At 41.4% G+C, this 66,151-nt stretch overlaps 3 protein-coding genes across 3 annotated transcripts; 1 reads left to right on the top strand and 2 right to left on the bottom strand.

Annotated features, from left to right (window-relative positions):
- Positions 1-5,452: 5,452 nt before the first annotated feature.
- On the bottom strand, positions 5,453-32,175 carry LOC115578595 (major histocompatibility complex class I-related gene protein-like). Its single transcript, XM_030411640.1, has 7 exons — positions 31,953-32,175; positions 30,833-31,102; positions 25,085-25,363; positions 24,476-24,778; positions 24,269-24,370; positions 5,961-5,978; positions 5,453-5,795 (listed from the first exon to the last, which is right to left on the bottom strand). The coding sequence occupies exons 1-7, from the start codon at positions 31,999-32,001 to the stop codon at positions 5,746-5,748; spliced, it is 1,071 nt and encodes a 356-aa protein (XP_030267500.1). The 5' UTR covers positions 32,002-32,175; the 3' UTR covers positions 5,453-5,745.
- Positions 32,176-38,619: 6,444 nt separating this feature from the next.
- LOC115578592 (major histocompatibility complex class I-related gene protein-like) lies at positions 38,620-47,060 on the top strand. The gene is made up of 7 exons (XM_030411638.1): positions 38,620-38,741; positions 40,844-41,113; positions 43,654-43,932; positions 44,241-44,543; positions 44,688-44,789; positions 45,025-45,042; positions 45,208-47,060. The coding sequence occupies exons 1-7, from the start codon at positions 38,693-38,695 to the stop codon at positions 45,255-45,257; spliced, it is 1,071 nt and encodes a 356-aa protein (XP_030267498.1). The 5' UTR covers positions 38,620-38,692; the 3' UTR covers positions 45,258-47,060.
- Positions 47,061-60,322: 13,262 nt separating this feature from the next.
- Positions 60,323-64,247, bottom strand: LOC115578598 (major histocompatibility complex class I-related gene protein-like; the record flags this gene model as incomplete). Its single annotated transcript, XM_030411644.1, has 5 exons — positions 64,225-64,247; positions 61,818-62,078; positions 61,141-61,419; positions 60,486-60,807; positions 60,323-60,446 (listed from the first exon to the last, which is right to left on the bottom strand). Coding segments are annotated over exons 2-5 (975 nt in total), but the record flags the coding sequence as incomplete, so codon positions are not given.
- Positions 64,248-66,151: the final 1,904 nt, after the last annotated feature.

Below are 66,151 nucleotides of genomic sequence, written 5' to 3'. Positions count from 1 at the left end.
ACCTTTCAGCTGCTGTCAACAGACTGAATCCAGAAACATGACTGACAAACACACCGCCCTGCTCACAGAGACGTCATGAGGAACAACAGATACAACGACAAGACAACAAAAGTATTCACTCCTCTACAGCTGCTTTAATTCAGTTTAAAGTACATTTCATTTTCTGGTGTTCAAATCATAAATAAATACAAAACAAATGTCGACTCTGATAATAATAATCCAAAGAATTTGCTGCTGATGTTTTGATAACTTCTTAATATAAAAATGATCAAACTTTATTTTGCTTATATTTATTTAATCTGTGACAGCAGCTGGTGTTGAAATCACAAACAAGTATGTTAAACCTGGTTTATCCACCTTATTCCTGACTTCGTGAGATTACCCATGGTTCATAGCGATATTCGGTTATGCTCTTCGGGTTGAACTGGCTGACCTCGGTGTTTACATTAACATAGCTGTCATGCTCGCTCTAAAACCGGCTTTTAACACAAAGAAAGCGACAGAATGGATAAAAATCGGCGGTGGATACACAGTACAGATGTTTTAATAAGTCGTGAGGACAGTTCTCACAGTGCCTCACCTGTCAGTTCTCACGGAGTAGGCAGATGACATGAAGCATTAGCACGGCATTAGCCCAACGTTAGCGATGTAGCTAACGTCGGGCTAATGCTTATCTTATATTTTCTGAAGATGTTGACGGTGGAGAATTACGCAGTTACAAAAGCACAGAAGCATACAACTACCTGCACAGTGACAACATAGGGAAAGTACTGTTGAAGAAACACAGCGAGTTTATATTTCTGAAGGCAGCAGTAGCGCCCAGCCAGTGTCAATCAAGCTAAACATACAGCGTGGATAATGCTGAAGGAAAGTGAAGCCGTGGAGACAGGCGGCTGCTCGGACGTTGCCGGGTTAGGAAAGTCATGCAGCAGCTATTCTGTGGAAGATATTCATAAACCCAAATATTTATTTTAGTGTCAAAGCCGCGAGCCGCGCTAGTCTCCGTTCCTCCTTCCTCAGCATGGCGTGTAGGGCGCAGGGCAGGACAAGTTCGTCTCATTGGTTGATGTACTACACGAGACGTTTCTGAAAAAAACTTCAATTTTCATGAATTGTTGTTGGCAACCAACAACTGCACATGTTGTACCTGAGCTCATTTTAAAAACAATTTAGCTCTTATGACCTAACGCTAGTTGTTTAGGGCTAGCTTAGCGGCAGCGGCCATCATGCAGTTGCAAGGCAACCGGAAACAGAAAACCGCCGGCGGAAGTAGTTATCTGTCATGGCAGCCCCCATAGCTGCTTTAGTTTAGTTTAAGGTACATTTCATTTTGACTTTGCTACTGATGTGTTAATAACTTCTTAAAATAAAAGTGATCAAACTTCATTTTGCTTGTATATTTGTTTAATCTGTGACAGCAGCTTGTGTTGAATTCAAAAACAAGTATGTTAAACGTGGTTTATAATAAGGAAAAAACATGATTTACTATAAAATAGTCTACGGTGATCTATAATATTTTAGATTATTCTATGATGTATTTTCTCTTCAAACTGCATCAATATAATATTCTTCTAAATATGGCTACAGAAATATCAGATATAGAATATTATACTTTGTTTGATTAAATGCGAGAAGCTGAAAACAAAGTTATGTTTTCTGTTGAATTTCTGTAAATACTGAATGCATGTAAAGTCTGATTCACTTGCACTCCTTCATTTCTTTTGTACTGATATTTGTTTTTTAATAAAAAGCTCTTATGTAAATACATGTAAATCCTCTGTGTGTCTGTAGTTACTGTGACATGAATAGGACCTGAGAACTTCCACATTAATGTCACACTGCTGGTTTGAAACATAAGGATGAAGGTAAACCTTTAAAAGAGAAACACGAGTACATAAAACACACATTGATAGAAACATCTGCTGTGTTGAGACTTTATCTCATGTGAACCTCCTGTGAACCTGCGTCCTCATATAAGGGACGTCACATTTTGGGTTTTCTGCACCTTAAACTTCATTCTGCTTTACTCAGACCTGTTGTTCTCATTCTTGGACACCTGTTTCTGCCATCTAGTGGTCACAAAGGCACAATACATTAATGAGAGCAGAAGCAGTCCCAGCCGGTTCAGTTGAGGTTGTAATGGCCGTGATGCTCAGCTCTGTGAGGTTGATGTGGGGAGACCAGTTATCCTGGCAGCTGTGTTGGTTCTGTATGTGAGTCTGGCCCGGTTCTTAACAGAACATGTTGAAGAAGCAGGTGGAACAGTACAGTAGGATGGGCTGGATGATATTCAGCTACAACAGCAGGAGGAGTCTTTATTGATTTTTATGTTTTTATCATTATATGATACACCTACAGGGCATATTTCTCTGTCAGGAGCAGACAGGTTGTTGAATGCATAATGTGTAATCATGTTAATGTTTGAATGCACCGCTATGTTCACCAGCTCGTCTCTAACTGTGTCTGTCTGCTGTTTGGTGCAGAGCAGATAGTGTACAGTGTTTGTTTTCTTTGTCAGCTGTTATTTCTCTCTGAGCTCGTCTCTACAACGGACACATTTCACATGATTTGATCCCTCATTAATATAAAGTACTGAGTAGTTCAGTTTCACATACTAAACCTGAAACCAACACTGAGGAAATACTTTACACTAGTGGTGTTTCTTAGCCTAATGAAAGTCATGACAGTTTCCTAAAGTACATTGTGATTGTTTATTGACAGAATGAGTGTGAGAAGAAACCGGAGCACCTGGAGAAAACCCACAAACACACAGAGAGAATGAGCAGACTTCATGCAGGTTGGATGTTGATGCTGTCTTCATTCTCGTGGCAGGAGGTTCACACTGAAAGTCTGATTTGAAGATGTGACTCCTCGACTTCTTGATGTCTTGACCACATCATGCAGGAGTAGACCATCTCCTCGACAAAGTTCTTACTTGTAGAAGCCGAGGCTTCATCACATGACGACTAAATTCCTGAAGTTATTCAATAAATGTAAAGTGTAAAAGTATTTATTTTTTAAACATATTGTGAAGTAAACATGGTGCTGGTAGGTGTGGCTTGTCTACACAGACACACAAAAATAGCTCCACAACTATCAGGTGAATTTACATGATCTTGGTCTCAGTGGATAGTTAAGATCTCAGATAATGTGTCCTCATGTACATTTGTATCACCACCTATAACTTATTCTACATCAGACAGTAGATAACACCATGATAACAATGATCCTTTGCACAGAGATGCCACTGAAATCATTCAGCAGCTCCTCGACTTCAACTGAACCAAAGTAGACAGAAATACCACAGAGCACATATATTCTACAAAGGTTTCAGTTTGGACAGAACCAGTCAAACCTGGATTCCTTAAAGTACCCAGTGTGTGTGAGATATTTATTTTATCCACTTGAAAAGGAATCAGGCTCCACAATACAAGTGTCACAGCCCTGTTTGTAATACTGTATATAATACCACTAAACAGCCGTTAGATGGCAGCAAAGACATGTATGAAATAGAGGCTGAGAGTTTCACAGCTGCCCGACCCAAAGCTCTGGTATTTGATGACCTGGGAATGAGACTCAACTATCAACTATGTTCCTCCAGAATCACGTGCTGCATGTTTGAAGTGGGCAGAGCTCTAATGGGGGAAAAACATGTGACATCACATATTTCCATGCACCTATCAGGAACAGGCTACAGGTTTTGGGTTGCTTGGTTGCTGTCAATCATGTAACATGCTGCTACTAATTAAAAATATTAATTAACATTGATTAAGATGAAGCAGACAGATTTCTAAGTATTACCATGTAGATGTTAGTGAAGGATGAGCAGTAAACAGTCAGGAATCACACAGAAACAGGTGATATTGATTATTTAGATTATTATATAGTGACATTTAATAATTTTCTCTCAGGGTTCCTCTGTGTTTAAGTCATTTCTATTATTGTTGTATGTTGCCTGTGTATTTAATTTGTGTTAACCATCAGCTTAAATCACTACTGTTAATAAACATGTTTCAACATGTATCTCACTCTGAGTCTCTCAGTCTCAGTTTGTTTCTCTTTCTTTTTAAACGTATCTTATGACCTCCTCACAGGTGAAGCGTTACAGGACATCAGTCAGTCAGCTGTTTAGTTGTCAGAAGGCTCCTTTAACAGAGATACTGGCTCTCTGTTTAATCTCTAACTTCAGTGTTCATGCTAAGCTAAGCTAAGCTAACCTTGTCTGGGAGCTAACTCTGCTCAGAGTTCACATTGATATCAATCTCCTCATTCAAATCCTCTGAGAATACTGAATGTTCAGGTGATATATTGAAGTGTCGTCACAAATGAGTATGAGGACCAAACTTCAACCACCAAATCCTCCTCTCCACTCTGGCTGAACTTGGCATCGCTGACTCTGCTCTAACCTGGTTCAATCATACTTGACAAATCGCACCTTTCAGGGCACATGGAATGGCTCCTTGTCCAAACTCTGCTTTCTGGAAACTGGTGTCCCTCAAAGTTCAGTACTAGGACCACTTCTGTTTCCATTATACACTAGATAACTAGGCTCTGCAACCACATCACATGGATTCTCTTACCACTGTTATGCAGACGACACCCAACTGTACCTCTCTTTTCCCCCATCCTCCTCCAACACCCACGCTGCAATGCGCATCCCGGAATGTCTGACATCTCCACTTGGACAGCTGCGCATCACCTTAAACTCAACCTTAGTAAAACTGAACTCCTCTTCATCCTGGGGAAAGACTGCCCTTGCATGGACCTGTCAGTCAATGTCGAGGACATCACAGTATCGTCTTCATCAACTGCAAGGAATCTGGGCATAATCCTCGACGAGGGACTATCCTGCACCCCCAACATCACTGCTGTAGCGATCATGCAGATTTGCCCTCTACAGCATCCGCAGGATCTGGTCTTTACTCATAAAAGGACACAACGTAACTCCTGGTCAAGCGCTTGGCATCTACCACCTGGACTACTGCAACTCACTCTGCCTCTGCCTCCGCGACAAAACCATTGCACCGTATCCAGAACGCTGCAGCGTGCCTTGTTTCCAATTTACCCAAATTCTCCCATGAGACCCCCCTCCTCTGTGCCCTCCACTAGCTTCCTGTTGCAGCCCATATTTGACTCAAGACGATGGTACTGGACTTCAAGGCTGACACTGGAATTGCACCCGTGTACCTAAAAACACTGGTCATAACACACACCCAAGCGCGAGCCCTTTGCTCCACTACATCAGAGGGCCGGCTGATACCACCATCGCTGAGCGCAAACAAAGGTCGCTCAGCGAAGTCACGACTCTTCTCTGCTCTGGCGCCTCAGTGGTGCAACAAACTCCCAATCAATGTCAGGACAGCATAGCCACTCACCATCTTCCACAAAACTCCAGAGTCACTTGCTCAGAAATAACCTCAATTCCGTATAGCATGACCCCCTGCCACCCCCTTACCTCCCACTCTGCTCACTGCTCATACGAGAGACACACTGGCTCCATGAAAGACCAAACTCCATATTCTCCATCTATAGAGTGGTGCAGCAATAACATGTTTTTGGAGGCTAAACCTGAAGTTAGGATTGCCCTGGTTCCCTCCACAAAAAGTCTATGGGAATTTTCAATCAGTCCTCTTTATATAACATAACTTATATAGCAAGAATCCATCTTTTTGCTCCTTTACTGTCTTTTAGTTCATCAAAGCTAAACAAAGTGTCACCAGGAGAGTCACTGAGTGTGTTTGTCATTCAGGTCTCTGGATTCAGTTGCTCAGAGAGCTCTGTGCTGTTGTCAGGAGCTGCAGGTCAGAAACAAACATCCTGTATTGAACTTTTATAAACAATGAATACAGGAAACAGTGTTGAAAAGGTTAATCTGCACAATAATGTGAAACATGTTTTAATCTAAAACATGAAGTGTGAGTCAGATCAGCTGAAATAGAACCAAAGTAAGTTTTACTTACAAGATGGAGGGATGGTGGCTGAAATCAAAACAAGACAAATAATTTCAGACACAATTGTGAATGCCAGATTATCTTTAGTCACTTTATTCCTCTCTTCTACTCACTCAGACTGAGTATCTGTTTTTACTGAAATCTTTTCTTTTTCTCTCTCACCTTTCTTCTTCTTGTAAATGATGAATCCAGCAGCACAGATGAGAATGAGAACAGGAACAACCACTGCAGCAGTGATGAGGATGGTCACAGACTTCCCTGTCAAATATAATAATAGTTTATTAGGAGAAATTTTCTTCTCCAAGTTTTGGATGCCTGAACATACCCAAAAACTCACCAAATTTGGAATATATGTTACATCCGGTGAAAATCGCGATCCTGCATTGTCACTGGGCGTGGTCGTGACCTGCAGGCTCTGTAGCGCCCCCTAATGTTCTTCCCTGCCTTCCACATGCGCGTAGACGAACAAAATTCGGTACGCAGATTCATCATGAGCAGACGCACAAAAAAGTCTGAGGGCACCATACTGTCACTCCAACAGGAAGTCAGCCATTTTGATGTGTGGCGGCGTTTTTGTCCAATTCATGCCTACTTTGAAAATTATCTTGTCCTAGAGCTTAAACACCACAGTCTTCAAATTAACTCAATTATTTTCTTCATGCCTTGAAGAACAAAAGTTATGGATATCATTCAGCTGCGCCAAACTTTAGTGGGCGGGGCGGTGGAAACCATTTTTTCCTCACGCCGTCAAGCATCGACGCTTTATAACTTCAACATACAATTTCCTATCCACACCAAACTGCTCGTAACTGTAGAGGCTGTCTCCCCGAACAAATCTCAGCATCAATACTTAGTCTGCCATTTTGCTTTTGGCTGCCACTTCGTACTTAAATTATCTCCTCCTACAGATGTAACATCACCGACTTCAAAGTCACTCAGCAGCATCCTCTGACCTTGAAGATGAAAAGTTATGGAAATCTTTATCATACGTCATACCTGCTGGCCACAGTGGAGCGGTCAATTCAAATCCTTCGCCGTAAAGCATTGTGTCCTCATAACTTCTTCATACAATGTCCTATCTCGGCCAAATCTCTCAGAAATGCAGAGGGAGTCGCCCTGATGAGATCTGTGTTGTCATGGGGCGTGGCCGTGACCTGTGGGCTCTGTAGCGCCCCCTATTGTGATGTCCCGCCTCCTACTTGTACATAGAAGGACGAAAATTGGTACGCACATTCATCATGACCAGACGCACAAAAAACCCATTGGATGCAAACTCTCACTCCAACAGGAAGTCAGTTATTTTGATGTGTGGCGGCATTTTTGACAAATTCATGCCAACTTTGAAAATTATCTTGTCATAGAGCTTAAACACCACAGTCTTCACATTAACTCAATTGTCTCTTTCATGCCTTGAAGAACAAAAGTTATGGAAATCATTCAGCTGTGTCAAACCTGGTGGGTGTGACGGCGGACGCCATTTTTCCCCTTTGCGGTCAAGCATCAAGCCCTTTTAACTTCCACATACAATGCCCCATCTCCACAAAAGATGGGGCATTGTCTCGCCCTGAACACATCTAGATAGTCATTCAAAGTCGGCCATTTTGAATTTGGCGGCCTTTATGAAATATTGCCATGCATCATATTTTCACGTCTTCCTCCTGCAGATTGGACACCACAGACTTCACAGTCAGTAAGTATACTCCTCAGACCATGCCAAGACACGCTAGGAAAATCTTTATCCTACGTCATACCTGCTGGCCGGGGCGGTGCCCGCCATTAAAATCCTTCGTCATGAAGCATCAAGTCCTGATAACTCCTTCATACTAATTCCTATCTCGGCCAAATCTAGAGGTAATCTAGAGGGAGTCGCCATGAATAGATCTTTGCATCAATACTGTGTCATATCCATAGCGCCACCCACTGGAAACATGAAGTAAGTTTTATCTCAGTCAATTTGGGGGTCCTACATGCATGTACATGAATGAAATTTGGCATGCATGTGTATTATGACAAGACGCACAAATGACTCATTTACACCCACACTCTTAGTCCAACAGGAAGTGGTCAATTTTGATTAGAAGCACATGAATTTATGGTGTAAGTGATACAAGTCGCCACTAGATGGCATTGTTGTCTTTCAAGTCACATGTATCCTATCTGAATAACCTCTGAATAATTCCATTCAATTCCAGTAAGTCAGCCTCATATTTGTCAGATTTTATTGAAACTTCAAAATGTGGCAGCATGCACTCCTTGGAATAAAAACTAGCAAACAAAGCAGAACTTAGATCAAAAGCTTGACACTGATAGACAGCCATAAATACATTTTTGAAAGAAGGCAAGTGAAGCATTATTCTACACTCATTTATGTGCAGTGATGACAAACATAGTCAGATGTACATGGCATTTGCAGGTAGTTTTGTCTAAATTGCACATTACAACAGGGCATATTTGAAGGGTAATGGGTTGAGCCACATAATGGATAAGTCAGTGGTAGTAAGCCACAGCACACAATTTTCAAATAAGCCAATTTGCTAAGAATGCCATTTGCGTGTTGTGTCTGCCCTGTCAATGTGGCACACAACAAGATGTGTGTACTTGTGATTCTGCCCAACTTTTCCGCGATGAACGAAGTGGCTTCCCCTGCGATATGAAACAACTGAGTGAGTTCTTTGGTAAAACACCGCTACTGCAGGACGCTCGTCAAACCTGGTCACTTGACCGCTGTCCCTTTCCAAAAGGAAGAATCACATCTGGCTGCACTCCACTACCTATCTAAATCTGTGGCATTCCACTTCCATCCTCCCCTATGATGCGCTGCCTTCCTGCCTTCACAGTGACAACAGAAGGCATTGTCTTAGCTGCGCCGGTAGTCGAGTGGTTAGAGTGCATGCCACATACGCAGTGGACCCGGGTTGGAATTTAGGGCGGAGGAAGTTTACTGCAAGCCACAACCCCTCCTTCTCTGTCCCACTTCCAATCTATTCCCTGCAAAAACACAGGTGTCCATGCCTGAATTCCAGACAAAGGCAAAGAGAAGGCCGTAACACTTCACACAACATAACACTGCAGAATTGATTGTCAAAACATACCTGATTACTAAATATTTTAGAAATCATTTACCTGTAGTACATTTGGATTTCTGTGGATTGCAGGAAGTTGTTCTGACTTCACCTGAAAGCGTTAAATACTGGCAGGGGCAACCCACCACGTTACAAACACACGTTGGGAGAAGAGGCTGATATTCACCCCCCGCGTGCACTGTCCCAAACACAGGCAGTTGCCGCCTCCGTGAACAATGATCAAGCAATGGGGCTTAAGCTGCAGCGCGTTTGGACGGCAGCATGCCCCGACATGCGCGCCGACTGCGAGGGCCCGTTCATCACTGCTCGCAGTTTTAATTATTATTGTTTTTGTTGTTGTTCCCATGCACTCCCCTTCAGCACCCTCTGATCTCACTCTTACCTTCATTGGTTCTGATCACTGCTTTGTCCAGTTTGATGATGATGTCCTCCTTCACACCAAAGAGCTGAAACACACAGTCGTACCTCGTCCAGTCTTCAGGTGTGACTGATGAAAGGTTCAGGTCAACACTCATCTGGAAGGTTCCATCGTGGTTGGGGAGAATCTCTCCGTGGTCCACCTCCTCATGAAGCTCCTCTCCATCTTTCCTCCAGACGAGTGAGGCTCTGTGAGGGTAGAAACCTGTAGCGAGGCAGCTGACTGGAGAGGAGGGAGACTTCTGGAGGAGAGACACTGAGGGAAGCTCTGGAGAGTAAAGAGAGAGATATTCTGTTCTTATGATTCACAGTCAGGTCGTCAATCACAGTGTCAATGTTCAGTGGAACTATTTCTATTGTGAAACACTGAAACTGTAAAATCACTTTCCTTAAACTAATTGTGACATCACAGTCTAAGCTTTGATGATGAGTGATGTCACCCAAAGATGTCTGTGATTGGTCAGGACTAAAACAAATGTAAGCACTACAAAAAAGCTGATGTCAGACAGGTTGGATTAATAATACAATGACAGTTCAGTCTGAGCAGCCTATATGAAGATCACTGTGTCTAATAAACTACATCAGGTCAGGTGACTTTACCTGTTCTCAGCAGAACGCTCCTCCCATACTTCACATACTTCTTCAGCTGCTCAGGAAAAATCTGAGTCAAAACAATCTTAATTTGTATCCCTAATTCTTTATTGGCGTCCAATAATAGTTCAGCAGGGAAAGCCTCAGGCCTTAGAGCGACCCAAGTAAATGTATTTGCATCCAATTTCATGAAGTCTTCTCCATCATAACCAATCTGAGCGAAACCTTTGACCTCTCCAGTCTCATCATCCCACTCACAGCCTCCCATCATCTGTACAACATGGACATCTGAGACAGAGACAGAGACTGTAATTAACACTGATTCACAGATGAAACATTCAGTGGAAAGATGATCTTAAAGCGAAACTCTCGCAAAAATGCAACCTAGGCTTTTCTTGTGAATGTATATGAGTCAAACCTTTGTGTAAAAGTATATTTATGACGAAAGAGGCACTTTTAAGATTTACCATATTTTCGTTTTCAAGTCAAACTCATTTTCAGTGGGAGTGCATGGGGCACTTTTACAATAGCATCAACATCTCTATTTTCAAAACACTAAGAAGGCTCGACACAATATGAAACTTTGCTCATAGTACCACCAGGGTCTCTACACATGAACACGAGTTTCATGTTGGTTGGCCTAGGTTTCATTTTGGCGAGAGCTTCACTTTAATAACATTTTACATTGTGTGATGACTGCTGTTTTAAGCTGTCTGTGTTCACGAATCATATTATTATCATTAGTTTGTATTTATCGGCTTCAGCAACAAGTGTAACTAGCAGCTGATTAATGTTGACATGATGAATGACAGGTAGTTGCTGAACCACTGAAGACAAACTGATATGATGGTTTACTTTACATGAATCTCTATTTCAGGTTATGTGTAAAATGATGTTAGAGTTTGAACTGATTGGTATCTTGAGGCCCTGGGTCACTGTGGCAGTGGGGTGTGGTGAAGGCACCATCTGCTGGAGGAGAGGGACAGCTGGACAGAATCAGGTAGAATCAGTCAGCTATATAAGCCCGTTTGTAACCTGGTTCAGGGGCCTCACTTACAAAACTATGCGTAGGATTGACGTCAAAAGGTTGCATACACACGAAACACAGAGTGCGTAAGCACAAAATATAATGATTCATAACCAGTGTTGGGGAGTAACGAATTACATGTAACGACGTTACGTAATTTAATTACAAAATGTACGTAATTGTAATCCGTTACATTACTGTGAGAAAATATGTAATTAAATTACAGTTGCTTTTGGAAATTTCAATGATTACAACTTAAGTTACATTTGAAAAATCGCCGCAAAAGCTCGGATTTATCAAATAGTTTTTCGCCCCCCTGGATTCATGTTTGTTTTTAGTTATTTTCATATCAACATCCTCCTGCCAAAACTGACGCTTGTGATTGGCTCTGTTTGGTCATGTGCCATTCGACTCAACCGACAAACCGTACGGCGGCAGTCAGACTCAGCAGCAACAACAGTGTCGGCGGCGCACAAGATGTTCCTGGGCTGGAAATACAAAACACACTTCATACTGACAGAAGCCAGGCTTCCCTTACAGAGGTGGCTCTCTTTTAACCCGGCTAGATCACCATGGTAACTTATGCTTAGCTCATAACCTGGCCCCGACCAGGTTCTGTTCAGAGTTTAATCATAAAATCGGCTATAAAAGCGCCGCTGTTTCACTATTTAACTCATTTACAGCTGACGTCACCTTTACTTTGAAAGTCCAGTGGAGCTGGATCAGAACGGAGCATTTGTACGGAGGGAGAGATCGCGCTGATCAGCTGCTGTTTACTTTCTCTCTGAGCGTCTCCGCCTACAGATGTTCAGCTGAGGGGATACGCTGCTCAGCTGTTGATCCGACTCGCGTCAGGAGGTCATTTATTAGGCTATAGCCTATTTACTTTTATATACAGTCAGTCACCACTGAAAGAAGTTGTGCGCTCGCAGCAGGACAGATAATTTAACTTAATGTGGCCATGAATAAATTAATTGTTTCGCCTGTTATGTGTTGCCCAAACGCAAATCTTGAGTAGTCTACTCTGTTTTCTCACATTTAAAAAGGTCTTTGTACAGAGACGAGATTTGCTTGTAGCTACAGCACCTAAAAAACCCACTGTAACCTATTTTCATACGCACACCCAGCCTCGCTTTCAATAAAACACACACTGGCATTTTATAATTGCGATCAGTGAAATATATTAAAACAATATAAAACACAGTTTAAAACAACAGTTGTTGTTCCTCTAAAGCTTCATATTTAAAAGCAGCTCAATGTAGAGCTGTCAGAAATTAAAATCAGCCTCCTCTTGTCATATTTGCAGCAACACTGTTGCTTCAGGCTGTGATCAGGCTTTTTTGTATCGCTCATACTCTCTCCATTAAAACAACCTGCTCCTCTTGGCTGAAATCAGCCCGTTGTCGCTCCATTTAGTGAGGAAGTGAGCCTCCTTTGCAGTACAGGCCTAAGGTCAGACTCATAATATATGGTTAAACCTTTGAACTGAAAGGTTAATCACACTATAGGTCTTAAAATGTGAAAATGGTTAGCAGTTGAGAGATTTCATTCAAAATAAAGAAAAGTAATCATAATGTAATCAAATGTAATTAGTTACATTACTTTGAGAAAGTAATTGAAATAGTTACACTACTATTACATTTTCAACAGGGTAACTTGTAATTGTAACCAACTACATTTCCAAAGTAATCTTCCCAACACTGTTCATAACACAGTGTGCAGTTCACCCAGTGTGAGGTGGAAGTTCTTGTCGTGGAGGTGGAGAAGAGGAAGGCTGTATTATTTGGTGGACACAGTGTTGGGTCAATGTAATGCAAATGCTGTTGCCTCAGAAGGTCGGAGTGTGGCCGAACTGAAAAAAAAGTGATCAGACATAAAAGTGGAAGCAAAAAAGCGCCTGGCGTCACACAGGCAGAGCATCTGTGCCACTTGTGGGGGAACGGGCCAACCAGAGCTCACCCCGCTGGATGAACAACTGGCGGGGATCATCAGGGAATCCCTCATCCAAGGAAGAACGACTTAAAGTCTCTGCTCAGCTTCAGTCTGTTATGTTGAAAACTACAGACCAAGCCAGAAACCTCGGTGTAATTATGGACTCAGACATGAATTTCAGCAGCCATATTAAGACAGTTACAAAGTCAGAATATAAGAATATATCCAGGATAAGAGGAAATATGTCTCGGCAGGGTTTGGAGAAAATTGTATCTTCAGCAGACTCGACTACTGTAATGGTGTCCTTACAAGACTCCCTAAAAACTCCATCAGACAGTTGCAGCTGATTCAGAACGCTGCTGCTCGAGTCCTTACAAGAACCAAAAAAGTAGATCACATCACTCCAGTTCTTAGATCTTTACACTGGCTTCCTGTCTATCAAAGAATAGACTTCAAAATCCTGTTGTTGGTTTATAAAGCATTGAATGGTTTCAGGCCAAAATACATTTCTGATCTGCTGCCGCATTATGAACCATCCAGAACTCTGAAATCATCAGGTACCGGTCTGCTTTCAGTCCCCAGAGTCAGAAATAAACATGGAGAAGCAGCTTTCAGTTACTATGCACCACATGTTTGGAACAAACTCCCTCAAATTGCAATTGCAACAATTATTAACAAACACATTTCTGTAGCTAGCTATAAAAATGTAAACTGTTTGATATCTCAGTCAAACTAAATGCTATTAACACCAAATTTGAGATCCTTGGTTGCCTTGAGACTGGGAAGGGATTTTGGCGAAGTTTGGCCACTAGCGGGCGCTAAAAATATGGGAAGTTTATATCTCTTGAACGGCTACACCGGTTTTTACGAAATTTGGTCGGTATGATGTAGGGCCAATCCTGAGGCCATATCTTGAAAGTGGTCATTACTAGTCAATGTGGGCATGGCTTATTACAACAAATCCAAATCGGCACACATTCAGCCATTTGCAGTTCCAGTGCTCTTCCCATCACAGCGAGTATCACGGCTCAGACGTTGCCCTGTGTCTTCACTTTTGCCCCGGGCGCGTCATCCTTTGGAGGCCAACTTCCATGGGCTCTGTGTTGCGCTCGGTCCGAGTCGTGCGGGGGGGCTTGGCCCCCGTTCATAACTGCTTGCAGTTCTAGTTTGTGTTTTGTTTTACTTTGATTTTACTTTTGTCTGTCCATGCCCCCAAATAAACGCACAATTTACCCGCTAGAAATGCCTACTGCCTTCCTTCCTTCCTACCGAGCGAGCGAGCGTGAGCGTTGAGGCTCACAGCCACTTTACAACTAAGATGCAGAACAGTAAAAAGTTAAACAGGCTATAACATGTTACATATTGTACCTCCACTTTGGTTGTGGAGACTCATCAAACTGTTTGTGTTGGCTTTGAAGGTGTAAATATGATGCTTTCATCTTCTGTGTGAGCTTTGCCTGTATTTCCGTTGTCTCCCCCTACTGGCGTTTAAGGGAAATTCATTATTTTCCTGTTTAAGTCAAGTCTTTGTTCTGATAGGTGGATTAGGTCACATGACACTGCCAGGTCATAGTGTAGAGAGTCTGATCAAGAAAGGGCTTTAACTTCTACATGCCATGCAGCCAGCTTGTAACCCCAGCTATCATCGTCATTTCCTCCCACTGTTTGTGCCTAGGAAAAGGATCGCTTGTGAGTTATATTCACATTTTCAGTCAATTCTGTTTTTGCATTATTATTAGGTATTGATGTAGTGCATTTTGATACGTAACGTAACTGTTAGTTATTTGCATGTAACTCACTAATGTTAAATTAATGGTGCACTACATTATTTACAAGTTATGTACAGCTATTTACATTGTCATCTCTGTGAATATATTATGTTATTCAAGTAACCATTCAGTATTTGATGCTATATTTTTCTGTATCATTTCAGTTTTACAAAATTGTGTCATGAGAATGAAGACAACAGTAAAGACCATTCAACTTTACTCCAGCTTCTGACTTTCTCTTGGAGCTTGTTTGCTATCTGTCAATTTGTGTACACACACACACACACACACACACACACACACACACACACACACTGAGGACAGAATAGATGCTCAATGAAATATATAAATATGATATGAAGTGTGTGTGTATGCTGCGAAGGATCAAAATGCAAAAGTTTTAAGTGTAATGTGCAGAACAAACAGCCTCCATTCAGTATGAACACACACTCATCATCACCACTCAGAAATATGATGAAGTCAGTGTGATTCAGTTAAAACAATCTGATCAAGTTGAACAAAACTGAAATTATCTTGGTGTAAAAGAGCTGATCGGAGTGTTAAGTTCAAAGAGTTTAAAGATTTAAAATGTGATCTTACCTGGTGATGAAACGTGACAGAAGAGAAGCAGCAACAACAACGTTCTCATCTTGATTTGACGAAGGCGAGTGAGTGAAGGACCGAGCTGGATCAGCTGTTTACTGTTGTTTATCCTGGCAGAAGGAAGTGAAAGAGTTTCTGTCCTGAGAACAAAAACAGTCCAAACTGCCTCCAAGAGATCGACTCCTCATCAACAACCCTCACATATCTTATTATCTTAAGCCAATCACAGAGCCCGGGAATCAGCATTTCCAGTGAACTCACTCACTTTGTTTTTCATTTAACAATGGCGAGTTACAGATGTGAGTCAGAGATTGGGTCAGACTGAAAGAATTTGTTTTGTCTGAGCCTGTCTTTGAGTTCAAGTGAGCGACACCTGATGGTAAGACTTGCATTCATGCTGGTGTCTTTTAAAAGTGAATTATCTATAAATCACCCTCATCAATTAACCATACATTTATAACTTTGAACTTTACACATCCTGAAAACATCAAACTGTCAATATTTTAGAGACTCCTCAGTTTCACACTAATCATGTTTTAGAGAAGCTCATGTCAAGTGAAGCTCATTCACAGGTCACACCTGAGTTTTGTGGTTAAACTGTGTGATGGTAGAATCAGCTGACTTGAGACACTTTTTGGTAATTGATTCTTAAGACCATCTAATAATCTCTGCATGATGTAATGATATCTTATTAATTCCCATGGGTCTCTTAAATATATATTCAATGTAAAAAATATGTCAAAGTCATTTCTGTAATGTTTGGGACTAAGAATAGTTATAGTTGACCTGATTTGACTCGGCACAAGTGTTACACCCTGTTCAGCAACAGCAGTACATTCCAGCTGTTTTTATTCAATGAGCCAGTTATCAACAGGTCAGAAAGACTCTTTCTATAGAATTATAGTGCAATTACCATGTAGATGTTAGTGAAGGATGAGCACCAGTCAGCAATCACACAGAAACAGGTGATATTGATAATTTAGAGTGTTACTGTAGTCACATTTAATAATTTTCTCTTAGGGTACCTCTGTGAACCATCACCGGTCAGCTCAGAGCTTTTGACATTATTTGCCTCACAATGTTGTATTAAAAAAAAAAAAAAATCCAAAAAGTCACTTCTACCCAAATGATGTGCACATTTGCTGTTGGTATTCAAATAGTATCCAGAGATGACGATTATTGGCACACTTTACAGGGCTCATTGCGAGAGTCAGTAAGTCTTCAAAAGTCTTCAAATTAGGTGAAAATACAGATTTCAGGATTAATAGTATCGTAACAAAATCTGTTTCTGTTTTAAAAAAAAAACATTAAGATTTAAACTTTAGAATGGAGTGTCCTTTGATGTTCTTTCATGTTCTTTGATGCCACCTGTTGTTCTTTGATGTTCTGAAATGTTCTAGAATGTTCCAACACTAAGCAGTACTCGGTGGTTATAGCTGTGAACATTTTAAATGACTATTTCTAACAAACTCAGAGACATGAGGAGCCACGAGAGCAACAAGGGGCAGAGCCAAGCTAGCAGCAGCTGGAAGACACAAGAGTGGACGAGTTGCACGATTTACAGGGAAAATTAGGAAGATCAGACCAGACATTCAAATATGTTATAGAGTGTCGTCATACTGAGAGAGAGAATTTGATTCACAGGGAAAAGAAACTTCTTGAAAAAGTCCAACAGCTTGGACAACTGATTCAGGAGAACAAGGATAAACTCAGACTGGAGTTGATGGCTCAATCCAACATGGGTTTACAGCTCAAGAGCACGTTCAGCTGCTATGACGGACTGCTTCACCTCTATGACTCAGACAACCAGGAGACTGCAGAGCTCAAAGCTGAATGTGTCCACCTGAAAGACATCGTCGGAATTACAGGCCATGGTGAGTGAGAGCAGAACCTTGACTGCAAACCTGAAAAAACTTGAGAGGTTTGATGAGTCGATGATTTTGTTGAAGGAGAGTCTGGTGATGAGACTTAGAGCTCTGATAGCAGAGGAGGAGCAGAGAGTCACTGAAGACGAGAACACAACGATACATGTCCTTCAATCAGAGACACAGCCGGTGAGAAGAACCAGTAGTTTGAGATCATTGTGGAAAAGATTCACCAAGCTCTTCAAAACCTGACGAGTGGAGGACAGTGCCTCTGATGATGCTGTCGCAGCTGATAACTACGACTCAGTGGTTATAACTGTCACCTGAGTGGAGCGACCATGTTCTCTGGGTTTCTGTACGGGTTTTCTCTGGGTGCTCCTGTTGTTTCTGGGCTGTCTTCCTCAAAGGTGTCGGCGTGCAGTTTGGCGATAAAAGAATTCTGCGGAGGCAAGGCTGGGTGGAATGATAGTTTAATCTTTATTAAAACAGATCTCAAGCCTAAGTCTGAACCAGTGTGGCCACACCCAGTGTTTCCAAATCTATGGCAAAGTCCTGCCCTCTGCTCTACCAGAAATCCTCTTGAACCTTCAATCTAGGACTTCTACAAGTAACCACCCCACTTTCTCTGCCTGTGTGGGCCTTTTTAGAGGCCCTTCACCCACACCTACCTCCTTCATCTAATTAGTCACTTTTGTGGATTGAGGGTCCATCTATCCAATAGGCGAGAGAGGAGTTGATCTGCCTCCACTCCATCTGGAAGCATTCACTGTAAAAAAAATGCTAGTGGGTACCTCTGCTATACAATATCTTTCACAACTGTGAAAATCAAAATAAACAAAGTTTCCCACCTCCTTCTAGGTTTGTCTGTCGATTGAGGGAGCATCAGAGCCACATTCTGCTCACATTCATAGATTTCACCACCATTTTTCTTTTTGTTATTAAAAATATAACCATGGAGGCGCGAAGCAGTGCAGCGACTTCTCTAGCTCCCGGAGCTAATACTGTAAATGTTATTGTTAATGTTAATGTTGTCACAGTAGGAAAAACTTTAACCTATAGCAAGGCTAAGCTTTTGGAGCCAAATACCAACCAGCCAGCTACATCGGAACTTAAAACGCAACTCGGCAGATTACAACTATTAAGTGCATCGGAGGGGAGGTACAGACTTCGCCACTTCAGGGGGTAGCGGAGGCGGTGTTCGAGGAAACAGAAAAGGGGCAAGAGAGCAGGGGTGCTAGCTAAGCTTAAGGCTAGTGCCAGCAGACCTGCCATCCCATTACTCTTTCTATCCAACGTGCGTGCGCTGGACAACAAGATGGACTTATTACGGCTGAGACTACGCCAAAAGAAAATGAAGTACTGTTGTGTAGCAATGGCATACCAGACTCTGCTTTCCAACTTGATGATCTTGAAGAATGATGTTCTTCCGCTTGGGTCGCGATCAGCTGTCAGGAAAAAACAAAAGGAGAAGGAGTCTGCATCTACAGGAATAAAAGTTGGTGCACAAACTGTTTGCTGGTAGGAAGACATTGCTCTAAGGCAGTGGAGTATTATTAAATACTTATTAAATGATTATCAAATGCTGGCCACACTACCTGCTACGCGAATTCACAGCTGTTGTCATCGCTGCAGTATACATTCCTCCAGACGCTAATGCCAATGCTGCCCTGAACGAGCTACATGAAGCTATTAGCTCGCTCCAAAAAAACACCCGGAGGCTCTGTATGTGGCTGCAGGCGACTTCATCAGCATGTCACTATTGCCACCAGAGGTGACAATACACTCAACAAAGTGTATACAAACAGACAAGGGACATAAAGAGCTGCCCCCCGCCCCACCCTTTGTGCCTCCAACCACATCTCCATCATGTTGGTCCCAGCATACTGCCCTGTGACTAAAAGAATGACAGCCACACAGAAAACCATCACTGTGTGGCCTGCTGAAGCTGTCCCAATGCTCCAGGACTGCTTTGAAACCACAGACTGGCGGATGTTTAAAGAGGCAGCTACAGAGGGCAATACAGTAAACTTGGAGGAATATTCAGAATCAGTCCTGGCCTACATTGAAAAGTGTGTGGAGGATGTCACTACTACCAAAACAGTCACCATCTCTCCTAACAAGAAGCCATGGCTAAATGCATAAGTGCACCATCTTCTGAAAATAAGGGATGCTGCATTTAAAGCAGGGGATGCAGAGGCACTCAGAGCCGCTCGACGGAGCCTTACAGTGGGAGTCAAGAGAGTAAAGTCCAACTATGCTAAAAAAATACAGGGTCGATTCTTATCTAATGACACGCACAGCATGTGGAAAGGCATTAAGAGCATCACAGACTACAACAGGAAGAGTGCAGAATGCCCTTCTGATCCATCACTACCTGATGCTCTCAACATCTTTTATGCTCGTTTCGAGTCATCAAACACCAGCACCATCGCCATTATACGGCTTAGGCGCGGTGCCCAAGCATTTTTGCCTCCCGCCGAAGCAGGGTTCTCCCCGCTATACCGCTAGGTCAGCCTCGCTATACTCCGTGCGTGACGGTGACGAGCGTCCGTCCGTCCTTCCCCCGGTTGACGGAGTTGATGACCGTCTGTCCGTGTCTCCCCCCGGAGACAGACGGTACTAATCATTTCGGGGGAGAACCCTGCCATCGCCAGGTTCAACATCTGATGAGTCCCCTCTCAGTATAACACCAGCTCAGGTAAGAAGATGCTGCAGAAAATAAAGCCCCAAAAAGCTGTAGGCCCTGATGGAGTTCCTGGCAGGATCCTCAAGGACTGTGCACACCAGCTCTCATCAATCATGGCAGACATTTTTAACATCTCACTGTCACAGGCCACCGTTTCAACATGCCTCAAGACATCTACCATTGTCCCTGTGCCAAAGGCCTCTACAGTGTCTTGTCTCAATGACTATCGTCCAATCGCTCTCGCCCCTATTGTGATGAAATGTTTTGCGAGGCTGGTTATGGCTAACATTAAAAAGTCCATCAATATAACATTTGACTCCCAACAGTATGCCTACAGACCAAACCTATGTGAGGCTGCTGTTCTTGGATTTCACCTCTGCCTTCAACACCATCATACCGCAGACACTGGTGAATAAACTGTCAACTCTCGGACTAGCCCCATCACTCTGCAACTGGGTTCTGGACTTCCTGACAAATAGACCCCAGTCTGTACGGAATAACAACACCATATCCTCCATCAACATCCTCGACACTGGCTCCCCCCAGGGCCGCGTCCTCAGCCCACTGCTCTACACCCTGCTCACTCATGACTGCAGTAACCTCATAGTGAAGTCTGCAGACGATACAGCTGTGGTGGGGCTTATCACCAACGGAGATGAGTCAGCATACAGGCAGGAGGTAAATAGACTGGGACTGTGGTGCAGGGAGAACAACCTTACTCTCAACAACAGCAAAACAAAAGAGATGATAGTGGACTTCCGGAAGAACAGCACTGCCACTCCTCCTCCTCCTCTTCACATCAACGGCACAGCTGTGGAGGTTGTCCCCAGCATCAAGTACCTTGGTGTACACCTCTCCAACACCCTCACCTGGCGTGAAAACACTATGAGCTTTGTCAAAAAGGCTCATCAGTGCCTGTATTTTCTGAGGAAGTTGAAGGGGCTGGGCTGAACTCAAACATCCTCAGCTCCTTCTACAGATGTGTGGTGGAGAGTGTACTGACCTCCTGCATCAGAGTATGGTACTGCTGCTGCAACGAGGCAGGGAAGAAGGCACTGCAGAGGGTAGTAAAGTCTGCACAAAAGACCACCGGATGCCGGATTTCCACCCCTCTCGAACATCTACATCAGCCGTTGCACTGACAGAGCTAACCTGCATCATGTGAGACCCCACCCACCCTGCACATAGACTGTTTTGCCCCCTCCAGGGGTCAGGCTGCTAAACAGCTCAACAATGCTGCACCCTTGATTGATGCATGGCTTAAATGTCCATTCCATTATGGCAATTTATGGGGTTGCACTTAAGTTATTGGCTCTGAATAAATCTTTAGTCTTAGTCTGGATGTTTAGTTTTTCTACTTATTTGTTTATATTTATACATAATTATATGCTTATATTATATGCTTTTTAAGTATCATATTTATTTATATATGTAACTTGGCACCGGGACCTGAGCACTGTGTTTAGTTTTTTTTCCATGTTCCTTGGTGAAGAAATGATAATAAAATGAGTCTGAAGTCTGAAAAAGCAGAAGAACAAGAGGAAGAGGACAGTGCAAAATTATTCAGACATTCAATCTTTTCAGTATTTACAAAAAGTCAAAAGAGAGGAAAAAAATATTCTTTAAAGTTATTCTAAAAATGCAAAGTGTAAACAAATTTATTTTTTAAACATATTGTATGGAAACCCATTTCAGCCACTTATAAAAACAAATTATGAGATACTAAGTCATAATTATGAGATACTAAGTCAAATTATGAACTTTCCTTTTAGCTCAACAGTTTCAGGGATTACATTCACCCTCATGTACCAGCAACATGTCATCAGTGATTGTGTCCCTTCTTCTTTATAGCTCCACAGTTTGGAGCCCACTGATTTAATCTCACGGATTTAAGAGAAAACTCTTTTCTTGACTTCATCTTCATCAGACATTCAATCTTTTCAGCTTTTTTTCTTTTTAAATTCTTCTAACTTTTACTTTAAAAATGTAAAGTGTAAAAGTATTTATTTTTAAAACACATTGTGAAGTAAACATGGTGCTGGTAGGTGTGGCTTCTCTACACAGACATACCCAAAAAAAGCTCCACAACTATCAGGTGAATTTACATGATCTTGGTCTCAGTGGATAGTTCAGATCTCAGAGAATGTGTCCCCATGTACATTTGTATCACCACCTTTAACCTATTCTAGATCAGACAGTAGATAACACCATGATAACAATGATCCTTTGCACAGAGATGCCACTGAAATCATTCAGCAGCTCCTCGACTTCAATTGAACCAAAGTAGACAGAAATACCACAGAGCACATATATTCTACAAAGGTTTCAGTTTGGACAGAACCAGTCAAACCTGGATTCCTTAAAGTGCCCAGTGTGTGTGAGATATTTATTTTATCCACTTGAAAGGGAATCAGGCTCCACAATACAAGTGTCACAGCCCTGTTTGTAATACTGTATATAATACCACTAAACAGCCGTTAGATGGCAGCAAAGACATGTATGAAATAGAGGCTGAGAGTTTCACAGCTGCCCGACCCAAAGCTCTGGTATTAGATGACCTGGGAATGAGACTCAACAATCAACTATGTTTCTCCAGAATCACGTGCTGCATGTTTGAAGTGGGCAGAGCTCTAAAGGGGGAAAAACATGTGACATCACATATTTCTATGCACCTATCAGGAACAGGCTACAGGTTTTGGGTTGCTTGGTTGCTGTCAATCATATAACATGCTGCTACCAATCACACCATGTTGTTTCGTATCATCACTGATGTTTTGTCGTCTCATTTGAAGTCATCCAGAATGTTTGTGTGAATCAAGTGTCTTCATTCAGTCTCTCAGAGAGCTCAGAGCTGTTGTCAGGAGCTGTAAGGACAAACACACTGTTAGTCCATTTATCCTGCACTGACATGCCTTCAAGAAACAACTACAACATGTTGACATTTGCAGCCTGCAGCAGCCTAAACAGCAGCACAGTGATGTAACCTGTCTTTGATGATGCCATCTTTTATTTTATGACCATAAAGAATAATTTATAACATTCTAATCCACAATCTATGTATATAAATTCAATAATGTGTTATAGGTGTCACACAAATAACTAATTCATTCATACATTTCATTATCAATATTTTGTTAGGATTTGATTATTCCAATCTTATTCCACATCATGTTAAAACAGTCCTTGTTTCTGGTATCTATTTTTCCAGAAGAGATTTCAGTGATGATGGGAAAATGATTATTAGCTTCACATCAACTGTTTTATGCCCTGATGATGAGACTGATCTGTCAATTATCAGTTTCCACTTATTTGACTGTATTTTCCAGTAAAAAAAATGCAACTCCAGTGAATGTCACACCAGATAAAATTGTATTAAACAAGTTCCACTCACGACATGGAGGGCATCTGGCTGAAACAAGAAGAGGTCTGTCTGTTTGGGACACTGTCTGCCCGTCGAGTGCAGCAGCTGGAGCCATGATGTCGTGCTGGAGACAGGTATCTGTAAAGAGGTGAGCACAACAGTCTCTGATTTCCTCGAGTCCCATTTGTCCATTTTATTGTCCTGTGACCAGACATCACCCAGGAGCAGCCAGACCAAGATGGATGAGCACGGCTCTTATTCTGAGTCTCTTCCTCTCTGGGGTGTGAGGCCTGGTCAGGTTGGATGATAGAAAGATGCTATGTGCAGTGTTTGTCTCAAAGTCTGCTGCCAATGACAAGCAATCTATTTCTACCAAAGGCAATATGTGTCTCAGAACAACAGTTGAATAAGTAACAGTTTGAATGAGCCACCAGCTGCTGCATCTGTATGCACCACCATGGTACTCTTAATGCTAGTTTTTCTATTCACTCAAATGAAAGAAAGATCACACGGCCCAGAGCCTGCAAGAATGTGCTGAGTGGCAGAAGTATGACAAGGAAGTGGGCATAGTGCCGGGAAGCAACAGCTGATGAGGATGTGATGAAGTTGCTATGGACTTTGGTGACAATCCTTGTCAGCATGGCAGCTGAGAAATTTGATGTCAAGGAGGAACAAGCAGCAAAACAGCCCAACGAGAAAAGCTTTAGGGCAAACAAAATCCCCAACATCAGAAAAGACTGACATAAGACTTGAAGTGAAACAGATGAAGAGGTATGACACCATCGCAAGATGGTCGGCAGTTTATTTTCTTATTACTCTTCTTCAACATCATCTCAGTAGTGACATTATCATGACTCACAGGCTCTGAGTCTTACAGACTTTATTGTTGCTTCTAACTGTGAAATGATGATGGTGATGCTTGTTTCAATTTTTCAAATGAAACTTAAAGACTTAAATTAAAGTTCTGAAATCTTCTTTCTCACCTTTCTTCTTTTTGTAAATGATGAATCCAGCAGCACCGATGAGAATGACAGCAAGAACAACCACTGCAGCAGTGACGAGGACGGTCATGTTACTGGGCTTCACTGTTGAATACAGTAAATTAGGACTGGTACAGATGAAGCAGGTTAGAACAAATTAAAACAATAAAATTGTTTATTAATTATTATTGAAGATGATCTCACTCTTACTTTCGTTGGTCCTGATCCGATCTTTCTCCAGTTTGGTGATGATTTCCTCCTTCACACCAGAGAGCTGAAACACACAGTCGTACCTCGTCCAGTCTTCAGGTGTGACTGATGAAAGGTTCAGGTCAACACTCATCTGGAAGGTTCCATCGTGGTTGGGGAGGATCTCTCCGTGGTCCACCTCCTCATGAAGCTCCTCTCCATCTTTCCTCCAGACGAGTGAGGCTCTGTGAGGGTAGAAACCTGTAGCGAGGCAGCTGACTGGAGAGGAGCGAGTCTTCTGGAGGAGAGACACTGACGGAAGCTCTGGAGAGAGTTCAGTGAAATGATTTCCAGTTTGAAACACTGAGGCAGCAAACTTACTTAACTCATGCTAAATGAACTCTGGCTATCACAGTCTGACCATCAATGGAAAGAAATTTCAGAACAGCCAAAATGTCAGTGTTCACTGATTGGTTAGGACGACATCAAATCTTACAGCTACAGAACATAAACAGAGACAACAATGTAATGTCAGAGTGACTGGAGTGAAAACACAACAGCAGTTCAGTCTGAGCAGACTGTATGAACATGATTGTGTCCATTAAACTACATCAGGTCAGGTGATTCTACCTGTTCTCAGCAGAAAGCTCCTCCCATAGTCCAAATACTTCTTCAGCCACTCAGGGAAAATCACTGTGAGGTAATTCTGATTGGACTTCATTCTAGCTTTGTCAGCATCCCATTTCAGTTTGGTGAGGACAGCCTGTTGTCTTGGAGCGATCCATGTCTCTGTCTTCAGGTCGATTGATAGGAAGTCTTCTCCATCATAACCATACTGATTAAAACCAATAACCTCTCTGGTCTCATCATCCCACTCACAGCCACTCAACCTCTGTAAAATGTGAACACCTGAGACAGAGACAGAGAAAGAAACACCTCACCTCATCACTTTAAGGTTTAATAGCCAACAATGAACAGTGATGCAGCATCGCTGGTTTGAGACAAAACTATTACAGCAGGGACTAACACAAAAACAGGTTTCTCTAGTTTGAACTGTGATAGTTATATTCTGTGTGTTAAAAAATGTCAAGTTGAGCGCCAGTTCTGTGAGGCTTTGACTGGTGAAAAGATTCACCTACCTGTGTGCAGGAAGGAGTTTAGTAAGAGGAGGACATATATGCTGGGTGTGTCCTGTATGTGTCTCTGTGAGAGACCAAGCTGCCACATGTTAGTTTGTTTCAACTTATTCTGCCAATTTGTTCCTGATACATTGTTGATTTAACCTTAATGTTATATGTCCAGATGACATATAGTTTATCTTTTAAGTGATGTTTAAATGCAGCCAGTATTTATAATGTGTATCTGCCTTCACACCAGACTGTGGTGTATTATTTGGAGTTGTTTGATTCCTACTTCCTCTCCTGTAAGAAGTTTAACCCCGTAAATATGGCTCATGGAGTATATTTAGATTCACAATCATTGTGTATTGTTGTTCTGTATTTAATTATTGTTTTTAACAACAGAATCACAGTGAAGGATTACAGAAGACTCATACTTCATGGGTTCATTAATAATGTAAGATACCTTTGCTCTCATGCACTTTTTATGTTACTCAGTTTTGGCATGTATGTAAATATATTGATTAGGGCTGCCCCCGACCAAGGATTTTCTTGGTCGACCAGTGGTCGTCATTTAGAGCGATTAGTCGACTAATCGACGCATATATATACATAAAAAAAAACAAAAAACATATATGTATATATATGCGCCTGTAGAGAGATTTACACAATAAGTAAAACACAGTGAGCTGGATAATTTAGCTTCCCCAATAACCAGGGCATGTGAGCGGAGCGGAGCGCGGAGCGAGCGCGGAGAGATTTCACCGGAGCTGAATGAAATTTTAAGTGAGCGGAGGTCTTTGAGCGGAGCTGTCTGGTATAACTTTGAGCGATGGAGCGATGGAGCGAAGCAGCGAATTCCCACGTAAGCGGGGAGCGGAAATTCTTGCCGCTCAGCTCCGCTCACATGATCTGCCCAGTACACACAATAGTCTAATATTAGCGCATAGAGCAATAATAAAATGTATTTATCTCTGCTTTCAAACGTTCGGGCCGCCATGGGCAGGTAGCTAGGCTACTTACATGTGAGGTGTCTGCACACTTACACATTCAGAGCTAATCTTTAATAGTGATTGTTGTTTTCCCTTACTGTGAGGTAAGAGAGATGGTCGATGGGAAGTTTACATATCTAGGGGCCCCGGAGCCATTAAACAGCTCTCTGTGTGTACATTAAAGGTTAGCTGGAGGACAGATTCATATGGAGCAATCAACTGCATTTATCTCTTATGACAGTTGTTTAGAGTTGATTTAAGATATACACTTCCCTATCAGTATGAAGAGACCATCTGGTCCATTTTAGGCTGTAAGTTCCAAGAAGTGACCTCAGTGGAAGTTAGATAATGTACAGGAGGAGGCAGGTTAACTTCTCCTTCTACTATTGGATAGATGGACCCTCAATCCACCAGAGTGACCAATTGGAATAAGTGGGACGATGCGAGGATTAGACTTTAAAAAGGCCCACACAAGTGAAGAAGGGTGTGGTATTTTGTAGTTTTCCAATATCGAAGGTGATAGGAATTCTGTTAGATTAGAGGGCAAAGCAAATGTCACCTCGCTGGGGGGGAAAGAGCCTGAGCTGGTCAAGAGGTAGAGCAGTACCAGCTAGAAATAGTAGGGCTCACCTCCATGCACAGTCTGGGCTCTGGAACCCAACTCCTTGAGAGAGGCTGGACTCTCTTCTACTCTGGAGTTGCCCGCGGTGAGAGGTGGCGAGCTGGTGTGGGCTTGCTTATAGCCCCCCAGCTCAGCCGCCATGTGTTGGAGTTCTCCCCGGTGAACGAGAGGGTCGTTTCCCTGCACCTTCGGGTCAGGGATAGGACTCTCACCGTTGTCTCGGCTTATGGGCCGAACAGTGGTGCAGAGTACCCGGCCTTCTTGGAGTCCCTGGGAGGGGTACTGGAGAGTGCTCCAACCGGGGACTCCGTCATTCTCCTGGGGGACTTCAACGCCCACGTGGGCAGCGACAGTATTACCTGGAAGGGTGTGATTGGGAGGAACGGCCTCCCCGATCTGAACCCGAGTGGTGTTTTGTTACTGGACTTCTGTGCTAGTCACAGTTTGTCCATAACGAACACCATGTTCAAGCATAAGGGTGTCCATATGTGCACGTGGCACCAGGACACCCTAGGCCGGAGATCAATGATCGACTTTGTGGTCGTGTCATCTGACCTCCGGCCGTATGTCTTGGACACTCGGGTGAAGAGAGGGGCTGAGCTGTCAACTGATCACCACCTGGTGGTGAGTCGGATCCACTGGTGGGGGAGGAAGCCGGACAGACCTGGCAGACCCAAACGTATCGCGAGGGTCTGCTGGGAACGTCTGGCAGAACCCTCTGCCAGGGAGATCTTTAACTCCCACCTCCGGGAGAGCTTTGACCAGATCCCGAGGGAGGCTGGGGACATTGAGTCCGAATGGACCATGTTCTCCACTTCCATTGTTGACGCGGCTGTCCGGAGCTGTGGCCGTAAGGTCTCCGGTGCCTGTCGCGGCGGCAATCCCCGAACCCGGTGGTGGACCCCGGAAGTAAGGGTTGCTGTCAAGCTGAAGAAGGAGTCCTACCGAGCCTGGCTGGCCCGGGGGACTCCTGAGGCAGCTGACGGGTACCGGCAGGCCAAGCGTGCGGCAGCACGGGCAGTCTCGGAAGCAAAAACTCGGGTCTGGGAAGAGTTCGGGGAGGCCATGGAGGAGGACTACCGGTTGGCCTCGAAGAAATTCTGGCAAACCATCCGGTGCCTCAGGAGGGGGATGCAGTCCTCCACCAACACTGTTTACAGTAGAGGTGGGGAGCTGTTGACCTCGACTGGGGATATCGTCGGGCGGTGGAAGAAATACTTCGAGGATCTCCTCAATCCCACTGACACGCCTTCCATAGAGGAAGCAGAGGCTGGGGACTCAGAGGTTGACCCATCCATCACCCAAGCCGAAGTCACTGAGGTAGTTCGGAAGCTCCTCAGTGGCAAAGCACCGGGGGTGGATGAGATCCGCCCTGAGTACCTCAAGTCTCTGGATGTTGTGGGGCTGTCTTGGCTGACACGTCTCTGCAGCGTCGCGTGGCAGTCGGGGACAGTGCCTCTGGACTGGCAGACCGGGGTGGTGGTCCCAATGCGGTTTTCGTCCTGGCCGTGGAACACTGGACCAGCTTTATACCCTCCGCAGGGTGCTCGAGGGTTCATGGGAGTTTGCCCAACCAGTCCACATGTGTTTTGTGGACTTGGAGAAGGCATTGGACCGTGTCCCTCGTGGCATTCTGTGGGAGGTGCTCCCGGAGTACGGGGTCGGAGGTCCTCTGTTAAGGGCTGTACGGTCCCTATACGACCGGAGCAGGAGCTTGGTTCGCATTGCCGGCAGTAAGTCAGACCTGTTCCCAGTGCATGTTGGACTCCGGCAGGGCTGCCCTTTGTCAACGGTTCCGTTCATTATTTTTATGGACAGAATTTCTAGGCGCAGCCACGGGCCGGAGGGGATCTGGTTCGGGAGCCACTGGATCTCATCTCTGCTTTTCGCGGATGATGTGGTCTTGTTGGCTCCTTCGAGCCAGGACCTCCAGCATGTCCTGGGGCGGTTTGCAGCCGAGTGTGAAGCGGCTGGGATGAGAATCAGCACCTCCAAATCCGAGGCCATGGTTCTCGACCGGAAAAAGGTGGCTTGCTCCCTCCAGGTGGGAGGAGAGTTCCTGCCTCAAGTGGAGGAGTTTAAGTATCTTGGGGTCTTGTTCACGAGTGAGGGAAGGATGGAGCGTGAGATTGACAGGCGGATCGGTGCAGCGGCCGCAGTAATGCGGTTGTTGTATCGGTCTGTCGTGGTAAAGAGAGAGCTGACCCGAAAGGCGAAGCTCTCGATTTACCAGTCAATCTACGTTCCGACCCTCACCTATGGCCATGAACTTTGGGTCATGACCGAAAGAATAAGATCCCGGATACAAGCGGCTGAAATGAGTTTCATCCGCAGGGTGGCAGGGCGCTCCCTTAGAGATAGGGTGAAGAGCTCTGTCACCCGGGAGGAGCTCGGAGTAAAGCCGCTGCTCCTCCACATCGAGAGGAGCCAGCTGAGGTGGCTCGGGCATCTGTTTCGGATGGCCCCGGGACAGCCTGTTCTTGGCATGTCCCACCGGGAGGAGACCCCGGGGAAGAACCAGGACACGCTGGTGTGACTATGTCACTCAGCTGGCCTGGGAACGCCTTGGGATCCTCCCGGAAGAGCTGGAGGCAGTGTCCGGGGAGAGGGAAGTCTGGGTGTCCCTACTCAGGCAGCTGCCCCCGCGACCTGGCCCCGGATAAGCGGACGATAATGGATGGATGGATGGATAGAGGGCAAAGCATTGGGCAGGAATTTGTCATAAATTTGAGAAACCCGGGTAACGGCCGTGCCTGGACGGACGCTGGCATTGAGATCTGTTTTCAATAAAGATTGCTCTAACATTCCACCAGCCTTGCTTCCGCAGACTCATTTATCAACATACTATACACCGACACCTTTGATGAAGAAAGCCCAGAAACTACACATGTTTAAGGTGTTACATCATGTTCGTCATGGAGGAGTGATAGGCGAAGTTTTTCTTGCAAAGTTTGCATGTCACCTTTTCGGGGTCATCCTTCTTCTTTTCAAAATGATCCCATATTTTAGACGTCTTTCCCGACATGGTTGGCTATTAATTATTAACTGTCTAACCGCGATGTCGAAGGGACCTGCCGTGTTAAAAATAAACACTGACAGTTAGTTGAGTGAGTGTCATGACTTCCTGTATCTGGCCCTTCAAATTAAAAGCCCTACAGCCTTCACATAGATTTTGACTTAATTTTGAGAAGACACGGCTCCGAATGTTTTAATTTTTTTCCTGCGACCAATCGACCAGTTAAATTTTGGTTGGCTGATGAGTTTTTGAACGACCAGTGCTTGGTCGACTATTTGAGGGCAGCCCTAATATTGATCTTTATTTGCTGTTGTACAGAAATCATCCTGTCATCCATCCATCTGATCGAGCATTCCAAACTCAATAAATGATTTAAAGGTTTTTGGATCCTCGTGTTTAAATGTGCACACCAGTCAGATGTTCTGTGGTCCAGTCGTCCCCTGAAGCAGTATTAGTCAATAAAGTATTCAGTCTTTTTCACTGTGCATGATGGAAACTTTCTTTCAGCCCAGGGAGGCTGATAAAATCAATTCCAAATATTTCTAATACAAATCCTACTAAATTAGTTTTATAATGATAAATAACAGTTCATGAAGTAAAAGGTGAAATATAACATAGTACATACTGTACCTCCACTTTGGTTGAAGCGCTGTTTCAAACTATTGATTGTGAGTTTGAAAAAAGTTGGCATTATGTCAAAACATGCTCCTTTGTAATACTCCAACTGGTGAGGATCATCTTCCAATACTTTTTTCATCCAGTCGTGTTTTAGATCAGTTGTCTTTTTGCTGCCGTCACAGTAGCCCACCAGAATTTCATCAACCACTGCAGCTACAACGCACTCCGGGAAGTCTGGGAGTCCAGAAGATGCAGTTGTGATAAACTTCAGGGAGTGTTTCACTGCAGGACAGAAGAGGTTTATACATTCAGTATAAATACACGTCATCATTACACTCATCATAAATATGATGTCATGATAACACTTTAGGTTAAGGCCTGCCATCTACAGCATGAATCTTCTTATCTAACTCATCTGTTACCTATTCTATCATTACAGGGTTACAGTACGGCCCACCAAATACTGAGAAGCATTTTGGTGTTTGTACAGACTTCTGTAAGAGAAGTGACACTCAAAGTACTTTAACTATCAGGTCACTCTTCTAATATCAATGTGATCATCCTTTACGGCTGTAATATATTGATATTATACTGTTACTATGATAAGAGACTATATATCATCATAGATTGTGGATATTGTTATATCATGATATAAGTGTTGTCTGTTCCTGGTTTTAAAGGTGACATTACTTGATTGTTGACTGTTGTTGTTCTTCTAATACTTGTATTTGCACATGTCGTCATTGTATCCACTATTTATATTATATTGTGTACAGTGAAAAAGCCTAAAAATATTGTCATTATTCTAACAACCCATGTTTCACCCCACACTTACAACATACAGCCTCCAGTAACACAGCACAGTAATACAGGCTTTAGGACTACAGTATGTTCCTGACAACAGACTTTGATCTATGCTTGTTCTAAAGTTTAACACAAATCAAAGTTATTTAGGAACTATAGAGGAACATCCTAATTCATTTTCATATTATCTGAACCCTGAGCTGGACAGACTGGTTGATCTGAAATATAAAGACAGGCAGCCTCCATCTTCAGGTCACTAGTTTACTGCTGAACTGTTCTGTGTTTCATAAAATGCTTTCAGAAGGTAATTCAAAGAAAGTTATCTTACCTGAAAATGCAAAGTGGCTCGAGAGAAGCAAGAGAATGAAGATCTTCATGTTTTGATGAGAAGTAAGTTTGATCGACTTCACAACTGAGTTGAGTCAGTGGAGTTGAGTCTTCATGGTGTGAATAAAGGGAGGAGGTGTTTTCTGTTTGGATAACACGCCTCCTTCCTTACATCACTGTGTCTTTAGCTCCCCCCAGTGGAGATGAGAGGATTAGACAGGAGTAAAAGTTCTTCAACAGGTTTTCCTGTGGTCTTTGGTCTTTGTTAAATTCAAAATAAACTGAAGTTCTTGTTCCCAAATAATGTAGTTTCAGATATAGAGGTGTTTATAAGTATAGATACTAAACTTAACTTAACACATTTAATGTACGTGTGTTCATCTGCACCAGTCTTAATTTATTGTATTCAACAGTGAAGCCCAGTAACATGACCGTCCTCGTCACTGCTGCAGTGGTTGTTCTTGCTCTCATTCTCATCGGTGCTGCTGGATTCATCGTTTACAAAAAGAAGAAAGGTGAGAGAGAAAAAGGAAAGATTTCACTACTTTGATTTCAGTCTTTGAATTGATTTATTTTATTCAGGTTGCTAAATTAAAACAAGCATCAGAGAAAGTAAATACAGTCAGCACTAAACAGACTGAGTATAAACAGATAGTCAGTCTGAGTGAGTAGAAGAGAGGAATAAAGTGACTAAAGATAATCTGGCATTTACAACTGTGACTGAAATTATTTGTCTTGTTCTGATTTCAGCCATCAGCCCTCCATCTTGTAAGTAAAACTTACTTTGGTTCTATTTCAGCTGATCTGACTCACACTTCATGTTTTAGATTAAAACATGTTTCACATTATTGTGCAGATTAACCTTTTCAACACTGTTTCCTGTATTTATTGTTTATAAAAGTTCAATACAGGATGTTTGTTTCTGACCTGCAGCTCCTGACAACAGCACAGAGCTCTCTGAGCAGCTGAATCCAGAGACCTGAATGACAAACACACTCAGTGACTCTCCTGGTGACACTTTATTTAGCTTTGATGAACTAAAAGACACTAAAAGAGGTTTTTTGCACTATGAATAAAGTAACATAAAAAAGGACTAATTGAAAAGGTGGGACTGTTCTATGTTCTATGACTCTGATTTGTTGTTTTATTGATTGTTGTTTTCTGTCGAATTCAAACTCAAAACAATCAGGGGACAGTGTGTGACCAGACTTTAGTAAGAGCTATTCTAACTCTAACTTTACAACTTGTACATTGATCAGTTTATAGAAAACGAGTATAGCAATTTTGTAGTAAGACATGAAGCGGTGGTGACGTTTAAGTCATGTGACCGTGATGTCGTCTGTTTACAGCCTAACACTAGCTTTTTACTAATCAAGATTTAATTTAGGCTTTGAAAATCCCAAAAGCTGTTTTCATCTGTGAAGATTATATTGATGAACAAAACATGTAAGAATCATAAACTTGTGTTTGTCACAGAGATTATTTCTGGCGATATTATAAAATCCAGTTTAAAAAATCCCATAGACTTCTTGTGGAGGGAACCAGGGTGATGCTAACTTCAGGTTTATCCTCCAAAAATAGTTTATTGCTGCACCACTCTATAGATGGAGAATATGGAGTTTGGTCTGTCATGGAGCCAGTGCGTCTCTCGTATGAGCGGTGAGCAGAGTGGTAGATGTATATTGACACATTTACAACTATGAACTTATGAGACTAAACGTGGAAATTCCTTTACATAGATGAACATGAATGAATGTTGAACTCAAATGTGTTGTTCTTTCTTTTTGTGCTGATTTTTGTTTTTTCAATACATTTCTCCCTTCCTGTGTTTTCAGGTGATCAACCTGAGAAACAGCCTGTGAGCTTGGAGTTGTCCTATCTGCACTCGGAGCCAGGAATAAAAGGGCCAGCCAACGGAGTTCACGAGCTCTCTCATTCCTTTTGAATGTGTCTGGCCTGCCTGACACATGTGTGTGTGTGTGTGTGTGTGTGTCTGAGCAGACTTACAAAGACTTAGAGGTATGTGGTGGGAATTGTGGGCTGATAGGTGAGTTGGGGGTACCCTATACATTTCCTTCACGCTTAGTTATTTTAATGTCTAGAGACACTAGGTATATTGGTTGGTGCCACCCGTGTATGTTTATTTTCTTTAGATAAGATAGTTAGGCTTTTGTTTGTGTTTGGTTTTTTGAGATAGAGTCTAGTGAGGCCACGTTTTGTTATAATTATTTTATTTCATTTGGCACAACCACCTTGCCCACATTTTCCCCGCACTTTTTGTGTACCTCCTGTTTTTTTGTTGACGGAACAATAAACCTTTATTGTCACTTCTATTTTGACTCATCAATCTTTGGTTGTCGTGTGTTCCAAGTATGCTATCTCGACACTTCAATATATTACCTGAACATTCAGTATTCTCAGAGGATTTGAATGAGGAGATTGATATCAATGTTAACTCTGAGCAGAGTTAGCTCCCAGACAAGGTTAGCTTAGCTTAGCATGAACACATGAGCTGAGGTTTACACAATTTAAATGTACAAGCAACATACAACAATAATAGAAATTACATACATACAGAGGTACCCTGAGAGAAAATTATTAAATGTTCCTATATAACCCTTAACTAACATCTACAACTGTACTGTAATTATATAGAAAGACTCTCTTTATAGTGCCAATTTGTTTATATGGGTTTATTACATTTACTTCTCTTGGTAAAGTGTTCTGATATGGGCCTATAAATGTATTGCTGCTGTTAATATCTGTATGGTTATTGTGGCAAATGATAGCAACATATCCTATGTTTTGAAAGGCCTTTGAACGCCTCAGGTTTCTGTTGTTTGGGGTCTCATTTGTTTGGGCAGATGTCAATCATTTTCTGTGTTATTGGGGATTAACCTGTCGGATTGTTAGAGAGAAGCGGAAAGACGTTAAGTCCGAGCTAACTTTAAAATAACTTTATGGAAAGTATTATTTACCGTTATCAACCGGAAGTTTGTGCAAGTGTTTGCTTATTTTGTTAAAAGTGTAACTGAGCGTGTTTTAGAAGTGAGGGCTCCTTACTGGCGCTAACTGAAGACAAGATGGGACTGTTGCTAACGGAGGAGACGAGGTTGGACGTTGACAGGCTGCTGCAGGGCGGAGGAATCGGTGACGGACCGAGCCTCAGGACAGAACCGAGCCTCGGGACAGGTCTCTGGTTTTGGGGGGAAATTGCTGGATCGCTTTTCCATGGTTCGGGTGAGTATCCTGTCCTGCAGTTATTTCTATGAGCTCACGCATGCGCACCATCACTGGTACCAACTGAATCAGTACAAAAACCCAGAGTATTACTATTGTGAAGGTTTCTAATGTGTTTGTATTTCTTGGTTATGAGGTGATTCAAAACAAAGGAGAAATATATGAGCCATAATGTTTCGACATTAAAACAGTTTATTATTGCTAAATCTTTGTTTGAAGGTGTTTTTCATGCTGATGATGTTTATATTGAATAAGAGCTAAAGTTGCTGTTAAAGTTAACTGCATGGGAAACCCATGAAACAACCACTTGAAAACATAATATTTTGAAACACAACTGAATTTTTAATTTATCAATTGAACTAATTAATACTAATCATTACAGTTTTTATTTGATTACATATCTTACAAATGAATTATTATGTTATAAATCATTGCATTAAGTGGATGTTTACTATTCAGTGTTTTATCCAATATTTATCATTACTGTTTTGTACTGATTTGATATCCTACACAAGAATTGTTACTGATATCGTTGCTGTCAGACAGAAAACTCTTATTTGCAAATTTGACTTATTTTTTCATCATTCATTTTACTGGCCACCATGTTTGTACACATTATTAACCAATGAATGTATTCAAAGAGCCTGTCTCCAGCTGGCCTCTTCTCTGATAACACATGGCTTCACAACAACCGCACTTGTTATTGTCATTCGAGATCTGTGGCATTTTTAATAACTATGAATGTTAATAAATCACTTTTTGGTTGCACACTAATGGATGAATATGTGTAAAAAAAAAAATGCAAATCTGTTTCAGTTTGATTTGCTTGTTGGTTTGTAGGCTACTACAAAGTAGAGTTCAGATTCTCTGCCCCAGCCTTTTTTTTTTTTTTTTTTAATTCATTATCATCAAAATAATAACTGAATTTCCAGCTACAAAACAGGCATCTCTCTCCTCCCTCCATTGTTGTTTGTGTTGCTGCGTGGTCTTACATGTGAGTTCTCCTTATGCCGAAAATGCAACTTGTCGCACATGTGACATCACTCACCGAGATGCAAGAAGAAGGCAAAAATAATGACAAAAATAATAGTAACGCACAGTGACTTGAATAAGTAACTCTAATCTGATTACTGGTTTGGAAATATTAACGCGGTACATTACTTGTTATTGAGAAAAGTGGTCAGCTCATAATTACAGCTAATGTGTCTGGCCGGGCCGGGCCGGACCGGGCCGGGCTAGGACTCAACGTGCACGGGTCGGGTCAGGCTTGATTTTTTGGGCCCGATCTAAGCTCTACTACAGAGTCACATGTAAATTTAATATCATATATTGAAGACAGGAGGTTACCACCTGAAAATGTTCCCACACTTTGGACGTGTTTGTTCTCGCTTTCCTGCTCCCCTCAACATGTTCCGCCGTCATTCATATTCTTCTTCTGCTTCTTCTTCTGCAGAACCGTCTTCTTCTTCTATGCCACACTGTGGTGCGCATTCTAGTTGCGGTGTAAAGCGATTTGTTCTGGATTAAATTTTTTTTTTTTTAAATGATGATGATAATAATAATAATGATGATAATAAATTAGTCGCGTCGACAGATTTTTATTGTCGAACGTAATCGATTATGTCGACTAATCGTTGCAGCCCTAAACAGCATAGTTACAATTATTAAACTAACCAGGCCTCTCTGCGATTTAGCCAGAGTCATTTTCAATTCATTTTCATTTAATTATTGTAAAACATCCCAAATGATGATGACATTTTAGTAGCTCTCACCAATTGGCTCCCATGCAGTCTGATACATAAAAGAGGTATTCATGAAAATCATAAAACAGATTGAGTGAGAGGGCTACAATAGAAAATGTCTTTTCCCCGTCTGCGGGACATTAAAGGATTTCTGATTCTTATTCTGATTCTGATTTATACAGTATAGAAATGTAGTTCTTTATATGATTAAATGTGTTGCACCAAAGGGGAGAAAAACTTTTTGAACACATTTATAAAAAGATAATCATTTCAGGTGTGTTTAGACTCTCTGAGACCGCTCCTCTTTATGAAACACTCTCTAAACAGGAGCCCTGATCAGCCCTGAGGTGGGCATCAGAGATAAACTACAGGATGGAGCCCACACCAGAGGTTTGGAGCTGACTTAACTATACATTGTCATCTAAGTTTAGAGAGACCATCCTGTCCACTTTAGCTGACATCAGCAAAGTTAAGTAACACACACAAGAGTTATTTCATAGGGGATGTGAGGCAGACCCATCCTTCTTTTCTTTCCCATTGGATAGATGAACTTTAATCCATCAAAGTGACCAATTAGGAGAAGTGGGCGTTTATGGACAATAGTCTCTAAAAAGGCCCCACACACCAGAGAAAGGTGGTGGTTTTTGGTAGAATTCCTAAGATCGAAGGCGATAGGTTTTCTGATAGGGCAGAGGACAAAGCGTTTGGCATTACTTTGCCATCAATTTGAGAACACCAGACATGCGGCCGCACTCTGTTCGGATGCAGGCATTTGAGATCTGTTTCAATAAAGATTGCTCTATCATTACACCCAGCCTGGCCTCCGCAGAATTCTTTTATCAACATACTACACGCCGACATCTTGGAAGACGAGAGCCCAGAAACGACACTGTGTTAAAATATGTTCAGATGAGTTTATCAAAGTGAAGTCCATCTGTGTTAGAGTATAAGTTGATATATGTAATATGTGAAGTTTGTCTGGACTTCACAGTGAAAAAGCCGTTTTTACAGTTTGACACTGGTCCAGTGTTAAAGTCCTTCTCAGCCACTGAAACAGATATACATTGTGTTTTGATCCTGTACCTGTCAAAGACAAAGCCGGGCCAGTCCAAACCGGCACTGATGCTTCTCTGTTTCACTGTTCGGCTGTTTGATGTTATGAAACTCTGTCAGCATAAAGTGAAACATGGGACTGTTCACTGTGGAGTGAGGCAGATTTTGAATGCACACAGGTAACAAAATGTCAGGTAATATAAAAAAAACAAGATAAACCATTATTTATTTTATTTTTAAAGAAAAGCTTTTCTATCAGCTAATTTCCATTCTGAGCTCACTCAGTGAATTCAGTTGATCTCATGCTACAACTGAATTGTGGCATAATAAAGACAAAGTTCAGACACACACGTACATTAAATGTGTTAAGTTGGCCTTCATGAGGTTGAACCGCCATCAAATAATGTTAAACACCTCTATATCTATATACACCTCTATATCTGAAACTACATTATATGAGTACAAGAACTTCAATTTATTTTGGTTTAGCAAAGACCAAAGACCACAGGAAAACCTGTTGAAGAACTTTTACTCCTGTCTAAACCTCTCATCCCCACTGGGGGGAGCTAAAGACACAGTGATGGAAGGAAGGAGGCGTGTTATCCAAACAGAAAACAACACCTCCCTTTATTCACACCATGAAGACTCAACTCCACTGACTCAACTCAGCTGTTACGTGGACTGAAAATTTACTTCTCATCAAAAAATGAAGATCTTCATTTTCTTGCTTCTCTCGAGCCACTTTGCATTTTCAGGTAAGATAACTTTCCCTGAATTACTTCCTGAAAGCAGTTTATGAAACACAGAACAGTTCAGCAGTAAACTAGTGACCTGAAGATGGAGGCTTCCTGTCTTTATATTTCAGATCAACAAGTCTGTCCAGCTCAGGGCTCAGATAATATGAAAATTGACTTGTCACTGGAAGCTGTATGTTGTAAGTGTGGGGTGAAACATGGGGGACTCAGGGGCGGTTCTAGGGGGGGGCCAACAGGGGCCAGTGCCCCCGTAACTCTGAGTCTGGACCCCCCTGTGGCCCCCTGACTGGGAGTCTGCATCAATAACACAATGACAGATTTCTTGCAATTATTTTGTTCTGAAGGGAAAAGCAGAAATACATTGTCTCAGCAGTTTACCACCCAATCAAAATTGCTGAAATTGTAAACACTGCTTTGTCTGAATGAGGGATTTATCCTTTTTTCCAGGTTGTATGTGCCCCCTTACAAAAAAGCCGGCCCCAACCTGGCCCCCCTATTAAAACTGGTCTAGAACCGCCACTGTGGGTACAGACTTCAGACATCATACCAGCATTTTACTACAGTGTTAATATCTATATCTATCTAGGGGCGGCTGTGGCTCAGTGGGTAGAGCGGGTTGACTAGTGATCGGAAGGTCACCGGTTTGAATCCTGGCTACCCCTAGTTGCATGTCGAAGTGTCCTTGAGCAAGATACTGAACCCCAAACTGATGAGCAGTTGGCACCTTGCATGGCAGCCTCCGTCATCAGTGTGTGAATGTGTGAATGTGGCATTTATTGTACAGCGCTTTGGGCTGCCGTTACACTGGAAAAGTGCTATGTCACAGACAGGAAGACACTCTCTTTTTTTTACTTTCACTTTGTCTCCGTCGCTTCCTTTTGTTCCCCCTCCAGCTGTCTTGCTCTTTCAGCATGGTAAAAACAAATAATGTCATCATATGTTTATAGAATTATCTAGAGAAAACAGACGGGGCAGGCAGAAGAAACACAGCTGCCACACAGTTTACAGGCATCCTGTGTGTCCATCCTGTTTGGTGGTTAAGGAAGATGTGGACTGACATGGCTGTTACAGAGTTGTTCTTTGTTTTTTATCGAGTGCAGGAAGAAGAAAAGCTTCTTTAAATAAGATAATCAACTTTATTTGCCCTGTCACAGGATCAGAACAACTGTCATGAACAGTAGAGGACTGAAAAACAACAGTCATTGAGAGACTTTATTGAAAGTCGTTGCAAAATAGCAAACATACAGTATGAAAAGACAAACCACAGTTCATTTTATAACTTTCAGACTCAGTGTGTGTCTTCTATCAGTAAACTCACTTCACTTCACCAACACATGTTGGTGATGGACACTGGTTTGTGACCTCTGTGTGTCTCTCAAGGATGGCAGTGCTGGGTGATATGACCTTAAAATAACGCCACAATATTAGTAGGCTGTATTACTACACACATGTCTTGATGTTATAAAAAATGTCCTCAAAACACATTTATGCAAGGACTGGACAACAAAATGAAGTGTCACATTATTTTTAACTAAATACCTTGATACCAATATTGCATACAAATGCAAAATAACCACAATGAGATATCTCATTAGTAATCATCAGTAATGTGGATATAATGACGACGTGGGTAAAGACAAGTATTAAAACAAGTACAACAGTCTGGTAAGTTCAGAAAATGACATCAAGTAATGTCGCCTTTAAAACCTGGGAAAGACAACACTTATATTATGATATAACAATATCTACAATCTATGATGACATATAGTCTCTTATCACAGTAACAGTATAATATCAATATATTGCAGCCATAAAGGATGCTCATGTTCATATTAGAAGGGGGACCTGATAGTTAAAGTGCTTTGAGTGTAACTTCTCTTTAAAGTCTGTCCAAACACCAAAATGCTTCTCAGTAGTTGGTGGGCCGTACTGTAACCCTGTAATGATAGAATAGGTAACAGATGAGTTAGATAAGAAGATTCATACTGGAGATGGCAGGCCTTAACCTAAAGTGTTACCATGACATCAAATTTATGATGAGCGTGATGTTGATGATGATGTTTGTATTTATACAGAATGTATGAACCTCTTCTGTCCTGCAGTGAAACACTCCCTGAAGTATATCACCACTGCATCTTCTGGACTCCCAGACTTCCCGGATTATAGTGCAGCTGCAGTGGTTGATGAAAATGTGTTGGGCTACTGCGACAACAGCAAATTGATACTTGATCCAAAACAGGACTGGGTGAAAAAAATATTGGAAGATGATCCCCATCAGTTGGAGCATTACAAAGCAGCATGTTTTAAGGGGGAGCAAACTCATTTCAAAGCCACAATCAATAGTTTGAAACAGCGCTTCAACCAAAGTGGAGGTACAGTATGTACTATGTTATATTTCACCTTTTACTTCATGAACTGTTATTTATAAATAAAGAATAAGTTAGTAAGATTTGTATCAGCAATATTTGGAATTGATTTGATCAGCCTCCCTGGGCTGAAAGAGAGTTTCCATCATTCACAGTAAAAAAGATTGAATACTTTATTGACTTATACTGCTTCAGGGGACAACTGGACCACAGAACATCTGACTGGTGTGCACATTTAAACACGAGGATCCAAAAACCTTTAAATCATTTATTGAGTTGGGAATGCTCGATCAGATGGATGAATGACATGATGGATGATTTCTGTACAACAGCAAATATAGATCAATATATTTACATACATGCCTAAACTCAGTGACACAAAAAGTGCATGAGAACAAAGGTAGCTTACATTATTAATGCATCCATGAAGGATGAGTCTTCTGTAATCCTTCACTGTGATTCTCTTATTCAAAACAAAAAGTAAAAACAGTATAAAAATACACAATGATTGTGAATCTAAATATAGTAACGTGGGCTGGTGAAGGGGAAGGTTATGGTTCGCTTAAGTGGTGGTGTCTCCGGTTAGTTCAAGAAGACAGAAGACAACATCTGGGGTTTTCTGCAGGGCACTTTTATTACAATATACAGACCATACCATGCAAGATCTCTGTGGCACTATTTATCTTAGGCATACATGTACAGACGAACACAGGCCACACCTGCTCTTCTTCTTGGTACAGGTTACATTTACGACTAAACAGAAGGAGACGCCACCTAGTAGCACTACATTCAATAACTCTGACTGTTACAACAATGAAAAAGACTGACTAATTTATTGACTTATACTACAATCAGTGGATGACTGGACCACAGAACATCAAATTAAATCAATTTTATTGATTGAGCCCCAAATCACAATTACATTACCTCAATGGGCTTAACACTCTGTACAGTAAACAACATTCTCTGTCCTCAGATTGGAGTGAGAAAAAACTTGCCATGTTGAGAAAAAAACTATTGGGGGGGAATAAAGAAGATAGTAGAAACCTCAGAAAGAGCCACAGAGGAAGGATCCCTCTCCCAGGATGGACAGACGCAATAGATGTTGCGTGTACAGAACAGAACAACAAAATCACAGTTCACAAGTTGCATTGACAGACTATATGATACAAATTATAATATATCTGAAGTGTGTGGATTCAGGAGATGACTGAGCAGGACGAGACAAGTGGAGCCCGAGCCACAGGACCTCCTCTCCACGTGATGATCTGGAAGAGGGCAGGACACACAAGATAATTAGCAGTCAAACAGAAGATCAGAGTAAAGAGGCATCAAGTTTTACAGAAATACAGATATAAGGAGATAGTGAAACAGAGGAAAGAAATGATCCATGGGTATCAATATGTGAGCATTAGGAGCCAGGAGAGGTCGATGGTCACAGGAAGAGGCTACCAATCGAAGTCAAGGACTAATTAAAGACTAAGTCAGAGAAGTACGTTTTGAGTTTTGAGCAGCATTCTGAACCACCTGAAGACTTTTAGTGCTCTCGCGCGGAAGACCTGAAAATAAGGCATTGCAATAATCCAGCCTAGATGGAAATAAGGCATTAGCCAGAATTTCTTCATCAGCCATGGACAAGAAGGACCTAATTTTAGCTATGTTGCACAGGTGGTAAAAAGCATCTGCACATTTAAACACAAGGATCCAAAAACCTTTATATCATTTATTGAGTTGGAAATGCTCGATCAGCTGGATGGATGTATGTCAGGATGGATGATTTCTGTACAACAGCAAATATAGATCAATATATTTGTAAACATGCCAAAACTCAGTGACCCAAAAAGTGCATGAGAACAAAGGTAGCTTACATTATTAATGCCTCCATGAAGGATACATATTCTGTAATCCTTCACTGTGATTCTGTTATTTTATAACAAAAAGTAAATACAGAACAACAATACACAGTAACTGTTAATCTGAATATACTCCGTGAGCCATGTTTTCAGGGTTAAACTTCTCACAGGAGAGGAAGTAGGAATCAAACAACTTCAAATAATACACCACAGTCTGGTGTGAAGGCAGACACACATTATAAATACTGGCTGCATTTAAACATCACTTAAAGGATATAAACAATACATCATCTGGATACATGTACACATAACTTAAAGGATACAACAACAACATATGAGGAATAAATTAGCAGAATAAGTTCAAACAAACTAACATGTGGCAGCTTGGTCTCACACAGAGACACATACAGGACACACCCAGCATATATGTCCTCCTTTTACTAAACTCCTTCCTGCACACAGGTAGGTGAATCTCTTCACCAGTCAAAGCCTCACAGAGCTGACGCTCGACTTGACATTTTTTAATACACAGAATATAACTATTACAGTTCCAACTAGAGAAAACTGTTTTTGTGTTAGTCCCCACTGTAATAGTTTGGACTCAAACCAGCGACGCTGCATCACTGTTCATTGTTGGCATGTTAAACCTTAAAGTGATGAGCTGAGGTGTTTCTTTCTCTGTCTCTGTCTCAGGTGTTCACATTTTACAGAGGGTGACTGGCTGCGAGTGGGATGATGAGACCGGAGAGGTTATTGGTTTTAATCAGTATGGTTATGATGGAGAAGACTTCATGTCAGTTGACCTGAGGACAGAAACATGGATCGCTCCAAAACAACAGGCTGTCCTCACCAAACTGAAATGGGATGCTGACAAAGCTAGAATGAAGTTCAATCAGAATTACCTCACAGTGATTTTCCCTGAGGGGCTGAAGAAGTTTTTGGACTATGGGAGGAGCTTTCTGCTGAGAACAGGTAGAATCACATGACCTGATGTAGTTTAATGGACACAATCATGTTCATACAGTCTGCTCAGACTGAACTGCTGTTGTGTTTTCACTCCAGTCAGTCTGACATTACATTGTTGTCTCTGTCTCTATATTCTGTGGCTGTAAGATTCAATGTTGTCCTAACCAATCAGTAGACACTGACATTTTGGCTGTTCTGAAATTTCTTTCCATTGATGCTCAGACTGTGATAGGCAGAGTACACTTAGCATGAGTTAAGTATGTTTGCTGTCTCAGTGTTTGAAAATACAAATAGTTTCTTTGATCTCTCTCCAGAGCTTCCCTCAGTGTCTCTCCTCCAGAAGACTCCCTCCTCTCCAGTCAGCTGCCTCGCTACAGGTTTCTACCCTCACAGAGCCTCACTCGTCTGGAGGAAAGATGGAGAGGAGCTTCATGAGGAGGTGGACCACGGAGAGATCCTCCCCAACCACGATGGAACCTTCCAGATGAGTGTTGACCTGAACCTTTCATCAGTCACACCTGAAGACTGGACGAGGTACGACTGTGTGTTTCAGCTCTATGGTGTGAAGGAGGACATCATCACCAAACTGGAGAAAGATCGGATCAGAACCAACTGGGGTAAGAGTGAGATCAGAGGGTGCTGAAGGGGAGTGCATGGGAATTCATGCTGGAAAAGTAGAACAGTATAATAATCTAATTGATTGTTTTGATTTGTTCTAACCTGCTTCATCTGCACCAGTCTTAATTTATTGTATTCAACAGTGAAGTCCAGTAACATGAGCGTCCTCGTCACTGCTGCAGTGGTTGTTCTTGCTCTCATTCTCATCGGTGCTGCTGGATTCATCGTTTACAAAAAGAAGAAAGGTGAGAGAGAAAAAGGAAAGATTTCACTACTTTGATTTCAGTCTTTCAGTTGATTTTTTTCATTCAGGTTGCAAAATTAAAACAAGTATCAGAGAAAGTAAATACAGTCAGCACTAAACAGGCTGAGTATAAACAGATACTCAGTCTGAGTGAGTAGAAGAGAGGAATAAAGTGACTAAAGATAATCTGGCATTTACAACTGTGACTGAAATTATTTGTCTTGTTTTGATTTCAGCCATCAGCCCTCCATCTTGTAAGTAAAACTTACTTTGGTTCTATTTCAGCTGATCTGACTCACACTTCATGTTTTAGATTAAAACATGTTTCACATTATTGTACAGATTAACCTTTTCAACAGTGTTTCCTGTATTAATTGTTTATAAAAGTTCAATCCAGGATGTTTGTTTCTGACCTGCAGCTCCTGACAACAGCACAGAGCTCTCTGAGCAGCTGAATCCAGAGACCTGAATGACAAACACACTCAGTGACTCTCCTGGTGACACTTTATTTAGCTTTGCAGAACTAAAAAGCAGTAAAAGAGTATTATAAGCAATGTTTATAAAAGGGAATGATTGAAAAGGTGGTACTGTTCTATGTTCTGGGGCTCTGATAGAGTAAATGGAAGTACTGACCCGTTCTTTGTTCTTTCTGTTACAAATAGTTTGTTTCTAAGGAGTTGTTAATGAATAATTTAAGCTGAAGAGAAATGACCTTCCAACCATTTCATTTGACACGTATGAAATGATCAGACAGGTTACATGTTTGTCTACACATTGCTTAAGCTATTAGCAAGCTGTTGCACAAGAATGGCAAAGGAAGTGCAGTCAACATTTCCCTATGCTAACATGCTAGTTTGACAGTGATGAGCACCAACAATAGCCATGTTTGTTACGTTACGTTCATCTAACTGTAGAGCCACAACCACTCTCTGTCTGTCTGTCTGTCTGTATTTAGGCTACAGACAGACACATCATCTACTTCACACTCAGGTTTGTTGCTGAGGACTGAAGGAAGTAAACATGAAAACCTGTTTGATCTCATGGGAGCGTCTCTGAGGGGTCTGTCAGCAGTTCAGCAAGCACATCATCAGATCATCTGTGAGGAACAGCTCGTTTGTACAAATACTTTTGCTGATGTTCAGTGTTTTCTTACATGTGAGCGAGACATAAGGTAGTTGTAGGAGAAGCAGCCGAGGCAAACATTGAAAACTTAAAGGCACAGTGTGAAGAATTGGCCATCTTACAAATTCAAACTCAAAACAGCCAGGGGACAGCATATGACCAGAGCAAGGTATTTAGCTAGTTAGCTTAGGTAGCAGTGCAGCTAGCGGTTCAGACTGTGAACTCAGACTGCCAGGGAGTGTTGATGTATGTCTGGGACTTTCTGCTTAGGAAGCTAACAAAACAAATCGATCATAACATCAAATCTGTAATTTCTTCAAATCCTGTTGGTAATTTCATTTAGGTGACTTTTTGAAAACTGTTTCCAACAACAATTCTGACACATTTCATATTTAACTTGGACCCTGATGGTCTGAGGAACCTGTCATGGATTATCATGTAAGGTTCCTCATAACACCAGGGCTGCTATCTATGGTAAGTAGTTAGCTAGTTGAACCAGACAGACAATGTAGTTTCAACTGAGCAGTTCCAGTGTAGATATAAGGCCAGTCATACTGCAGAGTTTCTGCTGTTTGTTGTTTGTTTGGCTGAGTGAAGGATTTAAAGGCAGCTTAAAGATGTTGAGGTCAGGGTTAGAGAATAGTGTCTCCTGTCAGAGGGCTCAGTACATTTGTAGTGGACCAGTCTGATACCCACTGCAGTTCAATGATGGTCCAAACATCATTCAACATGAATACTGTGAAACCAACTGTTGGCACATTTTACTGTGTACTGATTGTTGATAAACCTCCGTTCATCTGATTAACCAGGTGAGGAAGGAGATTCAGGAGACGTGATTGCTTACACTGAAGTATTTAATGAAGCTCAATGGAGAAGAACAGGTTCGACAGTACATGTGGTAACAATGTTGTTCTGTGCCAGTTCTGCAGAGACAAACTTCCTGTCTGTGATTATTTAACCTGCCACACAATACTCTGTGGAAATGTGCTTACCTGAGTCATGTTGTTATTGTTGGGAGAATATGGAGTTTGAGCCAAATATACCGAAATCCTTTACAGGGATGAACATGAATGAATGTCAGAGTCAAATGTATTGTTCTTTCGTTCTGTGCTGATGTTTGTTTATTCAATAAAATCCTCAAAGTTAAAAAGTTTGTCTCTTTTTCTTCATCCACATGCTCCTTTGTGACTGTAGTTGCAATTACCTGAACATTCAGTATTCTCACAGAGGATTTGGATGAGAAGATTGATATCAATGTTCACTCTGAGCAGAGTTAGCTCCCAGACAAGGTTAGCTTAGCTTAGCATGAACATTGAAGTTGTTTGAACTGAACTTTTTCACTTTAAAAGAACAGCTTCAGAATCATTTTGATGGTACAGTGTCTTGTAACAGATGAATGTTGTCTCTGTCACTTGTTTCTGCATGATGTAACTTCAGTAAGAGTGTCAGATCACAGTGTTGTATACACGTTTACTTTAACATTCAAGTTTTCAACACACAACATTGTTCTGATGTAATGACTTTAGTTTGTAGTTAGCACCCACATTACATCTGACAGACTGTTACAGACCTGAGATCTGTGTTTATAATAGTGGTGTTGCACTCAGAAGCCTTCAGCATGTCAGAACAAATCTGTAATTCTTTGCCTGCGAGGTGATCAGAGGATCCATTTTGAAAGAAAGTGAAACAAATGATGACGTAGAAAACTGAGAGACTCAAAGTGAAATACATGATGAAACATGTTCATTCACTGTAGTGAGCTGGGAGTAAAAAACATTAAATGTACGAGCAACATTCAGCAATAATGAAATCACCCAAAGAGTAAAAAGAAAAAATACATATAAAGACATGTTTTTTCCCATTAGAGCTCTGCCCACTTCAAACATGCAGCACGAGATTCTGGAGAAACATAGTTGATTGTTGAGTCTCATTCCCAGGTCATCAAATACCAGAGCTTTGGGTCGGGCAGCTGTGAAACTCTCAGCCTCTATTTCATACATGTCTTTGCTGCCATCTAACGGCTGTTTAGAGGTATTATATACAGTATTACAAACAGGGCTGTGACACTTGTATTGTGGAGCCTGATTCCCTTTCAAGTGGATAAAATAAATATCTCACACACACTGGGTACTTTAAGGACTCCAGGTTTGACTGGTTCTGTCCAAACTGAAACCTTTGTAGAATATATGTGCTCTGTGGTATTTCTGTCTACTTTGCTTCAGTTGAAGTCGAGGAGCTGCTGAATGATTTCAGTGGCATCTCTGTGCAAAGGATCATCGTTATCATGGCATTTTTTTTTTTAACCCTGCGATATATATGAAAAAATACAGGAATTTTCATCAGATGACCTGAATAGCACTTTATGTTATGCCATGAGGTATCTGGATGGCAACACATTCGTATCTTTGATTTTACCTAGATTAGATTGAACAATGACTAATTGTTGCTCCTTATGTGAGTTAAGGAATGCAGACAGAGTGAGGCTCACAGCTCCAGGGGTCCTAGAGTAGTTTTTCAACTGTGTGAGTGCTAAAGGTTAGCAGATGGCAGGCCATCATAAATTACTAAAACCTGAGTTTGACCTCCCACGGCAAATGATGGCAGATGCCTAAACATATCTGTTCACGTAGGAGGACAGGGAACTCATTTGGGTCATTTTGGAAAGAAGACATAAGGTGGGCCGCAGCCAAGTTAGATGAGTTATGGGGGAGACAGGTCAACTCCTCTTTTAGTCTACTGGATAATTTACTAAAGTGACCAATTATGAGAAGTGAGTGTGAACTGGAAAAGGGACTCTAAAAACCCTTGCATAGGAAGAGAAGGAAGAGTGGATACTTGTAGAATTCCTAAGATCAAAGGTTTGAGTTCTGATAGGGCAGAGGGCGAAGCATTTTGGCATTGCTTTTCCATAGATTTAAGAATATTAGAGAGCGCTTCTGATTAGGACGCAGGGCTTGAGATCTGTTTCAATAAAGATTGCTCTATCATTCCGCCCAGCCTTGCCTCCGCAGAATTCTTTTATCAACATACTACTCGCCGACACCTTTGATGAAGAGAGCCCAGAAACCACAGCTGCACTGCTGCTATCTTGTGGACAATTAACCTGCACTGATCTTACCTCTTTTTGATGTACTGAGCTGTGTGGTACCGACGTAAATGGTCAAACAAATTAGTTGTGTTACCTCTCCATGTGGCAATAGATGCCACAACGAGATGTAACAAGAGGTATCATCCTTTTTGTAGCCGAAATAATTCCAGATAACTGACGTTTTTCTTTTTGGCACCAAGTCTTCCTTTTCTGCGATTTCTCTTATTGTTGCTCATTTTTCAATGCTGTTACCAGCGACTCACACCATGTGCAGGGGCGCAGTCTGCTTCGGCACACTGAATAAGAACTAATGTGATTGGTGAATCGCTGTGCTTGAACAGTGTTTTTCAGGTACCCTTGAAATTACCTCCTACATTGCAGGCCCTGCGATATGACTATTGCGCACACATACATCGCGATGACAATGCTCAATCGATATATCTTGCAGCTCTAAAACAAAAGTCCTGAAATTTAACGTCTTTTTGTCTTGTTGGCTAATGTTTTAGCAAGTACTGATCAGGCCTGTGGCGTGCACAGACCTTTTGAAGGGCAGGGGCGAAAAGAAAAAAAATGGCACATACCAGGAGGGCACTTTAGCATGTGTTTTTGCCACCCAAGAGGGCAGTTTATCACGTTTTAACCAGCCAAGGGGGCAGTTTAGTGTGTTTTTCCAACCAAGAGGACACTTCAGCTTGGGTTTTTTTAACAACCGTGCACACCACTGACACAGAAGCTATATCTGTGTTTAAGCCATTTCTATTACTGTTGTATGTTGCTTGTACATTTAATTTGTGTTAACTGTCGGCTCAAATCATTACTGTGAATAAAGATGTTTCAACATGTATCTCACTCTGAGTCTCTCAGTCTCTGTTTGTTTCTCTTTCTGTCTAAACGTATCTTATGACCTCCTCACAGGTGAAGCATTACAGGACATCAGTCAGTCAGCTGCTTAGTTGTCAGAAGGCTTCTTTAACAGTGATACTGGCTCGCTGTCTAATCTCTAACTTCAGTGTTCATGCTAAGCTAAGCTAATGTTGTCTCTGGACTCCCTTCCTCAAAAGGTGTCGGCATGTAGTTTGCTGATAAAAGAAATCTGCGGAGGCCAGGCTGGGTGGAATAATAGAGCAATCTTTATTTAAACAGATCTCAGTGCCCGCATCCGAACAGAGTGCGGCCACATGTCTGGTGGTCTCAAACCTATGGCACAGTAATTCCAAACGCTTCGCCCTTGCCCTATCAGGAATCCTATTGCCTTCGATCTTAGGAATTCTACCAATTACCACCCACCTTTCTCTGGTGTGTGGGCCTTTTTAGAGTCTATTGTCCATCAATGCCTACTTCTCCTAATTGGTCACTTTGATAGATTAAAAGTTCATCTATCCAATGGGAAAGAAAAGAAGGATGGGTCTGCCTCACACCCCCTATGAAATAACTCTTGTGTGTGTTACTTAATCTTGCTGATGTCAGCTAAAGTAGATGTAGTGTAAACTAACCATAGTAGGTAGATAGTGGTCAGTATAAAATAACCACAGTTAGTAAATAGTGACTAATGGTAACTGATAATAACTGTTATTATGATAAAAGTAAGAAACAAGGGGTAACAAGTGTGAAAGAGTTGCTGAAACATACTACTGGGCACCAGCTGACTGAAAAGTGCATCTACTGTTTAAAGCTGCTATAGTCAGATGATGTCAAGTGTTAAAACTTTACCACAAATCTAAGAATTACATCATATAACCAAATATGTAACACTTTTATTATGTTTAAAAATGCAGTGCCAAGAGTGGTCAGATATAATGGGATATATCAAGGAGGGGAGTGAATTATCAAAAAACCTGAAGGCCTCAAGGCCAGAGTTTCTAAGAGCCGGTGATAGCGGCACAGAGAAAGCCCCAATGTAAAAAAACAAAGCGAGGCGAGGTGCAACTGGTCGACATGCAGTTCTGCACGTACGCCAATCTTCGCCCAAGCGCAGAAGGTAATACAGGTTTTTCCACTAGAGGTACTGGGATTTTCCATAAGAAATATGGTATTTTTCCATAGAGAAATAACAGTGTCAGCAGAAATTAAGAAGAATAATGATTGGTTGAGGCCATGTTGTCCGAACGGACGCACCCACTTTTCTGTGTTTAAAAGAGGATGTTCGGGGCTTTGAGCCTCGGGTCAGTTTGGTTTTTTCACGGATTTTGTCTGTGTCTGATCCCGCTCTTTTTTGCCGGCAAATAAAGTTCTATTGCACTCAGCCTTGAAGACTCCTGGTGACTTTTTGATCTTTGAAATCTTTTGGACCAACCGAGAAAAGAGAAGTCATTTTACGACATAGACAGGATGGTCTCTCTATACTTAGATGACAATGTATATGTTAAGTCAGCTCCAAACCTCTAGTGTGGGCCTCTTCCTGTAGCTTATGTCTGATGCCCACCTCAGAGCTGATCAAGGCTCCTGGTCATGGGGACCCTTGCACTGTCGCATTCTCACAGTTGTCTAAAGGGGAACATCTGGTCCTGTCCCATCCTGTCTTCTCCCTATTCACTATTGTCTGAGAACCCAGGATGTGAAAGAAACACACAGACACTACACTAACCTTGTCTGGGAGCTAACTCTGCTCAGAGTTCACATTGATATCAATCTCCTCATTCAAATCCTCTGTGAGAATACTGAATGTTCAGGTAATATATTGAAGTGTCGTCACAAATGAGCCTGTGGACCAAACTTTTTAAAATAAGAGGATTTTACTGAAAAGACAAACATAAGCACAAAAACAAAGAACTATACATTTTAGTTTAACATTCATTAATGTTCATCAGTGTAAAGAAATGTACATGTTTAGTCTCATAAGTTCATAGTTGTAAATGTGTCGATATACATCTCCCACTCTGCTCACCGCTCATATGAGAGACGCACTGGCTCCATGATAGACCAAACTCCAAACACCGCTTAAAGTCTTACTATATAATTACTATACTCGTTTTCTATAAACTGATCAATGTACAAGTTGTAAAGTTAGAGTTAGAATAGTTTGTAACTAAAGTCTGGTCACACGCTGTCCCCTGATTGTTTTGAGTATAATTCAACAGAAAACAACAATCAATAAAAAAACCAATCAGAGTCATAGAACATAGAACAGTCCTTATTATATAATATTACTTATAATGCAAGAAGCATTTCTGTCTTTTAGTTCTGCAAATCTACATAAAGTGTCACCAGGAGAGTCACTGAGTGTGTTTGTCATTCATGTCTCTGGATTCAGTCGCTCAGGGAGCTCAACACCGTTGTCAGGAGCTGCTAAACAATAAATACAGGAAACAGTGTTGAAAAGGTTAATCTGAACAATAATGTCAAACATTTCTAATCTAAAACATGAAGTGTGAGTCAGATCAGCTGAAATAGAACCAAAGTAAGTTTTACTGACAAGATGGAGGGCTGATGGCTGAAATCAAAACAAGACAAATAATTTCAGTCACAGTTGTAAATGCCAGATTATCTTTAGTCATTTTATTCCTCTCTTCTACTCACTCAGACTGAGTATCTGTTTATACTCAGTCTGTTTAGTGCTGACTGTATTTACTTTCTCTAATGTTTGTTTTGATTCTGCAACCTGAATAAAATAAATCAACTGAAAGACTGAAATCAAAGTAGTGAAATCTTTCCTTTTTCTCTCTCACCTTTCTTCTTGTTGTAAACGATGAATCCAGCAGCACTGATGAGAATGAGAGCAAGAACAACCACTGCAGCAGTGACGAGGACGGTCATGTTACTGGGCTTCACTGTTGAATACAATAATAGTTTATTATTACTGTTTTTGTTGTTGTTCCCATGCACTCCCCTTCAGCACCCTCTGATCTCACTCTTACCTTCGTTGGTTCTGATCCGATCTTTCTCCAGTTTGGTGACGATGTCCTCCTTCACACCAAAGAGCTGAAACACACAGTCGTACCTCGTCCAGTCTTCAGGTGTGACTGATGAAAGTTTCAGGTCAACACTCATCTGGAAGGTTCCATCGTGGTTGGGGAGGATCTCTCCGTGGTCCACCTCCTCATGAAGCTCCTCTCCATCTTTCCTCCAGACGAGTGAGGCTCTGTGAGGGTAGAAACCTGTAGCGAGGCAGCTGACTGGAGAGGAGGGAGTCTTCTGGAGGAGAGACACTGAGGGAAGCTCTGGAGAGTAAAGAGAGAGATATTAAAGAGGAGAGAGAGGAAAAGAAACAAGGTAAAAGAGAGATGAAGAAATTACATTTGGAATCAATAACAGAAGGTGTGAGAGTGATTTCAAGCAAATGTTGAACAAATGTATTAGATGCATCTTTGTTGCAATACTATGTTTGTTGGCACATCACTGCTGCAAACTGCTGATCAGGGGAATAGTGTGAAACCAGCAGCATGATGTAAATCATGTCGACCATGTGCTTGTAACAGGTTGTAATAGTGACGGCTGACTAAATATTGGCTATTAACAGTTCATCAGAACTGAAGAAGCCTCTTGGATGTGAGGTGAAACGTCTACAAGAAAATGAAACAAGTCCAGACTTGTGATAACTGTTTAGCAGCTTTACAGTCTGAGCTTTGATGGTGAGTGATGTCACACAAAGATGTCTGTGATTGGTCAGGACTAAAACAAATGTAACCTCTAGCAAAAAAGCTGATGTCAGACAGGTTGGATTAATAATACAATGACAGTTCAGTCTGAGCAGCCTATATGAAGATCACTGTGTCTAATAAACTACATCAGGTCAGGTGATCCTACCTGTTCTCAGCAGAATGCTCCTCCCATATTTCACATACTGCCTCAGGTGCTCTGGAAAAATCTGAGTTAAAACACTCTTAATTTTTTTTCCTAAACCTTTATGGCTGTTTAGTAACATTGTGGCAATGACAGCCTCAGGTCTTAGAGCTTTCCATGTAAATGTATTCGGATCAAATTCCTCAAAGTCTTCTCCATCATAACCAAACTGAGAGAAACCTTTGACCTCTTCAGTCTCATCATCCCACTCACAGCCTCAGAGACAGAGACAGAGACTGTAATTAACACTGATTCACAGATGAAACATTTCATGCGATCATGAATCAGATTATTGTCAGTAGTTTGTGTTTAACAGCTTCAGCAACAAGTCTAACTAGCAGCTGATTGATGTTGACATGATGAATGACAGGTAGTGGCTGGACCACTGAAGACAAACTGATATGATGGTTTACTTTACATGAATCTCTATTTCAGGTTATGTGTAAAATGATGTTAGAGTTTGAACTGATTGGTATCTTGAGGCCCTGGGTCACTTTACAACTAAGATGCAGAACAGTAAAAAGTTAAACAGGCTATAACATGTTACATACTGTACCTCCACTTTGGTTGTAGAGACTCCTCAACATGTTTGTGTAGGATTTTAAGTTTGGCAACAAATGGAGACATTCTTGTCTGTACCACTCGAACTGCTCAGGATTCTCTGTGAAGAATGATTTAGCAATGTCCTGTTTTACTTCCACCCGTTTGTTGCTGTCACAGTACCCCAACAGTTGTTCATCAACCTCCAGTGTCACCATAACCTCTGGGATGTTTGGGATTCCAGTTGATGAAGTAATGAAAAACTTCAGGGAGTGTAGCACTGCAGGACAAACAAAGGAGCTTATAAATAACACTTACCATAAATATGATGCTATGTGAAAATATAAATATGATATGAAGTGTGTGCGTCTGCTGCGAAGGATCAAAATGCAAAAGTTTTAAATGTAAATTGCAGAACAAACAGCCTCCATTCAGTCTGAACACACACTCATCATCACCACTCAGAAATATGATGAAGTCAGTTTGATTCAGTTAAAACAGTCTGATCAAGTTGATACAGGCACGTAGTCAGTAATGGGCCAAGTTTAGTCAGAATGTATTTTACCACATGAAATACAAAAATTAATCTAATGAACACATGGCTTTGTAACTTTACTGTTACAACAATGAACCGTGATGTTGTGGACTATTCATTCATCCAGAGGAATCAGGACCATCTAACAGTTCTTTTGGATATTGTACTGTTGTGTGTCAAGCAGAACATCCCCATACGTGGACACAGGGGAAAATACAGATGCTCTCAGTAAAGACAACTTTATCGAGCAGTTTAAGTTTATGTGAAAATATGATCCAAGGATCCAAAATCATCTCTGTGTGTTAGATTTAGTTTAGACGGCGTCTCCGTTGTGTCAGGAAACAAGGGAGGTGTCTATGTGATTCTGAAACAATCTTTTTATTGGAGCTGTGAACGTCCACTTTAACTCTAACAGACTGAATTTGGTGTCTCTCAGCACATTAACACATTCTTTGATACAGTGAACAACATGCACGGTTTCATGAGAGGCAGCAGTAGACATGCAGGTTTGTGGAAGTGCAAAAAGAGCTCCATCCAGGACACCGTGCTTGGAACGTGAGCAATCTGTGGACAAACGCTGGAGCTTCGAATCTGGAGCAGTGAGCAGAATACTGGCGTTACTCAATGTAATATTAGAAGTGTTTGCAGAGTGTGTTTAAAGGGAGAATAATTGAAGTTGAATGATTTTGAAACACAGGGTTTACAAAGCCCAACGTGATCAGTTTCAGAGTGCATTGACCTAATTGAGGGACAGCTGACAGAGCTGGACTCTTGTTTGCTGGAGGACAGTACAGTCCAAGACATTTACACAGAAGGACTCTGTGGACCCGTGTGATCACTATCTCATCTCAGTTGAGGATGCTGAATTGAACTGAACTGTCATGATGGCATCATGGCAGCCCTTCTTTTTCCTCTGGTGTCATTGTCTGTTTTCCCCTGTGTGTGATCCTGCATGTCTGTCCCCTGCTCTGTGTCTGTCTCTCTGAGTTGGTGGGCGTGGCTATCTCCATGCAGGTTGCAGTCAGGTGGGAATCATCAGCACTGATCACCTCCCCTCCCCCCAGTATAAGAAGACCGGCTTGAGATTCACTCATCGCCAGATTGTTCAGTCAGCTAGAGCGGTATTTTGTTGAGATCCTGGCTCCTTTAAGTCTGTTGGTTTTTTCTAGTGACCTTAGCTTGTGAAGCTAACCCTCTCCTGTGTTCTTTTGTCACAGTTAGCCTTTTGCGCTCAACCCTCTCCACCTGCATGCCTGCTTGCTCATCACCTGCCTGCCCTGTCCTGAAGGATTTGTTTCTTCACACCGAGGACGCCATCACCACGTAGAAAGACGCCACTCTATTTCACTGGGGCATGCTCTGGAGAGCTCACCACCAACCACCACTGGGACCCCGGACACACCACCCCTCCTCGACCCTCGTGAACTAAGCCCTGGTGATTCTGTTGCACATTAAATCACTTTCACCTTGACTCTTTGTTGTCGTGTCTTGCTCTTGGGTCCAGTTTCCACCGTGCATCGTTCACAACATGAACAGTTATAAAGTGCAATAAAGTGGTTAATGAACAGTGTTGTGTGCTGTGGACTGTGACGTTTAAAGTGTTTAAAGGTTTAAAATGTGATCTTACCTGGTGATGAAACGTGACAGAAGAGGAGCAACAACAATAACGTTCTCATCTTGATTTGATGAAGACGAGTGAGTGAAGGATCGAGCTGGATCAGCTGTTTCCTGTTAGTTATCCTGGCAGAGGGAGGAGAGAGAGTTTCTGTCCTGAGAAGATACATAGTCCAAACCACCTCAAAGTGATCCAGTCCTCACCAACACCCCTCACATTAAGTAAAGTGTTAACAGTGAATACTAGTTTATTCAGCAACGTGGTTACCTTAAAATAGACCCGACCACAGAACGAGGGGATCAGCTTTACCAGTGAACTCCCTCACTTCCTTCCTTTTTCACATAACTATGGGGATTTAAAACAAACAGATCAAAACAGTTTGGAGTCAGAAATTGGGTCAGACTGAAGAGTTTTCTTTTTCTAAGCCTGTCTTTGAGTTCAAGTGAGCGACATTTGACGGTAAGACTTGAATTCATGCTGGTATCTTGATGAACCATACATCAATAATTATCTAATTTTACACATTAACCATGATGATAAAGATACAGAAAAACATCATACTGTCAATATTTTAGAGACTCCTCAGTTTTGCACTAATCATGTTTAATAGAAGCTCGTGTCAAGTTGAGCTCCTCCACAGGTCACAATCTGAGTTTTGTGGTTAAACTGTGTGATGGTAGAATCAGCTGAATTGAGACACTTTTTGGTGAATGATTCTAAAGAGCATCTAATAATCTCTGCATGAGATCTAATGATTTTATTCTAATGATACTTTATTCATTCCCATTGGTCACTTAAATATCCATTTAATGTAGAAATGTGACAAAGTAATTCCTCTATAGTTGGAGTAAGAACACCTTCAGGTGTGACCTATTATCAGCTCCTTTAAACGGCACTAAGGGCTGTAGCTGTACGTAATGACTGTGCCTCATGATACAAGTTGTTAGAGAACATTGTCAATGCACAATTTAGGTGAAAGCAAGTTTTTTTTCCAGGGACTGTACTGATTCACCCCCCTCCCCACCACATATACATTCTGTACAGTCACTCATTCAGTGAGTCTGAACTAGAGAGAGGTGGATGAAGCCTTATGGAGCTTTTGGGCTTCAAACTCTGCAGCATATTGACATCTGGTGGCTTGTAAAGATACAGCAGCCCTTCATGACTGGAGTCTCAGCACCACAACACCCTGTGATCTGAACAGATTGTGTGTTATCATCAAATCTGTCATACTGTTGCATTACATGTAGATAGTATTGTGCAATATGTTACAGTAAAATAATGAACAAATGTCCTGTGCCTGTGAAAAATTGCTGACATGAAATTTGAATGTGACTTATTGGTGTAGTTGAGGCTTTTGTCACTGTTGGCTCATCATGTGTTTGTTTATTTTGTTTATTTGTTAGGATCCCCATTAGCTGCGCTCTAGAACGCCGCTAGTCTTCCTGGGGTCCACATTTAAAACCAGTACATTTAAGCATAAATCTGCAATCTCAACATGAAAGACAAGACAAGTCAACAAAATCTTACATTAAATCTGTACATCTACATGTTCTAGCTCCGTCTTGAGTGACCAGCGCTCATTACAACAAACGTGTTTTTTGCACAAAGAAAGAAATATATTTGTGTATAACATTTGCCAAATTAACAAGCAGGCTCAAACATTAAAGAATGTGTTGTATACAGCTTTTCACAAAATGTATACAGTTTTCTCAACGCAACATGATTCAAAATTAGGCTTTTTTAAAGGGAGTCCGGCGACTCTCTGCTTTCTTCTGTCGCCAAGAAGTGACAGACTTTTACAGCGATGGTGACACTTTTTACAAAGAAATAAATGTCTTAATGTTTTCATGCCGAATTCACAAGAAGGCATCATGGATTTAAAATGTGCTGCAGCCGTTTCATAGAGTTTGTTAAGTTTCTCCTCATGATGCAACAACTCCTAAAATCACTGGATTTGTAAGGGAGTCTGCCATGTTACTAGTGACTTCACACACTTATACTGTACATAAACACACACACACACACACACACAGCAGCCTGTGTAAAGTAGATCACAACAACAGCTTTTTAATATGAATATGAAAAGTTATGACAGAGAGCGACATGGTATATATAATATGGACATGCACAATTCTGTTCAGTCAAAATTTATTGATGTTGAATGTGTTTTGAATTGGCAAAATCTGACACTGCACTTCCTTCAGTTCTCAGCAACAAACCTGCCAAGTGTGAAGTAGAGTAACATATTAACAATTATAAGATTACTGTCACTTAACTGAATATTTAAATATTGTATATAATGACTGTGACATACTTAATTTCCAAGTGTTATTATCTTAATTAAGTGACAAACACATGTAACAGAACATTTATCAACATTCATGCTCATACGAGAGACGCACTGGCTCCATGATGGACCAAACTCCATATTCTCCATCTATAGAATGGTGCAGCAATAAACTGTTTTTTGACGCTAACCCTGAAGTTAGCATCACCCTGGTTCCCTTCACAAGAAGTCTATGGGATTTTTTAATTAGATCGTAGAAAGAAACACAGAAAACAAAGTTTATGATTCTTACATGTTTTGTTCATCAAGATAATCTTCACAGACAAAAACAACTTTTGTGACTTTTAAAGCCTACGTTACATCTCTGTTAGTAAAAATCGAATGTTTGGCTTTAAACAGACGACATCACGGTCACATGACTTAAACGTCACCACCGCTTGATGTCTTACTACAAAAATACTATACACGTTTTCTATAAACTGATCAATGTACAAGTTTTAAAGTTAGAGTTAGAATAGTTTGTAACTAAAGTCGGCCTGTAAAGTAGTGAGTTTTTATCAAACACTTAAACGTATAGCATATAGTCCGGCTCCTCTGCACTTCATTTTCTCCAAATCCAGCTTTTCAAAAAGAGTAGCTGAAGAGGCCCGATGTAGCCGGTCTGATCACTTCATACTGGTCGAGTGAAATGGTTGGATTGTCATCTCTTTCTAGCTTAAATTGTTCGTTAACAACTCCTTAAAAAACAAACTATTTGTAACAGAAAGAACACAGAACAGGTCAGTACTTCCATTTACTCTACACAGACAACTGACAGCACACCAACAAATCAGGTGTTAGAAGTCCCAAAACCAACTATCTTACATCTCGGTGCTGTATCGTAGGCAACTGGACTTGGTTCAGTACCACGTCTCACCCAAGAGGCTTCTACAGTTCTCACTAACTGGAGGGGAGCTGCAGGCGTTTAAACTCTGTGATGGAGTGTCCTTACAGAGTCATTATTAATTAAACAACCAGTCAGAGCCATAGAACATAGAACAGTCCCACCTTTTCAATCAGTCTTTTTACATGCTACTGCAAGATCTGTCTTATTTTTTGTTAAGTTCTGTTATAGATGAAGTGTCACCAGAAGTGTCTTTGTCATTCAATGGTCTTGATTCAGTGGCTTAGAGGAATCTTCATCTGTGCTGTTGTCAGGAGCTGCTTAACAATAAATAAAGAAAACAAGGTTAATATGCACAATCATTTTAACATTTTCATCTAAAACATGAAGTGTGAGTCAGATCAGCTGAAATAGAACCAAAGTAAGTTTTACTTACAAGATGGAGGGCTGATGGCTGAAATCAAAACAAGACAAATAATTTCAGTCACAGTTGTAAATGCCAGATTATCTTTAGTCACTTTATTCCTCTCTTCTACTCACTCAGACTGAGTATCTGTTTATACTCAGTCTGTTTAGTGCTGACTGTATTTACTTTCTCTGATATTTGTTTTAATTTTGCAACCTGAATAACAGGAATCAACTTAAATACTGAAATCTTTCCTTTTTCTCTCTCACCTTTCTTCTTTTTGTAAACGATGAATCCAGCAGCACCGATGAGAATGAGAGCAAGAACAACCACTGCAGCAGTGACGAGGACGCTCATGTTACTGGGCTTCACTGTTGAATACAATAATAGTTTATTATTACTGTTTTTGTTGTTGTTCCCATGCACTCCCCTTCAGCACCCTCTGATCTCACTCTTACCTTCGTTGGTTCTGATCTGATCTTTCTCCAGTTTGGTGATGATTTCCTCCTTCACACCAGAGAGCTGAAACACACAGTCGTACCTCGTCCAGTCTTCAGGTGTGACTGATGAAAGGTTCAGGTCAACACTCATCTGGAAGGTTCCATCGTGGTTGGGGAGGATCTCTCCGTGGTCCACCTCCTCATGAAGCTCCTCTCCATCTTTCCTCCAGACGAGTGAGGCTCTGTGAGGGTAGAAACCTGTAGCGAGGCAGCTGACTGGAGAGGAGGGAGTCTTCTGGAGGAGAGACACTGAGGGAAGATCTGGAGAGGAAAGAGAGAGATATTCTGTTCTTATGATTCACAGTCAGGTCGTCAATCACAGTGTCAATGTTCAGTGGAACTATTTCTATCGTGAAACACTGAAACTGTAAAATCACTTTCCTTAAACTAACTGTGACATCACAGTCTGAGCTTTGATGGTGAGTGATGTCACCCAAAGATGTCTGTGATTGGTCAGGACTAAAACTAATGTAACAACTACAAAAAAAGCTGATGTCAGACAGGTTGGATTAATAATACAATGACAGTTCAGTCTGAGCAGCCTATATGAAGATCACTGTGTCTAATAAACTACATCAGGTCAGGTGATCCTACCTGTTCTCAGCAGAACGCTCCTCCCATAGTCCACGTACTTCTTCAGCTCTTCTGGATAAATCTGAGTCAGAACAGTCTTAAAGTTTTCTCTTAAGTATGTATTTTTGTACCACATCCTTGAGATGTTGACAGCCTCAGGTCTTAGAGGGATCCATGTAAATGTATTCAGATCCAATTCCAAGAGGTCTTCTCCATCATAACCAAACTGAGAGAAACCTTTGACCTCTTCAGTCTCATCATCCCACTTACAGCCCTCCACCTTCTGTAAAACATGGACACCTGAGACAGAGACAGAGACTGTAATTAACACTGATTCACAGATGAAACATTCAGTGGAAAGATGATCTTAAAAACATTGTACATTGTGTGATGACTGCTGGTTATTTAGTCGTGTGTCTTCATGAGTCAGATTAATATCATTAGTTTGTGTTGAACAGCTTCAGCAACAAGTCTAACTAGCAGCTGATTAATGTTGACATGATGAATGACAGGTAGTGGCTGGACCACTGAAGACAAACTGATATGATGGTTTACTTTACATGAATCTCTATTTCAGGTTATGTGTAAAATGATGTTAGAGTTTGAACTGATTGGTATCTTGAGGCCCTGGGTCACTTTACAACTAAGATGCAGAACAGTAAAAAGTTAAACAGGCTATAACATGTTACATACTGTACCTCCACTTTGGTTGTAGAGACTCATCAAACTGTTTGTGCGGGGTTTGAAGTCTGGCAACGCATTGTGGCATTCGTTTGTGTACCACTCCAACTGCTCATCATACTTTATGATGAATAATTTAGCAATGTCCTTTACATCCAGCCTTTTGTTGCTGTCACAGTACCCAATCAGAAGTTCATCAATCTCCAGAGTCGCCACAACCTCTGGGAGGTTTGGGATTCCAGTTGATGAAGTCATGAAATGCTTCATGGAGTGTAGCACTGCAGGACAAACAAAGGAGCTTATAAATAACACTGATCATAAATACAATGCTAAGTAAATATATAAATATGATATGAAGTGAATGTAATGTGCAGAACAAACAGCCTCCATTCAGTATGAACACACACTCATCATCACCATTCAGAAATATGATGAAGACAGTACGATTCAGTTAAAACAGTCTGATCAAGTTGAAACAGGTGTGTCGTCAGTAATGGGCCAAGTTTAGTCAGAATACATTTTATCATAGAAAATTCAAATATTCATGTGATAAACACATTGCTTTGTAACGCTACTGTCACAACAATGAACTGTGATGCCATTGACTATTTATTTATGCAGAGGAATCAGAACCATCTAACAGTTCTTTTGGATATCGTACTGTTTTATGCCAAGCAGGACATCCCCCTACTAATTAACAGTTAAAATGTAAAAAAAAAAAAATAGTTCTTTCGTTTATTCGTTTTCTTTTCCGCTTTGTCCGTGAGGGTCGCGGGATGTTGCCGCTTTTAGTCCCCCTGAGGGGTTGCGGGGCTTACTGGGGCCAAATCCAGTTCTACTCATGGGCGAAGGCCAGGGTACACCCTGAATGAGTCGCCAGCTCATTGCAGGACAAAAAAAAATAGTGTTTTGTTAAATATATTGAGAGACTGTTTGTGTGAGGTTTCACTGTTTGGATTGTGTGTACTTTTCATCAGTACATTATCAATACAACATCGATGTGCATTGATACAATCAGGAAATAGTTTAATTTAATAATTGTGGTAAGGTTTATAATACTGATTATTAGTTAGTCTTCATAAGACATTAGTTAATGATGAACAAATCATGAACAAAACATCAATAAACCTATGCAAATGATTAGTTAGTACTAAATTAACATATCACAAAATGTTGTAAGTCATCTACAACTGATTAGTTAATTATGAAATGAACTAATCATTAGTAAATGTTCACCTAATGATTTGTTATGTAATGAAAGAGGCCTGTTCTTCATCTTTCATAACTAATGTGTAAATGTATTACTGAATCATCTATAAGTCATTTACAAGTGCTGTTGCATCCCCCTAATCTAAAGAGTAAATACCTAAGCATCAGAGAATATGTTCGTATCATGTGCAGTTCTTCCTTACCTGTCACAAATCATCTATATATGTAAGTTATTTCCGAACTTTTCAGCAGCCATCTAATTTCAAATTTCAACTTTTCATGTACCAAGGAGTAGCATACCATTTTAACTGTTCCTCACCAGTTACAAAAACATTCTACAGTCAAATGATGCTTAAAAGTGACAAAAGATTTATTCCAACAATGGAGTAACAAAGACACAAAAAACTGACCTTACATCACAATAAAAATTGGAACACAGTAGCACTGAGTAAACACTTGCTGCCTGGTGTAAGGTGAACCCACACCCATGTCAAACAAACATCCCGCCCCGCCTTTTACTTTCTCTTGATTATGGGGAGAAGCTTTCCATTTCTTTTTAAATGTTCAACCTTTGACAACAGTGTGGGGTCATTGCTTAAAGCATCTGAACACTTCATGATAAAGATCATCAGCTTTTGCCCTCTGGAGTGGCTTAGAGGAGTCCTTCATACTTTGCCCGGGACACAGTGGCAAGCTCTGCAATCGCATCACTGGACACCACTGTGTTTCTGTCCACTCTGACAGCTGCATAGGAAGATCTCAAGTTCTTTCCTCTTCTGAACTCATGTAAGACCTTCTTCTCTCAATAAATCAATATATCTCAATAAAGGAAACTTTCTCAAACAGTTCAAGTTGGTGTGCAAATATGATCCAAGGACCCTAAATCATCTGGAGCAAAAGCTCAGAAACAGAACTTTGATGATTCCATTTGTTCAGGATTAAAGCTGAAGTCCCTGAACCAGGCAGCTATTATATCCTGATGTTTCAAAGTTAAATTGTTGCAGGTTTGTCAGTGTCTCTGTTTGTCATTTTTGCTACTTCTTAGTTTTTCTAAGTCCTTTTTTGTTCAGAGAAAAGATGGCCCACATAACTCTGCGCTGACCCACCCAAAATACAGTTTCTTGCTAGTCCACTGAAAGTGAAACTTAACTCAGAGGAAAGAGTCGAGTGGACTGTGAATTTTGAGGAGTTTAAAGATTTAAAATGTGATCTTACCTGGTGATGAAACACAACAGAAGAGAAGCAACAACAATAACGTTCTCATCTTGATTTGATGAAGACGAGTGAGTGAAGAACCGAGCTGGATCAACTGTTTCCTGTTGTATATCCTGGCAGAGGGAGGAGAGAGTGGATATGGGTGTGTGATTAGTTTTTTTCTCACCTGTGAAGAGCTTTGATTCAGTACATCCTGCAGATCCAGTCATGGGCAGGCCCCAACAGGCCATCCAGGAATTTAGCCCTCCCAGGAGAAATCAGCATTATTATAACTTTAATCAATTTTCTCACTTATTTTTTAATTGCATTTAACTATCCTGCAACATTAGTGTTTGGAATATAGTTTTTTTTGTGGGATGAAACGAAGAAAGAATTGGCTCCCTTCTTTATGATAATATGGTCGAAGTCCTCCCTCTGCTGGTGATCTGACAGACTGAAATGTTTCACCAGCACTAACTTAACATGACTCCAGAAACAGCTGAAAAGCTGCATGATGTAACAAACAGTTGTGTTCATTAGGGGGCCAAGCCCGAGGGGCCTAGGACCAGCGGTGCTAGGAACCCTATTGTAATTGTTAAGATTTTTATTTTTATTTTTCTCCAGCGAAAAGTGGTGCTGCAGGCTAGACCGTGCAAGGGAGGGCGGTGCAATTTGGAGGGCTGGTCCAGACTCCTGCGAATATCTCAGACACAAAAAACTACATATATCCGCCTGCAGGGGGCGCTATAACCTAGGCCAACACGTTTTTCCCTATAACCCCCAAACCGTATGTCGTACATTCAAAAACCTTGTATGTCCAGATTCCCTGACTGGAGCTGAATCACTTTGCGATTAGCCACGCCCACTTCCGGTTCGAAAGTTGTTGTTTTTTTCGCAAAATCGCGAAAACTGGAAAACCTACTTTTTCCAACTCCTCCTTGCGATTTTGTCTGATCTGCGTAAAACTTGGCATATACACTCTTCAGCTAGACCTGATGTAAAGTTATCAAAAGAATTTTGCTCGGTCAAAAAATGCACAAATTATTAACAAACACATTTCTGTGGCTAGCTATAAAAAAGTAAACTGTTTGATATCTCGGTCAAACTAAATGCTGTGAACACCAAATTTGAGAGCCTTGGTTGCCATGACACTGGGAAGCGATGAGCCCAATTTGGCGAATTTTGGCCACTAGGGGGCACTACAAATAATGGGAAGTTTATATCTCTTGAACAGCAACACCGATTTTTACGAAATTTAGTCGGTATGATGTAAGGCCAATCCTGAGGCCATATTTTGAAGGTGGTCATGACTGCTCAATGTGGGCGTGGCTTATTACAAGATAAACAACAAACATTAATTTCAGCCAAACTATTAAGCTGAGAGAAATTTATATGGTACATATAGAATAGGATGCTGCACATTTCGTTTGCTAAATCACCACATATGCAAAAGGAAGTTTATATCTCTTGAACGGCTTCACCGATTTTTACGAAATTTGGTTGGTATGATGTAGGGCCAACCCTGAGGCAATATCTTGAAGGTGGTCATGACTGGTAAATGTAGGCATGCCTTATTACATTATTTCCATTTGGCCCGTGTTTCATTAAAATACTCTCAAATAGCTTTTCAGTAATTTGTCATTTGTTGCCTATTTTGCTGGAAAAAATAAAATTAAACACCCACAAGAAGTGAAGTGTTCTGAGCTCCCAAAAATAACATTAATACATTACCAGCAACCATTACTGTTCAAACAAACAATGTTAATGTTTCATTTATTGTATGCAATGAGTTTTATTTATGTCAATGATCCAAAAGAGCTCAAAGACACAATGTTGTCCTAACGAACCAAACCGGACCACCACACAGTGAGGCAGCTCAGAGGAGGAGGTTATGGACCATAATGTCCTCCTTCTGCAAATATCTTATATCTCCTAATATCTTTGTCAT

The sequence above is a fragment of the Sparus aurata genome, chromosome 3 (assembly GCF_900880675.1).
Source record: "Sparus aurata chromosome 3, fSpaAur1.1, whole genome shotgun sequence".
Classification (NCBI taxonomy): Eukaryota; Metazoa; Chordata; class Actinopteri; order Spariformes; family Sparidae; genus Sparus; species Sparus aurata.
This window is presented reverse-complemented; position numbering and strand designations above follow the sequence as displayed.

Bases quoted from the DNA above. Each gene is read 5' to 3' on its own strand.
- LOC115578595 (XM_030411640.1), bottom strand. From the start codon at position 32,001: ATGAAGATCTTCATTCTCTTGCTTCTCTCGAGCCACTTTGCATTTTCA. The intron at 31,103-31,952 runs GTAAGATAACTT...TCTGTCCTGCAG, and splicing joins GAGCCACTTTGCATTTTCAG to TGAAACACTCCCTGAAGTTT. The intron at 24,779-25,084 runs GTAGAATCACCT...AACTCTCTCCAG, and splicing joins GAGCTTTCTGCTGAGAACAG to AGCTTCCGTCAGTGTCTCTC.
- LOC115578592 (XM_030411638.1), top strand. From the start codon at position 38,693: ATGAAGATCTTCATTTTCTTGCTTCTCTCGAGCCACTTTGCATTTTCA. The intron at 38,742-40,843 runs GTAAGATAACTT...TCTGTCCTGCAG, and splicing joins GAGCCACTTTGCATTTTCAG to TGAAACACTCCCTGAAGTAT. The intron at 43,933-44,240 runs GTAGAATCACAT...ATCTCTCTCCAG, and splicing joins GAGCTTTCTGCTGAGAACAG to AGCTTCCCTCAGTGTCTCTC.